At 35.0% G+C, this 72,089-nt stretch overlaps 5 protein-coding genes across 7 annotated transcripts; 3 read left to right on the top strand and 2 right to left on the bottom strand.

The window, feature by feature from the left end:
* The first annotated feature begins 3,976 nt into the window (after positions 1 to 3,976).
* Positions 3,977 to 7,159, top strand: LOC116130011 (dynein light chain LC6, flagellar outer arm). The gene is made up of 2 exons (XM_031415761.1): positions 3,977 to 4,397; positions 6,821 to 7,159. Exons 1-2 carry the CDS (start codon positions 4,170 to 4,172, stop codon positions 6,974 to 6,976), a joined length of 384 nt encoding a protein of 127 aa, XP_031271621.1. The 5' UTR covers positions 3,977 to 4,169; the 3' UTR covers positions 6,977 to 7,159.
* Positions 7,160 to 10,693: 3,534 nt separating this feature from the next.
* On the top strand, positions 10,694 to 12,056 carry LOC116130095 (F-box protein SKIP28-like). The gene is made up of 2 exons (XM_031415846.1): positions 10,694 to 11,109; positions 11,390 to 12,056. The coding sequence occupies exons 1-2, from the start codon at positions 10,717 to 10,719 to the stop codon at positions 11,993 to 11,995; spliced, it is 999 nt and encodes a 332-aa protein (XP_031271706.1). The 5' UTR covers positions 10,694 to 10,716; the 3' UTR covers positions 11,996 to 12,056.
* A 35-nt stretch (positions 12,057 to 12,091) lies between these two features.
* On the bottom strand, positions 12,092 to 16,349 carry LOC116130094 (glucan endo-1,3-beta-glucosidase 3-like). The gene is made up of 4 exons (XM_031415844.1): positions 16,004 to 16,349; positions 13,140 to 14,393; positions 12,696 to 12,723; positions 12,092 to 12,578 (listed from the first exon to the last, which is right to left on the bottom strand). Exons 1-4 carry the CDS (start codon positions 16,062 to 16,064, stop codon positions 12,419 to 12,421), a joined length of 1,503 nt encoding a protein of 500 aa, XP_031271704.1. The 5' UTR covers positions 16,065 to 16,349; the 3' UTR covers positions 12,092 to 12,418.
* A 21,974-nt stretch (positions 16,350 to 38,323) lies between these two features.
* On the top strand, positions 38,324 to 61,786 carry LOC116130015 (mediator of RNA polymerase II transcription subunit 23-like). The gene is given in 25 exon segments (XM_031415766.1): positions 38,324 to 38,470; positions 38,473 to 38,516; positions 38,600 to 38,643; positions 39,385 to 39,484; positions 39,635 to 40,615; positions 41,431 to 41,665; positions 42,124 to 42,341; positions 42,581 to 42,788; positions 52,225 to 52,378; positions 52,380 to 52,424; positions 52,426 to 52,478; positions 52,481 to 52,497; positions 52,621 to 52,704; positions 55,029 to 55,123; positions 55,426 to 55,588; positions 55,683 to 55,928; positions 56,805 to 56,975; positions 57,125 to 57,235; positions 57,332 to 57,457; positions 57,835 to 57,980; positions 58,636 to 58,876; positions 58,991 to 59,756; positions 60,363 to 60,544; positions 60,989 to 61,092; positions 61,191 to 61,786. Coding segments are annotated over 25 exon segments (4,815 nt in total). The 5' UTR covers positions 38,324 to 38,406; the 3' UTR covers positions 61,408 to 61,786.
* Positions 61,787 to 65,358: 3,572 nt separating this feature from the next.
* Positions 65,359 to 68,337, bottom strand: LOC116130112 (protein TIFY 6B-like). Of its 3 annotated transcripts, XM_031415868.1 has the most exons (8): positions 68,032 to 68,337; positions 67,422 to 67,621; positions 67,110 to 67,134; positions 66,845 to 67,022; positions 66,656 to 66,746; positions 66,226 to 66,562; positions 65,867 to 65,945; positions 65,359 to 65,753 (listed from the first exon to the last, which is right to left on the bottom strand). In XM_031415868.1, exons 1-8 carry the CDS (start codon positions 68,117 to 68,119, stop codon positions 65,693 to 65,695), a joined length of 1,059 nt encoding a protein of 352 aa, XP_031271728.1. In that variant the 5' UTR covers positions 68,120 to 68,337; the 3' UTR covers positions 65,359 to 65,692. The 3 variants fall into 3 exon arrangements, with proteins under 3 accessions (XP_031271728.1, XP_031271729.1, XP_031271726.1); XM_031415869.1 differs by lacking the exon at positions 67,110 to 67,134 and having other exon boundaries at positions 66,845 to 67,032; XM_031415866.1 differs by having other exon boundaries at positions 66,845 to 67,134; positions 68,032 to 68,336.
* Between the last annotated feature and the right edge of the window lie 3,752 nt (positions 68,338 to 72,089).

Genomic DNA, 72,089 nt, shown 5'->3' with positions numbered 1-72,089 from the left:
TTGCCTCTGGAATAATAAAAGATGTATAAACTTTGTATGTAAATTAACGTAGCATAAAATGGATGGAGGAATATATATTAAAGTTAACTTAATATATGTTTAATTAAAGTGGATGAATGATATGTCAATTTAAAAATTATACCAAATCAGTTTGTATACAAGAGTTAAATATACTTAATCTGCATATGTAACACCACTCATTCATGTAATGAATGTGACAATTATTATCACCCAAAAAAATCATTTGTAACATTGTAAGCTATATTTATAACATTGGAAAAATATCTCGCAAAATAAAAATTTCTCATTGGAAATGCCTTCGTTTATAATTCCTTAACCCTTAATCAAAATTCATTATTCAATCATTAAAACTCATCTAACACATTTTCTATAATACAATCCCTATCAAATTGAAGGATATTTATGTAGCTGAATGGTTTATGTTGGTTAATTTTTAGATAGGAATGTTGAAAATCAAAATATTTTGAAGCATTTGACGAAACTTGGGACAACATATCGAAGGGTATCAGGGTACCAATGGTGTCAGTCTCTTTTTCAACCCAAGGTTGAAGACAACAAAACGTATCCGATATTATCTAACAAGGGGTATCAAACATTGATAGGACCTATATGGGGTATCCGGGTGCGTTTGGCATATTATTTCTACCCATATTCCCAATCCTATTCCCCAAATATTGTTTGGCACATTATTCTAGAAATATTAGTCTATTTTGTTAATTACTTTTAGACCCCTTAAGTTTATTAATTTCATTAAATACTCCCAAAAAAAAGGTTTAAAAATTAATAAAAACACCTCTACCCACCAATACTTGCCAGATTCCGGCAACTACCGCCGGTGGTAGCCGGAATTTCTCACAATAGTCACACCACCACCGAAAATGGCCGGTAATTCACTGATCTGGCTGTCAAAGATGGAATTTTTCGACCGTCAATGGCCACATCCGACCATAGATCTGGCCTTTTCCGACCAGATCCGTGGTGGATTTGACCAGAAAAGGTCATATCGATCAAATACCCACTAGATCCGACCGGTATGTGTCCTTAAAAAATTTTCTAACCAGATTCCGGCGGTGATGGCTGGAATCTAGCACTGCGGGTGGTAGGGGTATTTTTTGTCATTTTATAATATTTTAATATATTGGGGTGTTTATCAAATTAGCAAACCTAGGAGGTTTTTTTATAAATTTTAAATTTTACCTCGTAATACTCTCCTATCCAACTACTCAATATTATTCCCAAAATCATATCCAAAGTAATAAACCAAACGCACCCCATAATATTCACAAAGGATTATTTTGATACTCTCCGATATAGGGGTATTTGTAATTTTCACCTGTAAAAACTATCATTTCAAATACCTAAGATGAGTAACGTGTTATCCGATCCTTCTTTTAAGGAAAAAAATAAAATTAACTTCGATACAAAATATATAAATTAATTATTTATAAACAAAGCTTACAACATTGAATTGAAATGATAATTTCTAACATATATTATAAATCTATCGTAACATAATTATGTAGGTGGACCTACGTCTACAGAGTACAATATGATTATGATTAATAAAATTTAATTATTATGCTTAGCTTACAAGTTGAAGAAAAGTTTGACCAAATAAGAGCATTTATTAGAAGTAAAAGGATGAAATTAATGTTTTAGGGGCCCCTACTTCTTTCTTTATATCCGCAATTTCTGGGAGCTCCAAAAAGTGTGCAGGTCCATGCCCCCATGGGCCCCTATCTCGTTTCTCTTTGATGAATTTCGAAGATCTAACTGGATCCGTCCAAATCCAACCCCAATATTAACCATTCTTGGCCCAAAATTTTAGACTTTCAGAATATTTACCGGGTCAATTCAAAGTTGTACGACTCTTGTATCCCTTTTGGCATGTGAATGTTGCAATAATTTTCAACCTACTCCATTATTAATACCAAAGAAATTAAAGCCTAAAAAAGTTGTCAATGGGTATACCTTTGTGCTTATTTTTATTTTTTTAGTGAGTGGAAGTGTCCGGATCAATTTATGTGTATCTCAATTAATCTTTTAAGGCCTTGAAACTATTAGCTAAATAAGAGCTCCAACGACTATTCATATTAACAATTGAGAAGAGACTCAAACTCAAAATCTCTTGAATAATATATTCAGAAGTCCTTATCGAACTACTTGATCGCGTAGAAATAGTTTTTCTTTGTGTTTATTATTATAACTCAGAAAAAACTTCCAATAAAAAAAATAGATTTGGTGTCGAATTTATTAGGACAGGTAAATATTATTACATAATAGAAATAATATTTTAGGTAATTAACAAACTCTAAATAAGAGTGAGCATTTATCAAAGTTTGAGCCAAAAAAAGTTATCTAACTAGGCATAATAGATTAGCTCAAATAGTATAATAATTTAGTCTTCAAAGCAATTAAGTGATAACATCTCAATCTATCTATTAATGTTTTGATGTCACAGTTTGAGGGAGATGATTACAGTTGCGTCCTTGAGGTTTGCCTAGTAACATTCTATTTTAGTAGAATTTTTTAATAACATTTTCATCCAAAAGTAACTGCTATTAGCTTACTCTGTTAGATGGAGGGGTAAAGTTGGAATGTATTGGAAATTAACCATGTATTAAAAGCAAGAGTTTATCTTTTTTGTATCATATGATAACAAAATTAATCATGGGTAACTATTTTGTTTAACATTTTTTTGTTTTATTTCTTAATTTTATAATTTGCATCTTTTATATTATTTTTTTAATTATTATACTATTAAAAAATTGTAATTAGAAAGTTCTTTTCTCTAATTAAAATCCTTATTATTTTAATTTTGTTTGATAAAAAATATTTTTTCTAATTTTTTTATATTTACTCTATGTAATTATTGTTTTGTTTATTTTATTTACAATCAAATAAAACAAAAGAGTTTTTCTTTTTTTAATCTTTTTTTTTTAGGATTTGGTGCGTTAAATAACGGATTAGGTCAATGACCGTTATTTTTTGGATGAAAATATTACTATATTATAACGTTTAAGATTATAATGTTATTTGCTCAGAACTCCAAATTTAACTATTACTTAAACTAAACTTGAAGGGTGTTTATGCTTTAAAGCCAATCTACTCAAGCATACCTCAACACAAAATTGTAAATTTCCCGTTTGAGCCTTGAGGTAGGTCCCAGAATTTCCGGATTTCCGCGTGATTTATGGTCGGCAAATTGCCAATCAAAGAAGCTAGTTTTGTCTCCTCTACGCCTAACCCAACACTGACCTCGTTGTTGATACGCTAAAAACCTCTTTAAAATAAACCAACAATATATATTATTTTATTGGATAAAATTTATATAACCCCTAACATTTCAAAAATTACAATTGAATCTTACACCTCACTATTGAATTATTTTGACTACTATTGTGATCAAATTACCCCTCAATGGTTAAAATGCCCAACTCAAAATGGGCAATGGTTCTCTGCCCCTACAGGAATGGAGCGCCATTGATTCTTCTAAGAAATTTTAAAGCCTCTACTCAATTTATATTCTTAAAGATACTTATAGAAAATTAAAACATATAATCAAATTTTTAAATCCCTCTTACTGTGTACCAATAAAATAAAATTTTTAAGTTTTATATGGAAGCTTTAGTTTCTTAAATTTCTAGAAATTATTTAAGGGTGTAGATTGGAAGAGATTTCTTTATATTTTTTTAAATATTTTTAAGTGCTATCACATAATATTTCAATTTAATAACTATTAATCATATTAACAATAAAGATAAATAAGATAATAAATTCATAGACGGCATAAATGCGTTGGCGTATGATATAAGTGACATGATATCCTTATGATATTCCAGATTTTATAAATTGGGAAACCCATGGGTCCAAATGAATTTTTCCAAAGTTAAAGGAGTGTATGGATATTACTCTAGTTTATTTTACGTTATATAATACGATCGAGACCTTTGTTACTTCTCTCTTGAACTTTTTTGCTCTGTTACGCATTCTCTTTTTCTCTTTTTGGCTTCTCTCAGGCCTTTTATCAAACACGCATTACACTGGCTATGATTTAGAGACTTAAGCAGTGTCAACAACACAAGGGTTTCATTTTCTAAACCTTTTTGGTGATGAGAGAGTAGAGAGAAAGAAAGTTTCTGTTCAAAATGGAGGCTGCGGAGGAGCTGGAGAGAAGAAGCAAGTTCTTGAATAGTTTAATTCAGAAGAAGAAAGCCAAAGAGCAACAGGATCAAAACGATCAGTTTAATGTTCGCGTTAGAGCCTGTGATATGCCTCTTCCTTTACAAAACAAAGCGTTCAAATGTGCACGTGACCATCTTGACACCATGCCTGGAAAGCTTGACAGTAAACGCCTTGCTCTTGCTCTTAAGAAGGTAAATGAAAAAAAAAAAAAAAAAAGAACAAGAACAAGAAAATTTTGGTTCAAGATCGAGTCTTTTATAATGTTCTTGTTGCAAGTTTTCAGCTTTGATTTGTTGGTGCGTGAATTGGTCGTTTCAGTGTTTGGGGTATCAAGTAAATTTTGTGTACTTGTTTTCTGCAGTTTGATTTTTTATTTTGTTTTTATTTTATGTTTCTGGATTGTGGTCTTTAGTTTAGAGTCTAAGGTTAGATGGGTTTAATGCTTTTTGATTAAAATTATTGTTTTTGGGTGGTCTAGTCGAATAAATGTCTTGGACTCAGCTGAAAATTAGTCCTTTTGTGAGCTGTAATTTGTTTTTTTCTTTTCTGGTTTATAATATAGAGTAATGGGTGTTCAGTAATTTATACTTTTGATCTGATTGATTATTTGTCTTAGCTTGTGCTATTACTGTAATTATGTTTATTTATTTATCTGGGTTGTGATTTTCATTTTTTGTTTTTTTTTTTTTGTATGCGATAAATGACTATTTTAGTGATTGCAGAAGGGTATTGAGTATTTTTGTATTTGCTTGATTTTGAGTGTTTAATTTGTTTCAAAGAAAGTATATAGAAGCTTGATTTTTAGTGTATTGCACTGTCTAATCTTTTTATTGTGTCATAATTAACTGAGAATTTTTCTGTTTTTTTTATTTTTTCCTGAAATGTGATCTCTGTTTTGTAGTTTTTGGAAATTCTAATTGTACCTTTGACTTTGAAAGTTGACAGAGTAAACTTGAATTCTGTACACAGGCTGTCCTATTGATTATTTATGCTCACATATTTTGTTTTGTTTGTTAACAATGATTTATTTCATTATTTTCCAATCAATTGAATAGCTTTCGTGGTTGGTATGTTATTTACACTTCTATGAACATTTTATAATTTTGCATTTCAGTTTTGTTGTTTGGTATGGGTTAATCTGTGTACATGTACGTGGTTCAATAAAAACCTTCTTGTGCATTTAGATTAAAAACTACCCCTTTTCTTTTGGTTTTTGTCGCTCCACTGCAATCCTTTTCCTTTCAGTCTAAGATTGAATTGATCAATTAGTTAATCATTTAGATTTTCACTGTAAAGGGTGTTGATGCTGAGTATTGGGCCAGTTTTTTTTGTTATATCAGATCATGGTATAAATGTTACTTTCACATTATAGTCTTGCTTGTAAGCAAATTTCCTTTCCAGATTTGTTTTGACGATAAAACTTTCATTTCAACACTATGGTTTAACTCAGTTTGCTTAGCATATTGTTTGTGATTCCTAAACTGTTGCACTGAAGAACTTTTATTATTCAGATTTGTTTCAAGAATAAACTCATGTTTTAACACTATGGTTTGAGTTGGTTCTTAGCAAATGGCACCCTGGTTTTTAATGTTGTACTCATTATTATGTTCCACTCTGTTAACATAGGAATTTGTTAAAACCATTAGGGTTTTATATAGAATCAACCAAAATGCCTTCTGTATTGCTTGAGAAAGCTTTCTGCTCCTTCCCAACAAAGAAAATATCTAGTCCTGGCTCTCTCTTGCTCGTGATTTTTTCTTTTAGTTATGATTTTGTCATTTTATGTCAAACCCAAACTTGAAAATCTCCATTATTAACAAATTGAAGTACAAGGGTACTCGGGATGCTAATTCCTAGTTGTTTTAGATGTGTTTGGGAGTGCTATTGCAGAAAGTTTTTCAAGCAAAGCATTCCCTACTGATGTTAAAACGTGTGAAAATCAGTTTCATTCATGTTGTTTACTGGTATATTTTGGAGTATTTTTGACATTGTTTTGCTCTGATAGTCATTGTGCAAGATCTTCCTATTGCTACCTCTTTTGTTTGATTTCGCCTTTGTGAAACCCAAGAGTGTTCTAGTTCAGGACTCTTGCAGTCTATATCATCCTTGTGTAAAATAGAACCTTCACTAAAATCTGGAGAAGATAGGGAGTGAGAGAGTTGGTTAACTCTACCGTTAACATTATTTATATTGATTTCCTCTAACTTGCTTTGTATGAAGCTTAGTATAAGACATTGTCAACATTGACTTCGCTATCAGACAGGGCATTTTTCCTGTTATCAATGCCGTAAAACTAACATTCAACTTGTAATAGTTAAGGATAAACTTGTAACATTTAACGGTAAACCTGTAAAATATGAATGTTATAACATGCAACGTTGTGATTTATAACATAAAAGTTACCTTTACAATGTTATAAAGTTTATATTAAAACTTGTTATATCATATTTTTATAAGTTTATTGTTAAATGTTACAAGTTTATCGTTCAATAGTACAAGTTTACAGTTGCTTCAATATATTCCGACATCGTGGGCTATAGCTTTCCTACAAACACCTTTATTTATTTTCACTCTATGCAATTTATGATGAGATTACGTTGGATTTTTATTTCAGGAATTTGACTGTTCATATGGTCCAGCTTGGCACTGCATTGTGGGAGCAAGCTTTGGTTCCTACGTTACACATTCACTTGGAGGCTTCTTGTATTTTTCAATTGACAAGGTTTATATTCTCCTTTTCAAAACAGCTGTCGAGCCTTTAGAACATTGACGGATTTTACAAACTTCAGTTTTACACGCTTTCGATGAATGTTTATTTATGTAATGTCAAATTGAATGTAAAATTAGAGACTGCAAAGTTCATAAGTATTTGTGTTTACTTTTGTAAAATTTTCAAGTTGTGTTGATTGAACTTGCTTAAACTGCATAAAAAGATTGATAATTTCTTCTGATAGATTGCTTTATATTCTTATTTTCTATATCAACTGTCTCACGATGATTTTCTGTAAAACAAGAACTTTGATCTTAAAATTGATATTTTCTCTCATAACATTTAGTTTGAGATTCAAACAATGACAAATTCAAGATAAGTTGACAAACAATTTGAGTGTCATTTATATACGTTCTTGTGGTGCATTAATAAATAAATATAAAAGAGAAAAAAAAATTTTGTTTTAAACGTTAAAACCACAATCTGACCAAAACTTTTATATATATAATATTAGTTTTTCATGATATTACCGTTTCTCTGTTTTCCGTTTTAGTAGAGGGTTTATTTCATTTTTTCGCTCGTGAAATAATTTAATTTGAAACTCATTCATCTCATTCAAAGTATAAAACCCCCTAACAAAATTATCAAAAATACTGTAAAGGGGTATATAGTACTTTCTAAATAAAGTATTAAGTTTCATGCTAAGCATCTCATAAGAGAAAAAATGATATAAACATTAAATCATTAAAAAAAAATTGTAAATTAATAAAGAGTAAAGATATTGTGACTTAAATTTTCTACACTCCTTGTAGATAGTTTATTTACATTCATCTAATTAGAAGTTAAATATAATTACATTTAATATTAGCTTAATATTTTTTATCATGAGTAAATTTCTAATCAGGATGTTCTGATATTAATTTTGTCTATATCATACTTATACTCCTTTTGATTTATTTCATGAAACTAAAATGATATTTTATAATTCAGATCCAATAATATGTATTCATGAAAACATCCTACTTAGAGAATTATTCCTTTTTTACCACTTTATCATCAGCAGCATTGTTTTAAAAACTGGACCGGAGGGCAACCCACTCTCCTACCCAGGTCACGGTTCAACCGGTCTAACTGGTTGGACCGTCGGTTGGACCGGTGATATCATCACACATTATAATGATGTCAGCATATTTTTTAAAAAAAAAAATTTTTTTTTTTAGATTTCTATTTTTTAATAAGACAATAACAACTTAATTATTGTCCAACATGATTCAAAGTTTAAATTCAACAATAATCTCAACATAATTTAAGTATTTAACAACAATCCAAAGTCCAAATCTAAACATAATGTTGTATTTACATATTAAATGATAAAATACATAATAAGTAAGAATATAATTATCATATTAGACGCCACTAAACATAAAGGTAATCAAATTATAATTTGATGATGAAATTTTTGAATAAGGTCAGAGAATATAACCAAAATGTGGCAGGGACAACATTCCAAAATCAAATATACTCGTAAGGTGGGATTTGCAATAGAAAGAATAACGATTTCATTCAATAAAATGTATGAACAATTAAAATACAACACTTCAGCAGACACACGGGACATGTTGACAAAAATTGTTGGTTCATAGTTTACACACTAAATTTTATATGCACCTTTGCCATGAAAAACTAGGAGATCTTGTTGGTTGTGCACCTCTGTAATTTCTACTGGTAGAATCCATTGCTCCGTAGGGTCTGCTTGAAGCACCCATTGAACCTCGGAAGGACGCGTTAGCTGATTCTGGCAAAGAGTCCATCGGAATCGACACCACGAAGCATGCAGCCAAGAACTACAATACACAAACCTCAGCTATTTAATCTGGAAACCATAAATCATCAAAGCAAACGATATGAACATGATCAAGGCTCGAATGAACACAAAAACCAAATCTTGATCACAAAAATCACAACTTTCTGACCAGACCAAGCACTGGTCCAAAGCAACAACGTAAACCCAGATACATAAAGCAAGATCACAAGGTAAAATAGTGAGAACCCATCAAGAAAAACACAAGAAAACTAAAAAAAGGGTATGCGATTTCAAGGATCAAAACTGCAAGAGCCTTACCTGGATTGAGGAATGGAGTTGTCGTCAACGAATGGAGCTGTTGCCGTCGATTTCCAGCGAGGAACGGAGCTGTTGTTATCGATTTCCGGCAAGGGAGGAAGATGCCATCGATTTCCGGTGAGGGAGTTCAGTTGTGACTCGGCGAATGCTGAATGGTTGCGATTTCAGACTTAGGGGGTGGAGTTGATTGCGATTTGAGTGGGATTTTAGAGAGAAACTTTCGAAGAGAAGCTGAGAAATCTGAGAGAAACTGAGAAAGAGAAGAAGCTAAGAAACAGAGAAAGGAAATCGATGGAATGGGCTGCGATTAGGGGTTTTTGAAATTAGACCAGTTTACGGACCGGCGGTTCATTGACTTTATCCGAGTTTTGACCAGGTTAAAGTGGCTTAATGCATAATGACAGGTTTAAGGTTGACTCGAACCGGACACTTGACCGGTTGGACCTGCCGGTCCAGTCCGGTTTTTAAAACAATGATAAGCAGTTCAAAAAATATTAGACAAAAGGTTTTAAAACCCAACCCTGGGGGCAACCCGACCAAGCCACCTAGTCACGGGTTTGACAGGTCGAACGGTCCGACTGACGGGTCAAACCATAATGTCATCATGCTGACATCAACAAAAAACAAAAAACAAAAAAATGCAGATTTTAATTTTTAACAGTGATAATAAAAAATTCTATGTAACAAATGTATCCAAATCTGAAATGAAATTAAAACTACAAGTCTACAATATACCAACTTGGATAGAGAAGAGAGTAACTAGAGTGGAAAGCTTAAGACAGAGAATTTGAATCATCCATAAACTCTCTCCTCACAAAGCACAGTGAAAACTCATCCTTCTTTGAGAATATTATAAACCAAATAAGGGATGTTTTTGCCATGCATCTTTTCAATTTAACTCACAATTTTCACAAGGACCAAAACTACGATGACCCAAATCTGGAACACAAAAATAAACTAGAAAAAAATAGAGAAAAGAGAACTAAAACTCCCAGTTTGGAATCACGGCCAAATGAAATCAGTCAGAGCAACCAGATAAAAAATGCAACAACACTACGACCAAAGTTAAACCAGAAAGAGTAAACCAGTATCACCATCACACAGAGAGTGCAAGCTGAAGATGATTTCCTTGTTTGGCAATGGGTTTTTTTATTTTTCTTCTCTATTGGTGTTGGGTATTGTCGAATAAAATTGGGGAAGGGAGAAAACTCAGAAAATGATTTTAAGTTTTTAACTTATAATTTTATTATTTTTAATTTTTAATTATTTTTTTATATTTCACTATAACAGACTCGGTTTATACCAGTTGGACCGATGGTTTGCCGCAAAAAAACTAGTCAAACCGCGGATGGAAGCAAGGCAGTTGTTTGTTTCGGTTTTTTATATGAACTAATCCAATCTAGCCACCGGTTCTTGATCGAACCGGTTCAACCGACCGGCCGGGTCTTAAAACCATTCAAAAACTTCACGAAACAAAATAAGATTGTCTGCACAAGGTTTTCATTTGTCTTATTTTGGGTCAATTACTAAGATTTTAATGGTCCACGTGCTAATTTGAAGAAGCGGGCCCCAAAGATGGAAACCGATTGGCAAATTTTCTTACAGAGCAAGAAATAGAAGATAAAGCTTTTAGATCTTTTCCCACTCTCATTCATTTCTCAATCTTCAAAAAAATCTCATGGAAACTTCAGAAATGGAGGAGAAAATGGAGGTTGAAGTCATTCAAAACTCCATGGAAAATATTTCAATTTTCCCTTGTCACCATGAAGAAGAAGCAGCAGTTGCAGGGCCACCCCATGAAGCTTTGTTTGTTGTGTTAACTTATCTTCCTTTATACGAGCTTCTCGCCATGAGTGAAGTCTGCAAGTCACTGAGACACACAGTGAACAACGATGTCCTTCAATGGCTGGTCGTGCAGGGTCCTCTAAACTGGCGACTTTCTGATGAGATTTTGGTAAAACTTTCTTCAAAAATGAATGGAAAGATCACAACTTTGGGTTTGATCAGCTGTGTTAAGATTACTGATTCGGCTCTCCTTCAAGTCGTTCGAAATAACCCTCTTATCAACACGGTATTTATTATTTTCAACTTTTTTACATGAATTTTAGTTTTCTTTTTCTTATTTTCTTGGTGGGTATTTTCCTTCTTCTTGTTAATTATTTACTCCTTTTTGCTACTTTATTTCTAGTTTTGTTTTTCTTATTTTCTTGGTGGGTGTTTTGTTTCTTCTTATTAAAATTTTTACTCCTTTTTCTTCGAATTTCTATTTTTTTTTTTTTTTTCTTATCTTCGCGGTGACTTTTGTTTCTTCTTGTTAATATTATTTACTCCTTTTTGCTACTTTGATTCAGCTTCACATTCCAGGATGCATTGGCCTAAGCCCTGAAGGAATCATAAAAGCTGTGGAAATTCTTTCCAAACAAAACAAGACTCTAAAAAGCTTACAACTAGCTGGAATTTACAGCATAAAAAAAGAACACCTTGAGACACTTCACTCACATCTCAAACTGAACTCATCAGACCCCCAGAATCAGAATCAGCCTCTGCTGTATCATGAATACAGAAATTCGTCGTCACATTTGCCCGCGAGTGACCGGCAAATCGACGTTGAAATGTGTCCAAGGTGCAACCAGGTGAGGGTTGTTTTTGAGTGTGCAAAGGTGCTGTGCAATATCAAGGACAAGAAGAGCAAATGGTTCCGGGAATGCAAGGGCTGCTGTGTTTGCATTCCAAGGTGTGCTCAATGCGGTGGATGTATGGATTATCTTGAGCAAGAAGAGACTGCTTGTATGGATATTTTGTGCTCAGAGTGTTGGCTTCATCTTCCAAAATGTGATTTCTGCAACAAGCCTTATTGTAAGCGGCATGCCCTTCAGCAGACTGTTTCTCCTGGCTCCTCTGGCTTTCTTTGTGATGTTTGCCAGGATGTGAGTCAGGATTTTTATGTAATTGGTTAATTTAAACGAAACCATATTGCTTTAAAAGTTGTGGCATATAGAAAATGTTCAGCTTTAACCATTGACTACGAGAATAGAAGAAAAGAGAACTTGGTAGTGACTGTGTGACCAAATGAACATCATGCTACGGGTTAAAATGCACACCTCAGGAACCCAGTTCAAAGAATACAACCAAATTAAGCCTAAAAAGATAGTTACAACAATAATCCTGAACAAATCTTTTGGTCTGTTTTGTACAAAATCTAATTAACTCATTGGAGAACTACTAGCCGCTGTATTTTCAATCGACTTTGCCACCCGGCATCTCCTCATTGGGAGGAACAAAATTGGGTGTACTGCAAGTTTCCAACAGAAACGAGATTGAATGTTCTGAAAGATCCCATTGCCAGGCAAAGAGTTGCGCGAAATGCAATGTGTGAACTTTTACAAGAAAACTGCACTCACAAGTAGTACTGCTATTATCACTGAGTTTGTGACAAAATTACCACTGTACAAGTACTGTGAAGGGCATCCGGAAGTTGTCGAATTTGATGAAGGAGCCAGTGATGTTCCATTTCCTGATATAGTGCCATTTCTTCCCTTACTATAGTATAAACAGTGTAAACCAAACTTCAGTTGTTCATTCATGACAGTCTTACAAATGAAATAATTGAAAGTATATGGAAACACGATATTAATATATCAAAGCTTTAATGTATACCTTCCAGGAAATATACAAGAACCATGACCTGAGACAAGTAAACAACATTAGTAAATAGATAGATGTTAACCAAGGAATAAATGAACAAATCAATAGAAGATATGAAGAACAACGTTTTGTTTGCATGCATCTATATCCAGTGAACAAAAGAAATGAGAATATCCATTCCAAGAACTCGTAAGTTTTGCAGCAAGGATCAATAATCAAATTTCTCGAAAAAGTTTGACAATGTGTTATGTTTTTCAATTATGTGCGATAGTGACCACATGACGCCAAGCAAACTTTAGCATGCTAAATTATCAGGTAACAATGATGATATACAAGTCTTGCAACTGTTTTGAACGTGGAGATGAGATAAAAACTCTTCAAAGAACCATCAATGGTCACTAATTAATCCAATTCGAAAAATAAAATGTTATTACATGCAATGCCACAGTTACTTACTAGGATCTGTGGTAGTTATGGCAGCTACCCCTTTAAAATCACAGGTCCCAGGCGATTTACCCATCTGTTGAAAATAGGCATTGAAAGCATATGTTGAATGTGAAATCACATTATCTGGCTCATAACATGGCTGACCCTGCAATAACACTGAGCAATCAACTTTTCCAGGACCACAAGCCCAATCAAGTGCGGCCTGTAGCATCTTCCGGTCAGCACCATCCTTTGCAACACAAAAGGTTTGGTTCGTAGTGTCATTAGCCAAAACAGTCCCAGCACCTGTCAAGTGTAAGACATATACTGGTACTCCATCGGCATCAAAAAGCCCCCAGTTCTTCTCAGAGATTGACCCAGGTCTCGTATCCTCATTGTAAAGCTCATAAATATAAGTGCTGACGGCAATCCCAGGGTGTTTAGGGGTTCCTGTGTTGTTAAGCACATGCCTGATCAAGTTACTGTTGTAAGTGTTAGCATTATCAACTGTTGCGTCTGGTTCAGATGAGTCACCCTTCGAGGGCCAGCCAGACTCCAGCACAACAATTGGGATATTGGTAAAGTTTAGATCAGACATTGCAAAATATGCAGCATCAACAATAGCATCAAAGACATTAGTATAATGTAGAAGAGTGTTAGCGTCCACTGCTTCCTTATTAGGAGGAAGGGGGCGGAAAAGTGCATAGTCCAATGGAATTACACCATTAGATTGCATGTAATCATAATATGGATACACATTGAGCATAAGGGAAGAACCGGTGGACTGCAAAAATTTTAGCAGAGGAACCATGACTGGATCCCAGGAACGATTAAAGAAAGCTTGGGATGGAGGAAAGGAGTCAAGTATGATAGAGGAAGAATGTGGGGTAGAGACTTTAATTTGGCCATCAAGATTAGAGGCAACTAGGGCGGAATGGATATACTTCAGGGCAGAGACTAAGACTGGACCGGCATTTGGGAGCACAGTAAGGACTTCGGATCCAACAGAAATGGCAGTGATGTTGGTGGCAGGGACATGAGCTATGATATTGCGAGCAACCCAGTTGGCCGCTGTGGCATTGGACTGACCAATGCCAAGGAGCTGTTCATTGGGAACAGAAACAGTCACTTGGATTCCAGTATTGGCGAGGGCAAGAAGCATGGCTCGGTCAGCATCATAGAGCCTGACATGTCTAATATTCTGAGCCTTGAGAAGGGCCACCACCTGAGTTGGGCTTGGCATGTCCGAGAGGTCTGTACCAATGTTCACACCAATGAAGGCATCTGCAAGAAGTTACCCAAGGGAGCAAGTTATGACAAGCAAATTATCGAGGTCCAATCTTAGAAGAACGTCAGAGTATCAATGACCATCAAACAGTTTATTTTATGTGCCATGAAATATCGCTTATGTTAATGCAACCCAACAAATTTGAAATGGGAAAAAAGATGAGCACAGAACAAAAATGTATGCTGCAAATGAGTAAAAACCCAAGGCATGAAATAGTTTTTTGTTTCTATCATTAATTATCACTTTCCCAATTAACCTAAGCAGTGTCAAACATGTCATGACCGGTGTTGAGAAGATTGAGACCTAAGGTCCACCACAAGAATGGGGACGGGCACAACAAGTCAAACACCATTATTCGTTTTTCATCAAGCACAATTGTGCCGGGACATAAAAACTTCAATATGGAAAATGTAGAACCATAGCGCAAGTATTCTTATAAGCTTATAGAGCATGCAATGAGCACAAAATGCATAGTGCCAAACGAGGGAAGTACTATAACCATAGAACCTACATGCAGTTTCAAATCATCTACTACATGAGGACCCATTTACTCTGAAAGCTTTTTCATTGGGCAACAAGCCACCAACTTTTATCAACTAACCACCTAACCATCTCATGTTTATTGATGACAAGTTAAAGTCATTTTCAGGTTGATGTGATCTTCTATAGAGAGAGATATGCAATTTCTTAACATACTAACAAGGTAGGTGACATATCACAGAGCATGAGAAGCACCCCCCTAAACTCGGCCCTTTTTGAAGGCCAAATCTAGTACAAAAGTAAGATCACATTAATGCTGATTTCGTTGTTCAGCAGATTTCGTTCAATTACCATCAAATCATCATCATTATCATTCCTAACTAGTTTTTTATGATAAAACTGATTGGTTGTTTTCTGATTAAACTATGTCCCTTAGATCTACTACTTTTCCAGGAATTAAGAATGTGTAACACAACTACGAAGGTGATGGTTTTAAGCATATAATACAGTGGACCAACTCAAAAAGCATGTCATCTTGCAGAACTATGAAATGACAACACCACCCTTAGAAGTATACATAAGATCAAACATTTGACATAAAGACATCATTGGTTGAAGGGCATTTTGGTCCTAAAACATATTATTTCGTCAGGTAAAGGTCTGCCACATGAGCTGGGTAGCAAAATGGCTGAGATTCCCATTAAAGAAAGCAAAGAAAAGATCCAAATTACAGAAACTTTTTCCATGATGACAATAGAGTAATTTGACCAAACAAACCAAAGACACAAAATTTTAATACAAACTCTGAAGTCTAAAGCACTCCATTCCTTCTTTTAGCAAACACATTGATGACTAAAGAAATCACTCATTAAATGCTATACCACTTGCAGGAGTACTTATTTCATTCATTCAAAATCTGATGCAACAAAAGAAAAAGCACATCAAAATCTGTAAATAAACAACCATAACAAAGGCAAATTATACCAGAAGATTCAAATCAGATTTTTCAAACAACAACAGAACAAGTTCAGAACTTTCAAGCTTATTCATAAAGATATAAAAAACCCACAGGAGAACCAAACAAAATGCGCATAATAAAACCAACTAAGAGCCGAAAGAAACTGACCTTCATCGGCGGAGACGGCGGAGACTGTGAAGAGAAGAAAAAGAAGAAGAATCAAAGCCATTTCTATTAAATCTTCTTTCTTCTTCTTTTGCAACAAATAATAATAGTAGTTTAGAATACAGAAACAACTCGAAACATATAAATTTGTTTAAAACCTCGTAAAGGAAATCTAGAGGAAACCCAAAACCCCAGAAAAGAAAGAGAGAGAAAAGTTTTAGCTTCTTTTGAGGTGGGCTGACGTTGTAGTTGTAGTTGAAGTTGAACTAATGAACTCAAAACTAACGGAGAGGAGTTTAGTTTATAGTTGAAAAGAGCTGGAGTTTTGTCTTGTAAGAGAATCCGAAAGTTCTCGGGCATAGCTTTTTACTTTGCACGATTCTGATTTGTAATATATTAATATTTATTTATATATTATTCACATTAATACAAAAAATTAAAATATTATCTCTAATATTTAATTCATCGTTCTTAGAGTATAAACTATAAACCCCTGATTATCATTTACTTCCAAACTTATTAAGGGTTATTATTAGATATTTTTCATGTGCTTAATTAATTTTAATAGCATTTATGATTATAGAAAATAATCAAATATTAAGAACATCTAATAGAAAGATTTTTAACACTTTTACAAAAATATTTTTGATAATTATAAGAGATGTTATTTTAAAGTTTAAACTATCATATACTGCGCGTAACAAACACGCGCTTTCTTATTGATCCAGATCACAGACCTCCCATGCGCGCATGACGTTATTTGAGAGCGTACAACAGCTAGATTTTGATGAAGATATTGTGCGTCAGAAATCGGACGGTTGAGATTGCACGAAGTACCACAGTAACAAGTGAGGCGTACCACAGGGAGCGCAGTGGCTGAGTCGCTTAAGCGTACAGGCTTTTTCTTTAATCTTTTTGGTGTTTGTGTTGTTCTTATACCAGGCTGAGTTAATGCAGTGTTAGGACACGATCTACGAGGAGAATAGCAGAGCGGAGCTGACGTGGCATGTCCGGATTCAACGGTCATATTGTGAACATGGCTTGGAATTGTTTATTGTTGTTTGTGTTTGTTTGTTTGGGGTTTTCTTTTTGCTTATTTGGGACAGGGCAAAGCGTAGCCTCACCCTCACGAGGGATAAGATTACACCCATTTAGTGTAATTCATGTGGTGTTTGGATGCCTTGGGAAAGATACCATTGCCAGCCCACTAAAGGAAAGTTGTTATTGAAATGTAATGCAATATGTACTATTTAGTAGGGACGAAGGATTTATATGGGATTTTTTAAACTATATATTAAAAAAAAAAAATTTGAAAGTTAATGGATACTTTTGAAGTAAGAATAGCACTAGGGCACTAGGGTAATGATAAATTGAAATTTGAAAATATAAAGTTAAATCATCTGAGGAACAGCACGTAAATTTGAAAATAAACCACCAAAAGTCTATATTTTGGGATAAATTTTGGCAGGAGATCTGATTTAATATTGTCGAGTTGGATTTGGTGCAATTAATCAATATGAGTCAACTCAATAAAATATAAGATTATTAGTGTGTGTTCAAATAAAGACGTTATAACCTTATTCTGTAATGTTATGACAAGAATAACAAGTGTGATTTATAGAGAGCATACAAAGTTGTGAGGTTTCGCAAAACATTCATGTGGGGTGTGATAGTTGAGACGTTAGGTGTGTTTTCTCCTAGTACATTGACAACGCTTAATAAGACTCTTTAGGAGGGAAATGGAGGGAGGTGCTCCATGAAAGGAGCGTGCATGAACTGATAGAAGTTATTCATAGTTGACGATTAAGAAGGGATTAGGCCATCCATACACAAATTGGTCGGGAATTAGAGTCATTCTCCTAATGAGTCCATAGCAGGATGAAACCAATGAACCTCGAGTCGATTAGTGGCGTACATGCAAGCTTAACCTTGCTCAAGTGTGATGTTGGGGTATCCCATGGGTTGTTCCGCTATGTCGAAACTCTAGGCCCGTGACACAAACAAAGAGTCTATTAACAATAAATAAATGAGTTACTAATGTAACCAAAAAAAAAAAATTGCATATTACAGTTTCACCATTATTTAAATAAAAGAGGGTGTTAAAAAAATGTGGGTTTATTTAGCTTGACTTCCATACTTCTCCATCAAATTGTTATAATCCGGTTTCCAATGGTCTAGCCCTTAAATTGGCATTGGCCCATGATCTATTCAAAATGAATGTATTTATTGGCACCCACTAACGACTAAAGAAACCCTACTTTTTAATAAATTTTATAATGATAAATTAATCCTCAAATTATATTATTAAAATTAATTTTAATTTCTAATCTTAACAAATATTTTTGACACCTCACTATTATCTCATAAACCCTAATTTTTTTATGCTATTTAAATCATTATTAGAATAAAAAGATAATTTAATGGAGGAAGAAATTTGTAATATGATACTTCAAATCACAAGCATACAAAATTGTAAGTTTTTAATTGTTTCAGGTATAAATTTGTTATTTTTTTCTTCAAAGTATTGATAGCTATTTTAATATATATATTGGATTATTTGAAAGGATTATTTTAGTTTTAATGTTTTAAGAACTTCCAATTTAATTATCTAAAATTTTATTTTAAGAATAACAATGATTAGGGTATATAGCATAAGTGACCAGAATAAAATGTTAACTCTTTTAAAATATTAAAAAAATGAAGGATATCTATGAAATTTAGGGGATGTTATAAGAAAAAAAATTTAATTTTAAAAACAATAGAAATAGAGTGTCCCAATAAATGAGGCTTTATTAGTCCATTAGTATTAGTATTAGTAGAGTGCAAATAGCAGTATAGCACCACCCATTCAAAATTTAATAGCCCAACATTAATTTATAAAACAATAATGCTATGGACACCGATTTTTTGCACCGAATTTTTATATCGAAGAACGTGACATTCCGTCAAACGTGGCCACATTGGAGACAAAACACATCTTCCATAAATGAACGATTGTCCAACAATTATGGACGTTCATCCATATTTAATGGACGACTGTTCATCACAAATGAACGACCGTCCATCAATTGGGACAAATTGTTATACCCAAATAACAATGGACGGGAGTCTATTTCCTATAGAGGGGCGTCCACCTCGAATGGATGCCCGTCCATAATTTAAATTATTAAAAAAAAAATAGATGCCCGTCCATATTATATGGACGGGCGTCCATTTTCAATGAGAACAGAACTTGTCAAATTATTTATTTAAAATGAGTGGGTAACTTGAACGCTCTTGCTATGCCCACTACACTTAAAAAAAAAAAAAATGCTTAGAAAATAAACACATTGCTGTGACTCCCAAACAATGGACGCCCATCCAAAGTCAAGCCTTTTTGTCCATAATCAACCAACGTTGAAGGTGGGGCATCAAATGTGCTCATGCTATGCCCACTACACTTAAAAAAAATGCTTAGAAAATAAAACTCCCAAAAAATGGACGCCCATCCAGATTCAAAGACTTGGCCTTCCATTAAAAATTATAGATGGTGAATTGGTGATGGACAGGTATCCATATTATAGATGGTGAATTGGTGATGGATGCCCGTCCATATAAGATGCCCGTCCATATTATATGGACGGGCATCCACTATTTTATTTCTAAAATTTTATGGACGGGCATCCACTATTTTATTTCTAAAATTTTATGGACGGGCATCCATATGAGGTGGATGCTCGTCCATAGTAGATGGACTCTCATTCAAATAATATGGACGAGAGTCCATTGTTATTTTCGTGGACGCTTGTCCATTTGTGATGAACGGTCGTTCATCAAATATGGACAGGTGTCCATAATTGTTGGATGACCGTTCATTTACAAAAGACAAGTGTTGTCTCCAATGTGGTTACGTCTAACTGGATGTCACGTACGTCAGTGCAAATTATCAGTGTCCGTAACATTATTCTTTATAAAATCCATGTCGTGCCCCAATCATGCATGAACACCAAGGAGACCCTAGCTCAAAATCACTTTTGCACTTTCATCCTTTTAATGTTTGGAGTACATTGCACTTATCTCCAATACTATAGAATACGAACAATTTAGTCCATTTATGTGAGATTTTTCAATAAAAAGTCTATTATAACCTTGTTGTCTTGTTCATATGTTATTAGAAATAAATAAAAGATAAAAAATAGTATAATGGATGCCTTAAATTTTTTTATGTTGTTCACTCGGGTTTTAGTTTTGATGAATTTTTGCATTTATAATTGTGATGAGTAATACTTAGATGATGTTTATATTTCCATAATAGTGAAATTAAACAAGTTTTATAATGTGCTAAAAAAATATTATATTTGGATATCAATCATTACTTTTATGAAAATTTGAATTTTCTTTTTAAGTGTAAATTATATTTTTTGCTTCTTTTTTTATTTTTTTACTTATATATATGTATTACTCCCTAATAATATGTGAATAAGATAACGTAAGTATAATAGACATTTCATTGAAAATTCTCACTTAATTAGACTAAATTGCATGTATCTCATAATACTTGATGTAAATAAATGCACTCCTAACCTTAGAGATGAAAGTGTAAATCATCCTCACAATATTTTATCTTTATTTTTGTCAAATTTTACAATAAAAACCTCCATAATTTCTTTAAAAAATTTCCCATTCATGTATATTAACTAATAAAGAGATCTCGACGAAATTCATAACGTTATATTTTATTAATATTAGGTTGTGTTTGGTTCGGGGTGATATAAGATTAATCTTGTAATCTTTGTTTAATTTTCAAGATTCCCTCGTTTGGTTGTCAAGTAATAAAATATTACGTAATCTTTTATTACAAATAGTGTTTATTGTTGGTAATATTGGGGGTAATCAGATTATCTTCTCAATGTGTGTTAATATAAGATTACCTAGGTAATCTTAATTTTGACCTTATTTTGCCCTTAATCTTTTATCATTTTGAACACATTTGCACTCATATGTCTACCAAATAACAATTATCCAGACCTCCTACATTTGAAAATATAGCTAAAACACCCTAGCTACAAAAAAGTTTAAAAGTTAACAAAATACCCCCAGCCACCCAACCGTCGATCGCTAGCCACCACCCCTGGCCGCCAGCGAAAGTCATCATATCGGGGTAAGACCAGCGAGATCTTGCCAGTCGTGTGTTGGTAAAGATGTTTCCGGCCATGGATTACAAATCCATGGCCGGAAAGGACTAGATTTGGCCGTTTCATAGTCGAAGATGTGGTTGTGAAACACCAAAGATCTGGCCTTGAGAAGGCCAGATCTTTGGTGTTTCACAACCCATCTTTGGTCATGAAACGACCATATTCACAACCAAATAAAGTCATTTTTGGCCATGAATCTTTGATCCATGGCCGGATTAGGCCTTACCGGTGCATAACCAGCCAGATCCGACCGGTCGTGCACCATTACGACGGCCGGTGGTGGTGGTGGTGGCTGCCGACAGTGGCTTGGGGTGGATGGGGGTGATTTTGCTACAAACTAAAGTTTTATATGGTTGGGGTGTTTTAGCAAAATTTCAAATATAGGGAGTTAAAATAAAATAATTTAAAAAATAATAGAATAAAATAATAATATATTATTATTTAAAAAGGAGGGCAATTTAGTAATCTACATAACATACCCACATATTTATCCTCCCAACCAAACATATTATTATAACATACCCACCAATTTATTTCAACCAACCAAACATATTTCTCTAAAGATTCCCTGGTCATCTATCTTTCCAGTAATACAACATTCTCTCGTAATACAACATTCCCTGAACTAAATGCGCCCTTAATATTATTAAAGACTAATCCTAATTATCAATGATGACACGGGAGCTTAGAGCCTCTAGTGCAACAAATTATAATTTTAATCATATAATAAGTTAAGAGTAATGCTAGGTACACAACGCAATCTCACAATCTTCTCTCATAACTCTTGACGTGGTAGGTTGTAAAATAGATCCCGTCTGTCCATTTGTGAACTAACTGATGACGAGCTGTCACGTCCAAAGTTCTCACAACCTTTGACATGGTAGCTCGTAAAATGGGTCCCGTCTATCCATTTGTGAGCTAACCAATGATGAGCTGTCAGGCTGAGGGTTGTGAGAAAAGGTTGTAGACCTAGCATTATTGATAAATTAATTCATTCAATCAATCAATATAATAATAGATATACATATATTTTATATCCAACCTGATATCTTATAACGTTTTCACATTCTTACATACACAGAAGTAAATATGTAATATTTTCCGACCTTTTCTTGTTTTTGAATCTTTGTATTGTCAATTGAAGTTCATTATAATATGTGCATAAGTCTCGAAGTAATATGATTCTTAAAAACTTAAAAAAAAATATATATATATATATAAACATGAGATTATTATATATTTTTTTTATCTTTATTCTAAATTTATTGAATGATAATAAAAGGCACAAAAATTTGCACTCATTTTTATAAGAATTTTCATATTTTATATTTTGAAAAACAGAAAAATTGTATTTTATTAGAGTTGGTGAACTCTATTTAACGTTTAGGTACTGTAATAACTGCTTGATACTACTATACTCATACAAAAATATGTATAATAAAATACGAGTACATTAATAAAATAGTTGAGTCCAATTCTTTTATTTAATATACATATTCTTTTACAAAAGTCAGTGTCCTTTACAAAAGTTTTAAAAAGTGTGGTGGACAGTGTAACTACTCCTCGCCTGCCGACATCCATCCGACTGCGTCCTCATCTAGAACCTGCAAAAACATAGAAAAACAATGGGGTGAGCAAGATAATGCTCAGCAAGTAAATCCTCTACTCGTCTATCCCCATAACTCTTTCTCTTAATTCTTTCCTTACTCTCTTCTCTTCTCATTTCTGTTCTCTTTCTGTTTCTGTTTCTCTTACTATTTTCTATATACTCTCTGGTGTATGTCACAGCCTCATCTTACCGGAGGCACAACTGGGGACTCAACCCACTCTTCGTGACTCTGCGCATTTTCTTTTTTTGTTCTTTCTATTTCTCTGTTTTCCATTCTACTCATGGGAATGTCATGGCCTCATCTTACCGGAAGCACGGCCGAGAACTCTCTCGCTCTACGTGACTTCTACTCATTTATGTACCGATCGGATTCGGTTATGCATGGATTCGGAACCCTTGGCCATGTGAGTGTACATGCTTTCTCTCTATCTCTCAAATGTGACGACCCCTTCTTACCGGAGGCACGGCTGGAACCTCATGTTCCACTCTTCGTGACGGTCACGGCCTCATCTGACCGGAGGCACGGCTGGGGATCACAAAGCACCCACTCTCGTGACTTTACTCATCATCATGGGTTACCCATCACACAACTTTCTCTATTCTCTTCTTTAGCTCTTAGAGGCAAAAGTCTTTACTCTTTCTCAAGCTAATACTCATAGTGTAGAAATTCTCTACTCTTTCTCAGGCTACTTCTCAATGCACAATTAATGCATATGGATGGTTCATGCTCATTAATGCACTTAGGAAATGTCAATATGCAATGTTGCAAGAATTAAGGTTCATAACTCATTCTCAAACTTCTCTTAAGCATTTCATTAAACAACTCATGTGCATACAAAAACTTTTCTCTAACTATAATTCTCTTTCTCTTTGTAACCATCCAAAATGGGAAGAAACTCCCTTCTATGGACATAATTCCTATCATAGAAGAACACTCCCCAATATATCTACTCAATTTCCTCCAACTTCATCTCAAACTCATCACACATCAACACTTCCCATAAAGGAAATATATCCAACAAACATAACATGAATACTCATCTCAACTCAATTTCTCAACAAACAAACATATATCTCTACTCAATTTCTCAACAAGCATCATTTATACATGCATAAAGAAATCTCTACTCAAGGATTTCTTAAACTTTAGCTTGAGTTGGATTTACTTACCTTGTGAGGGTGTGATTCCACTAGCACCTCTCTTTTCCTTTGGTAGATGTCTTTTCTCTACACTTTTAAACAATAGCACAGTAAGACCTTAACACCTTTATAGCTAAATTCACATCTAGAATAAAGATCCTTACCTTAGGATGCCTTAAATCACCTCTCTACTCAAAACTACACAAAAGCCCTTTAAAATCCTTGAAGAATTGGATGGAAAGTAGAGAGAAAATGGTGAATGAGTATGGCGGTGGAAGAAGAAGAATGAGAGGGTTTCTAAAACTTAACCCTTATTTACTCATATTTTACACCTTCTTTCCCATTTTACCCTTACTCTTTCTTAGGAATTCCCTTTGTCCTTTTACTTCTTTGCACATGCACCCCCATTTAAACTATTCTTCATGCAATTTCCTTGCATTTCACTCCCCACTTTTCCTACTAATTAAGGGTAGAATAGTCATTATGCCCCAAAGGAAGAATTCTCTAAAAACTTAATAAAAATTTTGTCATGCCCTTCGCCGCGGCGAAGAATCTTTCTTCGCCCCGACGAAAACTTACAGAACCTACACCGTAGGTTGCAAGGCTTCATCGTCGCGACAAAGCTTCTACTTCGCCCCAGCGAAGTCTGTAACACAAAAATTCGTCAAATCTTTACAAATTTCAGGGCAATCACTCAACCAACTCACAATATCAATTCAACCAAAGACAAAATAATAAGCATTCAAGTAATACAACACAATTAAACTACGTACCTCAAGTGGGGCGTTACAAGTACCCATTTTTAAAGGCGCAGCGGAATGATTTGCCAAGTTGTGTTAACACAATTAGGTTTACAACAAATCAATAATAATTAAGCTACAAATGTAAAGCACACTAACATATACATGGTTTGGCCAAATCCACTTTTAGCCTACATCCATGGGACCTCATCCAGATCGAAGCAAATCCACTAATCAACAAACATTACAAGATATAGTTCAAAGTTGATTTTAGCTACAACAAAGAGAACTCCCTATTCTAGTTACACTAAACACCACATTTTGAATCTCTAATGTCTTGTTGCATCATGGATCCCTTCACATCAGGTTCACTCCTCGAAAATGCTTGAGCTCCACCCAAGCTTCAGTCGTTGAAGACACGCTCCAGCATAAAAAAAGAAACCACATTCCAGTTGCCATTCAACAATGAAGATAAGCAAGAAAGTTTCTAACACAAACCCATATAAAAGAACCTAAACGAGAATAACTCTCTAAAAGTTCAGAGCACCAACGAAATAGATATTCAAGTTCAAAAAGAAAAATAAACAAGGAATAAGATGAACTTCCTTTTAGCTCAAGAAAGATGAAGGATGATAAGTGTTTAGCACAATAACATAAGGTGAACCTTTGAGGAATAAAACTCTCTGAAAATTTCAGAGCACAAGCAATTAAAAATATCAAAGGTTAGTTCACAAATGAGTAAGAATTAAAAAGATAAAGACCAATTTCGTGCTCCCCAATTCTTGCCAAGTCAACAAACAATGGCTGACATATGTTGGTCCAAAAATGAAAAAGATTCCATCTATCTTTTGGGACCACAACCCAAAAAGGAAAAAACTTATTTCCTTGGACCACAGAGGATATTGGGACACCTGTAAGTGGTCCAAATGACAGGACAAAAGATGCAAAGAAAATATCTTAGTTGTTAAGCAAAAAAAGGCAACTGGTAAAAAATGAGTCAGACATGTGATGTTAACATTGCATAAATGTGGGTGCACACACGTAGTAAAATGTGAAGTGAAATGCAACATGCATACATTTGACATAAGTGTGCAAGCAAACATCCATCGTAAACACACATGAAATGAAAATGTAAAAGGCATAAGCCTGACAGTTGAACACGTGGAGAACAAAAAGAATTCCAACTTTTTGTTGGACCACAAACATATCTTTTCTCTTTCTTGGGAGACCATAGACAAAGCCTTACAACCTTTTAGGACCATATAAGGAAATTGTGACAACATGTAAAGTTAGGTCACACAAGAATATCATGAATCAAAATAAACTTGATGGGCAAGACAACAAAGAGAAAACGCCACTTGGCAAAATGTGTCACCATAACATAAGTTGGACAAAAATATCAACAATCTCCCCCTTTGTCAAACTTATGAATAAAGCACTAAAATGATCAAAAGATCAATACATACCTGTCTCACAAAAACAACCAACATCACATAAAGAGAGACAAATATTAACCAACAATAAGAGTGTAATAAACAAATCATGAAAAGCAAATATGACATTAAAAACCTTAAACGGTTCATCATATTTAACAAATAGGGAAAAACAAACTCGCCCTAAGAGAGTCAACAAGAAACAAAAGTAACTTCATTAGTTCAACCAAAGAGAAACAACCAAAAGAAACAAATATGCAGTAAAAAAAATAACCAGAGAACTACCAACAAAGGAACAAATCACCACAAACACAACAACAGTACTCCACTCCCCCTCAACTTTACATCTCTTCTCCCCCTATTTTTTTCATAAGGTTTGAACCAAACCTCAATGGCGACTTGATCTGCGAGTGGGAAGAAAATAAGATTAGAGCAAAGACTTGAGAGAAAGAAATCAAGGACGACGCAAAAGGGTTTTATCGCATATAAGAGGTGTGATAGTATGATAAAATCAAAAACCCTAAAAACAAGATTCACTTAAATAAGGACTCTACTCAAACAAATGTGCACAGAACGCGACAATTGGGCACACAATAAGTAGATTCAGCAAAGTGTGAGCATTCAACAGATGTGAGCACGCAAGAGCAGACATGAAGAAAGCGAGCCTTTTAAACAAGTTGTAGGCACATCATCCCAATTTGACAGCAAATTCCAAAAGCATCAGACTTTATTTACAAACAGAAAGACAATTAAATAAAATTGAAATAATGAAATGCTTTACATGAATTTTTGAAGGTCAAGTCAATCAATCTGTGTAAATCATCTTAATAGATCAAAATTTTTGAACTTAAAAGGTACAAAAACTCATACAGAAGTTGTTAATATAATGCAATAAAAAACAACACTTCCTTAATCACACACAAGTGAGATAAATTTCCAAGAGCTTGTTTTAATGTGTGATAGTGTCCTCAAGGGGGTTAAATGACACAGTGGTCAATTTAAAATTTTTACAAGAGAAACTCCCCGTTTTCTCATGCCCTACTATATTTTGTATTCTTCTTTTTCAGCAAGGAAGATAATGATTCGACATATCTCTTTCCATTTTGAGCAAAGGGCAAATAACTCTCATAAACGTAACCAAAATGTAGCTTTCACAATTACAAGAGGGTAATCCTCTTAATGGTAGACTTTCCAAGATATAGGGGTCTCTACAAATCAGAAAATTAATCAAAACAACTTTCTCACTTTCTGCAAGGTAGCTCTTTCATAATGGTGACAAGAATGGACAATCAACTTATGATGCAATAAGGTCATGTTATAAAGAGAGTCTCAGTGGACACGACATATCAGAGTTAGCACACAAATAAGAGAAAATAAATGACAATTAGAATGCTAGCACAAATCAAGAAGTCTTGACAAACAAAAATAAAAGTAGCATGTTCATGCTTTATTCATCAACTGAAATGAAAAACTATTCAAGTTGAAGTAGTCTAATGGACTTCCTTAAGAAAACAAAGGTATCATAGTCAAGTGCTTTTGTAAATAAATCAGCCAATTGGGATTTTGTGTTCACATGAGCAAGTGCAATAATGTTCTCCTCAACTAATTCTCTAATGAAATGATGTCTTATGTCAATGTGCTTAGTCCTAGAATGTTGGACTGAATTCTTAGAGATGTTAATGGCACTCATGTTATCACAAAAAATAGTCACACAATCTTGATCAACACCATAATCATTCAATATTTGCTTTAACCATAAAATTTGAGTGCAATAACTTCCTACGGCAATGTACTCAGCCTTGACAGTGGATAAGGAGATTTATTTTGCTTCTTGCTATACCATGTGACAAGATTGTTTCCAAGATAGAAACATCCACCCGAAGTGCTCTTTCGATTATCCAAACTTCCTGCACAATCCGCATCACTATATCCAACTAAGCAATTGTTAGAATCAAATGAGTACCAAAGTCCAAAATCACACGTACCTGAAACATATTTCATGATTCTTTTCACTACATTCAAGTGCAACTCAGATGGATTAGTTTGAAACCTAGCACAAACACCAACACTAAAACAAATATCAGGTCGGCTTGTAGTTAAGTAAATAATATTTCTTATCATGCTTCGGTACATCTTATTGTCTACATTTTTACCATGTTCGTCTGTGCACAACTTAAGGGTAGCACTTAGGGGTGTTCAAAAGTGGTTAATCGAACCAAACCGGATTTTTGGTTTGGGAATTTTTCCCGAACCGAAACCGAACCAGTTTTAGGGAAAATCGGTTTTTCGGTTAACCGGAATGTTAAAAAGGCGGTTAATTGGTTTTGAACCGGTTTTCCCTTTTTTTTTTTTTATAAAACTTTTTTTTTTTTAATTTTGTCCTAAATTAAATTGTAAATATAGACAATACATATCCAAATAAAAATTAAACATCCATACATATCCATTGACCACTACTAACAATAAATTAAAAATTGATACAAATAAAAGTCCAAAATGAAATAAAAATAAAAGTCCATAATAAAACAACAAAATAAATAAATAAGTCCCAATGGAAAACAACAAAAGAATTGGGTAAATACAACTCCACAAGTAGAAAGCCGAAACCAACATTAAGTCAATACGAGTAGATCTCCTAATTTCTGCCCAAATAAAAATTAAATGTTAGAAGTTTATAAAAATTAAATCATATTTTTTTTTCATTGCCTACAATAAAAAACTATTAAAGAAATCAAACCTCAATTAAATGTTGCAAAACCTTCAATCATCAAGATGAATACCAGTAGTATTTCCCATTGCCAAAGACACAAATTCTACAAAAAATAGGTCATATAAATAATGGTTAAATTCAAAATTCAGTCAATAAATCCAATAAAGACAACATAATAACTAATAATTAAAACTAAAGCAAAAACTTTACCTAACTCAAGCTCTGCTATCTCTTCCAAGCTCTCCTCAATCATGAATGGTTCATGTGTAGCCCGAATCCAATTTTGTGTACAAATAAGAGCCTCCACCGTCTCAGGAGTGAGGGAGCTATGAAATGGATCTAATACACGACCCCCAGTGCTAAACGCTGACTCAGATGCAACAGTAGAAACCGGCATAGCCAACACCTCTTATGCTATCGAAGAAAGAACTAAATATCTATTTGAATTGACTTTCCACCAACTCATGATATCAACCAGCTTGTCCTTGTGACGCTGCTCACATTCATCTTCTAAATATTTATCAATCTCAGATTTGGTCACCGTAACTTCCTGTCCAGCCATTGCCTCATCGTACATACAATATATTAATTCTTCAAGATCAACATTTACATCTTCCACATTAACCTGACTTGCTTGTTGAGACTATTGACTAGATTGCCCACTTGGAGAATTATAAATGAGCTTTATTGGTTGAATAAAGAGTACAAAGTTGTATGCACTTTTGTCTTCAACAGTTCAGCATTAGCATCATCATAGGATTTACTAATAACCCAATTCACATATCCTAACTTGAATTTAGGATCCAACACCACTACAATGAATAATATTAAGTTGATGTTATCAATATTTGACCAATATTTATCATGTTTTCCCTTCATTCTCCTAGCCATAGTACTTAAGCCAACATCATTACTTCTACACCATGTTGAAATATGCATTCCAATGGCAAAGATCTCACACATGTATGCATTGCCGGTAACAAAAAGTGAGCCCGACACACGTAGAGTAGCATCATAAAAAACTTTCAAAAATGGTAACAAGTAACGGGCATACTCCCAATCACTAGGCATAGGCAAACCCCTTGACTTTTCCCTTCTAGTAAGTTCATCTTTATACTTAATGTCTTGGATTTCCAACAACTCAAATGCTTTCTGAAATTTTAAAGCCACATCCAACATTAAGTACGTAGAGTTCCACCTTGTTTCTACATCAAGAACCAAAAGATTTTTTTGTTCAATCTTTTCTTGCTCTACACTCTCCTTAAACCTTTGTAATCTCGCTGGAGAAGACCTCACATATTTGACTGCAGAGTGAATTCTAAAAATGGAGTCCTCCATGTCTTTTAACGCCTCTTTTACAGTGAGACTCAATAAATGTGCACAACACCTAATATGCAGAAAGTCACCATTCAAAACACTACCCTTCCAACTTTCTAACCGATTCTGGAGATATTTTATTCCAACATCATTAGAACTTGCATTGTTAACGGTAACGGTGAAAACCTTAGAAATACCCCAATCAAGCGAACACCTCTCAATTGCCTTGCAAATCAATAAACCTTTGTGACTAGTAATTGGACAAAAGTTTAAGATCTTTTTGTGTAATTTCCAATCATCATCAATAAAGTGAGCCGTCAAACACATATAATTAAGGTTTTGGCAAGATGTCCATGTATCTGTGGTAAGATTTACTCTCTTACTAAACTTACTAAAAAAGGCCTTCAACTTATTTCTCTCTTCAACATAAATATTAAAACAATCTTTAGCCACAGTAATATGAGAGAGAACTTAAAATAGAGGTTGTGTATCCCTCATCATATCGTGGAACCCCTCACGCTCTACATGCCTAAAGGGCAACTCATCAACAATGATCATTCTAGCTAGAGACCGTCTAAGCCTATCTGGATTGAATTTCCAAGTTGTAAGTGAAGATTGTGTGGAGGTGGCAATAGTACCACTTGATTGGTCATGTGATTGTGTTTGTTGAAAAATTAAGATCTTTTGTTTCTTATCCATCACATTCAAAGGGTATTTTTTACATCGACTTAAGTGATTCCGTAGCCAACTAGTACCACTTTTACTTGGACATGCAACCACATTCCCACAATAATCACACGTTGCTGTCCTATCATCCATATTCTCACAAGGATTTACAGTAAAGTGATCCCACATGTCAGAAGTATTAGAACTTACACGTTTGGGGACTCGTGGTGGTCGTGGTCATGGATCAGGATCCGTAAAAGGCTATGGGGCTACCAATGAGTTTGGAGTTGAATTCCTACTAGTTGGTGTCTCAGGACTCTCATCAGTATTAGAATGGTCAACAGCCATGGGATTGGATTTGGACATCTGCAACATTAATACGAAGAAATATGTTTTAGTTTGATACATGAAATAATTCTATAAAAACTACCTAGTAGTGATTTGGAAAAGGAAGCCGTAACTCATGACTTTTAATAAAAGTTATTTCTTGATTAATGTTCCTTTGAGCGATGCTATTTGTTCCGCCAATGATCTAAATCATCCCATTACTTAATACGATATCCCAATAAAATCTTTTAGAACTATATTTAATTCTTACAATATGCAGACTACTTTCATAAATATTCTTACTGTTTCCTAATCTCCAGAACTTGAAACGATTCAAAAGAAAAAAGAGAATTTGAAAGAAAAGTTCTTATTCCATACAAAAAGCAAATCAATTATCATCAATAAAATTGAGTGCGACCAAATTTGGTCATTCTGGCCAGAAACAAATGAAAAAAAATTTGTTGGTCAGCAAGGTCCTCAGACTGCGGTTTGGGTTGATTTCCACCACAAATCTGGTCTTTTTGGTTGAAAATAAATGAAAAACAAATTTACACCAACAAACCCAATCAAACATTTTTCCATCTATTTTTCTTAATGTAATATTCATCTCTCTCTTTTTCTTTTTTCTTTTTTTTTTTTTGGGCTTGAAACCATAAATTAAGACATGACATGTTGCCTAAGGGATAAACTACAAGGTGCAGGGGAGTCTACATAGTGGAAGGAGCTCTAGAATCTAGTGATTTAAGGAACCGTACATAGTTAACAATGAAAAGCTTCTTGTGCTATAAAACTTTTTTACAATCAATAAACTTTTTGAAAAAACCCAGATCTCTGATACCTAATCGTTGGAAGAAGACAAGAAAACTGAAGCTGAAAAATGAAAGCTATTGGAAGAAATCACGAACTTGCTCTGCTGCGGTGCCGCCTGCTGGAGCTGGAAGAAAATGACAAAGCTGCTGCCTGCTGGAGCTGGAAGAAAGAGAAGGACGAATTTGCTTTGTTGGAGCTGGAAGAAAGATGACGATATCAGGAATTTGAGAACTGAGAAAAAAATTTTGGGTTGGGATTTTAGATTGAGTGAATTAGAGATTTATTTTAGTTTAGGTTAAGGTTATTATTTATTTATTTAATATAATATAATATAATATTATATATATATATATTTTTTTTTTTTTTTGAAAAACCAGTTCAGAAAACCGGTTTTCGGTTAATCGTTTCTCAATTTTCCCGAACCGAAAATTTGATTTTTTTGAATTTTTCGAACCTAACCGAACTGTTTTTTCGGTTAATCGGTTTTTCGGTTCGGTTTTTATATTTTTTTTAACACCCCTAGTAGCACTCATAAGGGTTCTAGCATGCTTTGCATTCTCAATACAAAATCTTTTCAACATGTTTCTAGCATACTTTGATTGGGAAACAAACATGCCATTATCCATTTGTTTAATTTGAAAACCAAGAAACATATTCAATTCCCCTACCATACTCATCTCAAACTCATTTTTCTTCAGGCTAATGAATTCAAGTGCATGTGAATGAGATGTAGAACTAAACACAATATCATCAATGTAAATCTGTGCACACATGATTTCATTGTTAGCACGCTTGATAAAGAGGGTTTTGTCAGCATTACCTCATTCATAGTTATATTCAAGAAGGAAAGTTGTCAACCTTTCATACCAGACCCGTGGGGCTTGTTTTAAACCATAAAAAGCTTTTTTCAATCTGAATACATGATTAGGTTTGTGGGGGTCTTGAAAGCCAATCGGTTGTTCAACATACACTTCTTCGTTGAACATTCCATTCAAGAAGGCGCTTTTGACATCCATTTGGAACAATTTGATCTTGAGGTAGCATGTAATAGAAAGCAGCAAACAGATTGATTCAAGTCGAGCAATAGGTGCAAAGGTTTCATCAAAGTCGATTCTCTGAACTTGAGTATATCTTTGAGCTACAAGCCTAGCTTTGTTCCTGACAACATTACCGAATCATCAGTTTTATTTTTGAAAACCCATTTGGTACCTATTATGTTGTTCCCTCTGGTCTTGGTACAAGCGTCCAAACATCATTTCTTTTGAATTGTTCTAGTTCTTCTGGCATTGCCTCAATCCAATTTTCATCTTCCAAAGCTTGTTTGACATTTTTTGGTTCTGCAAGAGACACATAACAAAGATGGTTAATTTCATTTTGTATTCTCCTTCTTGTAACCATTACCTCATTTGGATCTCCAATCACGGTTGAAGGTGGATAAGCTTTTTGAACCCATGTTGGTGGATCTTTTCTTCTTTGATTTCTCTATTGAATGCTTTCATCAGAAAGATCAACAACCAGCTCTATTATTTCATTTTGTAATGATGAATCAACAAATGATTCTTTGCATGGAGCAGATCTTGTTGTTATAGCACCGGAGGTAGGTGACAACACATTTGATGAAGGTTTAGGTTTAGAAGATTCAGTAGTGTTCACACCATCTTGTGTAGGCACACGAGGAACATATATGTCTTGAATTTCACATTCTTGAGGATATTCTGAAAAATATTCTGCATCACTAAACACAACATTAATGGATTCCAAGAATTTTTTAGAATGCATGTTACAGATCCTAAATGCACGACTATTGGAAGAATATCCAATAAAAATTCCTTCATCACTCATAGAATCAAACTTATCTAAATTCCGTCTATCATTCAAGATGTAGCATTTGCATCCAAAAACATGAAAGTAAGAGAGATCAGGTTTCTTACCTTTCACAACTCATAGGGAGTTTGAATAGTATATTTTCTAAGGTAAACTCTGTTGGAAATATGACATGCCGTGTTAATGGCTTGTGCCCAAAGTCTTGTAAGAAGCTTTTTGGCATTAAGCATCACCCTAGCCATCTCTTGAAACACTTTATTTTTTCGTTCCATAACACCATTTTGTTAAGATGTTTTTGGTGTTGAAAATTCATGGAATATGCCCTGCAATTCGCAAAAATTAGCAAAATCAGCATTATCAAATTCTTTTCCATGGCCACTCCTTATTCTCACTATCTTTGTAGTTTTAGAACTCTTCTCAACAAACAACCTTTTGGCCAATTTTTGAAATGTATTAAATGAATCAGATTTCTCACATAAAAAATCAACCCAAACATACCTTGAAAAATCATCAACACAAACAAACAGATACCTATTTCCTCCCAAACTCTCAATTTGCGTAGAACTCATTAGATATATATGGAACAATTCCAAAATACATGAGGTATTGAAATTTGACAAAGCTTTATGAGATATTCTGGTTTGCTTAGCATGTTGACATGGACCAGATACATTACCTTTTGGAGGTTCAAGTTTTGGTAGTCCTTTAACCACATCCTTCTTTGAAAGTCTCACCAAGTCCTTGAAGTTTATGTGACCAAGTTTCTCATGCCACAAGTTAGTGGAATCTGTTTTTGAACTGAAACATGACACACGGTTAGAAAGCAAGTAACAATTGTCATTTGACCTCTTTCCCTCAAGTAGAGAAACACCTTTACCATTCAAGATTTGACACTTGTTCTTTGAGAATTGAACCACAAAATCTTTGTCACAAATTTGACTAATACTAATCAAATTAGCTTTCAAACCATCAACAAGTAAGACATCTTTCAAAACAGGGATATCAGGAAGCACAATTGACCATTTACCAAGAATTTTACGTTTCTTTCCATCTCCATAAATGACATGTCCACTATCAACCGATTCAAGTTCAATCAAGAGAGATTTATTACCTGTCATATGCCTTGAACAACCACCGTCTAGATACCAAAAATCATTTTGAAATGCAAGTAAAGAAGCATAATACACAAAACAGTTCACATCAGCCTTAGGTTTCCAAATTTTTTTGGAAGAAAAACCATTGTTAACATTATGATTTACATTAGCAACAAAACTGTGGTTTTTAAAAACTTTCTTCAAATAAGCAATGAACCTAAAGCATTTGAGTTTGATGTGTCCTTTCATGTTACAAAAATGACAAATATGAATGAATTTTGATACCTTCATAACCTTTCTCATAGCAGTTCCTTCAGCAGGAGTTTCAGTGGCTTTCACAAGCATGCTCGCACCAACTTTTGATGTGCTAGCACTAAGACTGAATCCCAAACCATACCAATCTCCGAAGGATTTTCCTTGACCAAGGACTTCATCAAGCTTAAAAGAACCTGCATTTAACTTATCAATGATAGTCTTAGCCTCAGTTAGTTCAGTAGTAAGAACAACAATATTTTTGGACAAGACTTTCTTTTGTTTCAACAAGGTAGCATTTTCAATACCAAGAGATTAACTTTTTCACAACCTTTAGCCATTGGTCATGCATTTTATCATACGCCTCTTGTTGCTTAGCATAGATATCAATAGTGTCATCCAAAACTTCACTCTTACCATCTTCTTGATTCATCATGAAGGCTAAAACATTTTCATCATCACCTGAATCATCATCATCACCTTATCATGCTCACTTTCACTCAAGGTGGCAGTCATGACTTTACCTTCTTCTTTTTCAATATGTTAGAACACTCAGATTGTATGTGCCAAAAACCCTCACATTCAAAACACTTGATACCTTTATTGTTCTTTTCTTTACCTTTTGAAAATTTCTTTGTAAAGGTACCAGGGGTTTGATGGTAATAAGGCCTTTTCACAAAACGTTTTTGGCCATAACCACTATTATGAGACTTTTTCATGTTTTTCTTTAAAAACTTTGCAAAAATCTTTGTAAGTAAAGCACAATTTTCATCATCCAATGAACTTAAATCACAATCGTCAAAAGGATCAGAATCAACATCATGTTTGAGAGCCAAACCTTTGATCGGTTTCTGTTTTTCCCATCGTTGCAGATTCAGCTCATAGGTTTGGAGAGAGCCAATGAGTTCATCAATGTCCATTGCATCCACATCTTGGCATTCTTCAATGGTAGTGACCTTTGACATGAACCTCTGGGGTAAAGAGCAAAGCATTTTCCTAACAAGTTTAGCATTAGAATAGATTCTTCCCAAAGCAAAAACATTCATTAGAAATATCACAAACTCTACCCTAAAAATCAATTATAGTTTTATCCTTTTCCATGTTCAAATTTTCAAAATCAGTGACAAGTCTTCTAAGCCTATTTCTTTTAATGGTACTAGTTCCCTCATTCTTGACCTGAAGTCTATCCCAAGTATCTTTAGCCAGCTCACAATTAGCTATGGCTTTCATTTGGTTCACATTAACAGCATTAAAAAGAGCACGAAGGGCTTTAGAGTTATAATTTGCAAAAGTTATTTCATTAGCAGTCCAACTAGCAACAAGTTTTGTTCTAAACACTTCATTTTCAACAATAACCAGGGTTGTCCAACCATTCACAACAGTGGACCAGACTATTTCATCTATAGACTTGAGAAAAGCACGCATTCTATGTCTCAATGTCTAATAGTTAGGTCATTCTAACAGGGGTGGCCTATGAGCAGATCCACCTTCAATGAAGAAACTCATGACAAAAAACAATCAGACATATGTTAACATAGCAAATGATAGTGCACACACAAACAAGTAGCAAATCTAAAACAAAAACGCAACACAGATAAGATTTTGTCCAATAACCAGATCACTCAGATGCACACAAAAACAAGTAAAACGGGTAAGGATCTACTGAAGCAACTTATCAAAGCTTGCTTTGATACCAATTATTAGAGTTGGTGAACTCTGTTTAACGTTTAGGTACCCATTTTTAAAGACGCAACGGAATGATTTACCAAGTTGTGTTAACACAATCAGGTTTACAACAAATCAATAATAATTAAGTTGTAAATGTAAAGCACACTAGCATATACATGGTTCGACCAAATCCACTTTTAACCTACATCCATGGGACCTCGTCTAGATCGAAGCAAATCCACTAATCAACAAACATTACAAGATATAGTTCAAAGTTGATTTTAGCTACAACAAAGAGAATTCCCTATTCTAGTTACACTAAACACTACCCTTTGAATCTCTAATGTCTTGTTGCACCACATATCTCTTCACACCAGGTTCACTCCTGGAAAATGCTTGAGCTCCACCCAAGCTTCAGTCGTTGAAAACACGCTCCAACATCAGCAAAGAAACCACATTCCAGTGCCATTCAACAATGAAGATAGACAAGAAAGTTTCTAACACAAACCCATATAAAAGAACCTAACCAAGAACAACTCTCTAAAAAGTTCATAGCACCAACAAAATAGATATTCAAGTTCAAAAAAAAAAAAAAAAAAAAAAAAACAAACAAGGAGAAGATGAACTTCCTTTTAACTCAACAAAGATGAAGGATGATAAGTGTTTACACAATAACATAAGGGGAACCTTTGAGGAATAAAACTCTCTGAAAATTTCAGATAAAGCAAATAAAAAAATCAAAGGTTAGTTCACAAATGAGTAAGAATGAAAATATAGACTAATTTCGTGCTCCCAAATTCTTGCCAAGTCCAAACAAAGGCTGACATATGTTGTTCCAAAAAAAAGATTCCATCTATTTTTGGTACCACAACCAAAAAAGGAAAAAGCTTATTTTCCTGGATCACAGAGGATATTGAAACCTGTAAGTGGTCCAAAAGATGCAAAGAAAATATCTTAGTTGTTAAGCAAAAAAACGCAATTTGTAAAAAATGAGTTAGACATGTGATGTTAGCATTGCAGAAAGTGTGCGCACACACGAAGTAAATGCGAAGTGAAATGCAGCATGCATATGTCTGACATGTGTGTAAGCACACTCCAACGTGAACACACATGAAATGAAAATTGTAAAGGCATAAGCCTGACGTTGAACACGTGGAGGACAAAAAGATTCTAACTTTTTTTTAGACTACAAACTATATTTTCTTCTTTCTTGGGGACCACAGACAAAACCTTATACCTTTTAGACCACATAAGGTACATGTGTCACAACAAGATATCATGAATCAAAATAAATTTGATGGACAAGACAATAAAGAGAAAATGCTACTTGACAAAATGTGTCACCATAATATAAGTTTGATAAAATATCAACATATTTGAATTTTATATCATACATGTAAATTCCCCTTTACCTATGGCATGATTTAAATTTTAAACGTTAGACTAGTTAGCTAAGTCCAACTAGAATCTAGAAGTAAGGTTACCGGGATAAGTATTCTAGCAGGTATAGCTACGCTACCCGTACCACACCTCTACCTTATTATGAATCTTTTTCTCCTGCACTAGTAAAACAGAGTATGTAAGAAGCTACGAGTTACAATCTCGACCTGCCCGTTATGAATTGACAGAAGAAAACGTTAAAATGGATCAAAACCAGAGATCACTAGCAGCATCATCGGCTACTCCTCGGGCCTACCAGTTCCACCCGCCCGAGCCGCTATTCTCGATCTCTTCAATCTCTACTTGAGTATATGCATACTACATTTCAATTTCCGTTTTCTTATAATTTCTCCTTTTTTAAAAAAAAAAATTTTAAATTTTCTCTTCTTTTTCAGAGAAGTAGCCGCCAGAAGCACGACGATTCCTTGCGTGAACCTCCGTACGTCCTCCGTTCTCTCTATTTAATACGCTGCGTTTTTTAAGTTTAAGTTTTGTTTCTGTTCGAGTTTATGTATTTGTTTCTAGGGTTTATGTTACTTACTGTAATCTTATTTGTTATTTGCTATTATTATAATTTTTGGTGTGTGCTTATTAGTTAGTGTTTGATTAATTGCATTGCTCTATCTTTATTAAGTGTGAATTGTTGACATTTAAGCTCGCTGTATCACAAAAAAATCATTATATCAATCTAGTTTATCAAGAAGGAGACGAATAAACACATTTTTTTATATATTGAAGCTTAGCATCTGTCATATAATATGTGTTAAAGTATAGTTTTGTAATTAGTTAGCAAAATTTTGAAAAATTCATTTTGTAAGAATTGAGTTAATAATGAGCAAAATTCTTGTTTCGCTTAAGTATTTCATAGAGTTCTAATTTGATGCAGTGGTGTCCTAAATTAGTAAACTAGGAAGAAGGTGATGTGAGTGCTTAGAAGTGAACAGATAACGATTGGTGTAAGGGAAACAGGATGAGTTTACGATATTGTGACATGTAGGGTATAGCAACATTACCCTTGCCCCAACTTATGGTGTTATTGAAACTAGTGGTGTATTCCTTGCCATTCATGCTTATTGGCTGGCATAGCCAAAACCGACATTAATTTTTTTCTTAAATTGATATTGTCTTGGTTTCTTCCCATGATTGTATTTTGATCAATTACAAAATAACTTGTCTTCAGAAACAAAACACAGAAGCGTGTGCTTGCTCTCAACAGAGAGCTCCCTCCTCGAAATGAACAGTTCCTTTTAGATTTTGAGCAGCTACAAAACCAGTTTCCCGTGAGTTCAAGATTTGAATTTTCTTTTTTGTGCTAAATATCTCTCTGTTTTCTTCTGCTTCTTCTTCTTTTGAATAATCAAGGCTCCCATTTCTCTGTTGTGGTAGTGACAATGAGCCTTTCATGTTGTTGCCTTGCCATTATTTTACAGGACCAGGATCAAGTGCGTGCTGTGACAGAATCTGTTCTCATTTCCCTAGTTGTGCAGTGCTGTAGTCATGTACCACGAGCAGAATTTCTTCTCTTTGCTTTACGGAGCTTGTGTACTATTGGTTACATTAACTGGGATACTTTTTTGCCATCCCTTCTTTCTTCTGTGTCATCAGCAGAAATGTCAATGGGTCAGGGCAGTCAAGCAATGCCTGCAGTTTCATCCACAAGTTTATCACAGTCTGGGATGTTGCATACTTTAAGCACAATTCCCAATTCTTCTAATTATCAATCTTCTAATCCTGCATCTCCATTGCCTTCAGTTCATGGTATTGGGTCCCCTGCCCAGTCAGCAATAGAACCATCAACTTGTGCACCTATGTCTCCAGTAAAATCTTCTGATGCATCCTACAGTGGACAGCAGTTTACAACAAGGGCAAATCCTTCTATAAGGGATAATACTATAAGCTGTTTGCGTCAGCTATGTTGCAAGATTATTCTAGCTGGTCTTGAGTTCAACTTGAAACCAGTTACTCATGCAGAGATTTTTTATCATATGCTAAATTGGCTGGTCAATTGGGATCAAAGACAGCAGGGGATTGATGAATCTGATGTAAAATCCTGGAGACCAGACAAGGCTCTCATTGAATGGTTACATAGTTGTTTGGATGTAATTTGGCTATTGGTTGAGGAGGATAGATGCCGAGTGCCTTTTTATGAATTATTGCGTAGTGGCTTGCAGTTTATAGACAATATTCCTGATGATGAAGCCTTATTTACACTTATCTTAGAGATTCATAGGAGGCGAGATATGATGGCTACACACATGCAGATGTTAGATCAGCACCTTCATTGCCCGACATTTGGGACTCATCGGATTCTCTCTCAGACCACTCCTAATATATCAGTTGAAGTGGTGGCTAATTTGCGCTATTCACCAATCACATATCCAAGTGTTCTAGGAGAACCATTACATGGAGAGGTGATGACTTTTATCTCCGTCTCTATTAAGAAATTTTGCAGTTGAAATTGATTTATTCCAGAGAAATATTATCAAAGTCATTTAAGTAGTGTATAGATTTTTAAAATGGCAACATTCATGGGATATGAGACCATATCATAATGTGTTTATGTTGTTTTAGCTTAGCTATTTAGCAATTCATGTTCGGATGGTATTTGTCCTGAGGTTTTTGTCAGTTTTGCAAATATTGGCTTTAAGAAAAGCAATCAGGATTTTCTTATAATGAATTTCCTTTCACTAACATGTTTGCGACTTTGTCAAGATTATGCTTCATTGAACTTGAACTTCATATCCATTTGAAAAGATATATAGTTGTAATATTTATTTTGTTTTGGTAATGATTTCATATGATTCTAATTTTTATAGGCATGGAGTATAAGTGATGCTTATATGTTTTGATGCTATGGACGTAAAAAGATGAGGTATTCTGTGGTTTGTGGCTTCTGATTTAATCTACTAAGAACTTGGTAGATCTGTTCTTCAATGAAGTGTGAATTTATGATTCTCGATTTGAGTAAAGATACATATTTATTTCCCGTTACAAGTTGGTATTTGCATTTAGTGATCTTAAACATTATTATGGTATAGATCTTTCTGAAATTCCTGTCGTTTCTTTGGATGCATTCACTATTTATTGTCTGAGTATTGTTTTGTTTTGTTCTTTTGGAGGCTGACACTAACGAAGATTGAGAGTGTGTGTGTATCATGTATTTGTATGTGTATATAAGTTAAGATCCACCGGGAGTGGTTAAATTATTTTCTTTTGTTGTGCACAGGAACTTGCGAACTCTATTCAGAGGGGAAGTTTGGACTGGGAGAGAGCTATGCGTTGTATAAGGCATGCTATTCGCACTACTCCATCACCTGACTGGTGGAAGCGTGTGCTTCTTGTGGCTCCTTTCTATAGAAATCCTGCACAAGGGCCTACTCCTGGTGCTGTTTTTACTTCTGAGATGATTTGTGAGGCAGTAATTGATAGGATTGCTGAACTATTGAAGTTAACCAATTCAGGCAATGATCTCTTCCACATATTTATCAGTTATTCTTTTGATTCTGTTAATATGAAATCTATACAAGGATGGTTGAATGGTTTTCTGAATTGCTTTCTATTACTTATCTATCTGCCACAAACTTACAGTACATTTGTGGAACATTACAAGACCCCTTAGTCTTTTATCATTTTGAAAATTTCAGTCCTATGATATTCCATACATATTAAGTAATTATGTAAATTTCACTGGTTTCTTTTGAGCTCATGTTAGTGAGTGCATCAATTACAAGATAGTAACTGAAAAAGGTGGTCAAGGCTGTTGTAGTAGCCCATTTTTTCCCCATGACATCTGCTTATCTTTGCATTGTTATTTAATTTCTGTGTTTGATCCATTGTGGCTGTTGTGTAGTGATCCAGTGGTAAATCTTTATGTTAAATGTTTGTATGCAAATTTCTTACTGAGCATATTTTACTGCAGAAATAAATTGCTGGCAGGAATGGCTTGTCTTCTCAGATATATTCTTTTTTCTCATGAAAAGTGGGTGCATTGATTTTGTTGATTTTGTTGACAAGCTAGTTTCACGCCTTACAGAAGGCGATAACCACATTCTTCGAACAAACCATGTTACTTGGCTGCTTGCACAGATTATTAGGGTGGAGCTTGTGATGAATGCTTTGAATCAAGATGCTAGAAAGGTAGTTTCTGAAACCTAAAATTCATTTCCTTTCTGTTACTGTGTAACTTTGGCTTTCTTTTCCCTCCCTCTCATTGGATCGAATATTGTGAAATATTTTGATTTTCTAGATGGACTGATTTTTAAGAGATGGTTTACATTCAGGTCATCTGTTTCATATGTTCATTGATAACTTGTGGTGCTTGAGCAAGTTTTATTATGTGATATAATCCAACTTTAATGTGGCAATTCTTTTGGTAGGTGGAGACAACCAGAAAGATTCTGTCATTTCATAGAGAAGATAGATGCTCTGATCCTAATAACCCCCAAAGTATCTTGCTTGATTTTATAAGTAGTTGTCAAAACCTACGTATTTGGTCATTGAACACATCAACCCGAGAATATTTGAACAATGAGCAACTGCAGAAAGGAAAGCAAATAGATGAATGGTGGAGGCAAGTGAGCAAAGGTATGTTTTTAGATCAGATGTATTCACCAATATGGTTATTGCTAGTGATTAAGTTAAGAATCTGTCTTTTTATATTTGCCAATCATTTGTGCATTGGTTTTCTTCTATGTAAGATAATGCTGTTACATTATGCTGCTGCTTGGATTCTTCTTGTCATGCATTTTGTAGATATTTGTGTCTGATTAAATTCATTGGAGCTCTAAAAGAATGAATTTGTCTTTGATAATCATTTTAATTTGATTCTAATTGGTAATATGAAGAAGTTAAAGTAAGGTGTCCGGAAATACCCTAGGAAAAATGACACCCTAATAATCAACAATTATAATTATTTTAATTATTAAGAAAGTGTGAAATTTAATTTTATAGCCCGCTATAATAAAGCTCATGTTGATGAAGTCCTTTGCTACACTCTGCTCTCTCTAAAGGCATGATTAATATTTCAAATTGTTAAATTTTCTGAGAGATTTTATATATGTATGGGACACCAAAGTGTCCAAGTTGCCATTGTAGGTCCTTTAGGAGTATCACTTTTGCACTATAGATTCTACTTGATAATTTCTCCCATACCTTACTGTATAGCAAGATTAATACCTTTTAGATGTATACTGTTAGCCACCATGATTATAGTTTTGCTTGGTGTTGCAATCCCAGCTGAAGGCTTTCCTTGGAAATCTGTTATAATAAATCTTTCTGTTGCTTGAATTTCCAACATTTGCAGTTGATGCATCAAAAATTAATTTCTCTTTATGCTTAAAGGAATATTTTGTGTAATCCAAGAAAAGTTATGCAGTGTCTAAAATCCCCCCATTTCTTTAGTTGAAGAAATATAAGTGAAATAAAATATTAGTAAATTATATTATTCCATTATTTTATCAGAAAATAGTATTATTTATCATCTCTTTATAATTAAAAAAAAAAAAAACTCCCTTGAACAAATCTTATCTTCTTTTTCTTCCCAACTAGCACAAAATCACACAAAACCCCTGACTTTCTTTATCATCATTGATTCTACATTAACTAAAGAGATCCATCAACAAAAGCCATTCTTGCCACCTTACTATAACATCATCAACTCCTGCTGCTACACCTATGCCTTATTTTTCTTTCGTTGTTTTTTTATTCTCCAACCACTCTTCGATAGCTGCCAGCCACGTCACCATTACTGCTCCCACCTCTGTCAAGCTTTCTCTTTGATAATATCAATCTTAGTTGCATATCTCTTGAAGAGCTACGATTAATACTGGTGGATCACTGGTGAACTTGTGGTGTTGACAACGACACCATGGCGTTGACGCCTACAATTGATAGCGTTCAATGGGTGTTTTTGACTTAAGTTTCACATAGGTGCTGATAAGATAGTTGATTGTAATCAAAGGAAAATATAAAATTAAAAAAACCGTGATGTACCTATATTAATTGGGAAGGGTTTTAGGGCTAACTTTGTGTAGTTAAGTCTTTTGTGCATCCTATTGCACAAGTAAAACTCAATGTTAAAGCAAGTGTATTCTACTTGTACTAATGTGAATACTGTCATTGATTAGTTGTATTGCAACGGGGTGTAAAAAACACTTCTTTGTATAGTTTGCTTATTTTGGGATTAGGAAGGAAGATTATATTTAACATATTTAGTCAATTTCTTATACGGAATTTTTCCCCATTTCTGATTTTATGATCACTTTGTGGATTTCTTGTCCACCAATGTACCATCTCAATCTCTTTTTTAATATAGTTTAAAAATGGTTTATCAGAATATAAAAGAATGATTATTAAACAAGTTTAGTTGTTTTGTCAATTTTGTGTAATAGTATTTTTATAGGCTATTCTTAATTACAATTTTTTTTTTGATAGGAAACGAAGAAATGTATATTAATGTGAAAAAAACTTAAAAAGTGGATCAGAAATACACTATAACAAAAATAACCCATCCATAAAGGGGCTGAAGCTTTACAAAGAGTATCATGAGCCTATGCTAAAGTTCGTGTTGTTGTTGAAACTTATTCTTGTTTGTGATTATATTATTGTTTTTGTTTCTCTGATTCTTATTCATAGTATTCTTGCTCCTCTTGTTATTTTATTTTATTTATCCTTATTTTTTCAGATTTAGTTCAGTTCTTGGCTTCTTTGTAAATATTTGGTCTATATACAACCACAAATACTACAATAATGTTGTATTTTTTATGTGCATGTGTACCAAACGCAGCCACAAATATAATTATGTCGACATATAAACTTCTTATAATTTAAGTAATACAATAGGAGGATTCTAACACAAGATCACTTGGTCAACTTGGTTCTCGTATCATGTAATTTGATATGGTTAGGGGTATGGAGCTTATATCAAATTGTGGAAAAAGGACATATAAGTATGGAACAGAGAAAGGTTTTTGAAGATAGTTTTCGGCTGCGTTTGGCCCCCTATTCCTATCCTATCCTATCCTAGCATCCTACCCAAAATACATATTTGTTTCCCTATTCTCAAAATCTAATCCTGTTCTATTCAACTATTTTAAACCCCCTAGGTTTTTTAATTTAACTAAACACCCCCAACGAAAATTTTTATAAATTGAGAAAAACACCTTCACCCACCCACATTTGCCAGATTCTAGCCTCCACCGCTAGAAGGTGGTTTGAATTTGCCGTAATGGTGTACTACTAGCTGGATCTGGCCGGTAGTGCGCCGATCTAGCATTTTCCAGCATTTAGCCGTTGACGGCTAGATCTTTGGTCACATCTGGTCGTCAACGATGGCCAAGAAAAGGCTTTTTACTCATGTCGAGTGAACACTGGAACACGCCATAGCTCGGTCTCACATCCTGCTTCATCAGTCTGCTCTCCTTGCCATGGCGGGTTCCAGTGTTCACTCAAAATGAGTAAATATCATTTCTTGGTTGTTGTTGACGACCGGATGTGGCCAAAGATTTGACCTTCAATGGCTAGATCTTTGGCCGTAGATCTGGCCTTCTCCGACCAGATCCATGGTGGATTTGGTTGGAAAATGCTAGATTGGTGCACTATCGGCCAAATCTGGCAAATGTGAGTGGGTGAGGGTGTTTTTGTCAATTTATAAACTTTTTATTGTAGGGGGTGTTTAGCTAAATTAACAAACTTAGGTGGTGTTTTTGTTAATTTTCAAATCCTACCTCGTAATAACAACCCAACTCAACTTTTTTAAAAATACTACTCAAAAAAATAAAACAAACGCAACCTTCATTTTTTTGTGGGATTTAGTGAAGCAAGATTAGATAATTTAGAGTGGTTTGTTTCCTTTTCCTTCTCTCTTACCTTGCTTTCTCTGTGTTTTGATTTGTGAGAGGATTTGGGTTTGATTCAAATTAACTCAGCTCCAATAGATGGACATATTCATTTCTATAGTCTTTATTGGGCATTTGTTTTTCCTCTTATTTTGACTGTTTGATTTAATTTTATTACTGATAAGGTTATAGTGAGAGGCTGCAGAAAGGAAATTTGTATATGCTGGGGAGTGTTAGATTGCCTTTTAATGTCGGTTGTGGGTGGTTTGGTTATGTAACAACCCTGTTTATAAGTAAAGTATGGTTGTTTCAGTACGTGTATCTGATGAAACCCAGCACCTTCACAGACCTCTTCTCAACTTACATGCAACACACACAAGTCAAATGCAACAATAAAAGATAACCAAGCACACATTCAGCAATATTCTAGCACCAAATCCAACCCACAGCCCAAACTAATGGAAAATGATATATTGATAATGATAAAGAGTTAAGAAAACAATAGGTTGTTTGAATGAAACAGTAAACAAAAACACCAACTGGTCTTCGAGGGCCAGCACCTTCCACATTCAATTCATGAAACAACAAAAATGATATCCTCCCTCTCTGGTACCACTACTCCTTTATTCTGACACTAAATCCTAACTAACAGGACACCTGTCTTTGGTGATTTACCCCTTTTGCCCTTGCCTTCCCTTGCTTGTCCTGCGTGAGTACCAGCTGTGTATTTCGGGTCCATCATTACCCTCCCCAAGGAGTGCCACCTTGTCCTCAAGGTGTAAAGAAGGAAATTGGTGGCAAATGGTTGTATAGGACTCCCAAGTATTATCACAAGTCGGTAGGCCTTTCCACTTGATTAGGACCTCATAGTCTCCATTTATCAGCCTTTGCTTCCGTAAGACTTGCTCAGGCTCCACTTGGAGTACCATATCTTCATCAAGAAAGGAAGGAAGTGGAAGTGAGGTGATTGGTTGAGAGGTAACCTTTTTTAGTTGGGAGACGTGGAACACGTTGTGGATGCGAGCTGTAGTGGGAAGTTGCAAACGGTAAGTGATCGGACCAACCTTTTCGATCACTTTATAGGGTCCATAAAATCGGAGGCTGAGTTTTTCATTGGGTCTTCGAGCCAGCGATTTGAGACGATAAGGTTGGAGCCATAAGTAAACTAAGTCACCTGATTGAAATTGAACGTCCCTTCTCTTACCATCCGCATAGGCCTTCATGGCACCTTGAGCTTGAGATAAATTGAGCTTTAATTCATCCAAAATGTGATTCCTTTCGATCATTTGTTGATCAACTGCCGCTACCACTGAGGCATGTTCGGAATGCCTGAGAAGGATTGGGGGGGTCCCTGCCGTATAAGACTCGAAAAGGAGACATGCCTGAGGACCGATTGAAGGTTGTGTTAAACCAGTATTCTGTCCAATTGAGCCACTTAGGCCACTGTTTTGGTTGCTGTCCTGCAAAGCAACGTAGGTAGGTCTCGAGACAACGGTTAACCACTTCTGATTGGCCGTCCGATTGAGGGTGATATGCTGTGCTCATGTGTAGTTTCGTACCTGATTGTTTAAACATCTCGCCCCAAAAAAGGCTCATGAAGAGTCGATCCCGATCTAACACAATCGTTCGTGGAAACCCATGCAGTTTAACAATGTTCTGAATGAAAAGATCAGCCACATGTGGTGCCGTGTAAGGGTGTTGGAAGGGTATGAAGTGGCTAAACTTGGTTAACCGGTCAACCACCACTAGTATTGTATCGACCTGTTGAGTTTTTGGTAGGCCGATGATGAAATCCATAGAAAGGTCCTCCCAAACTTGGGTGGGTATTGGTAACGGTTGCAAGAGTCCGGTTGGTTGAAGGTTGTCATACTTATTCTGTTGGCATGTAGCACAGTTGCGAACAAAGGTCTGGATATCAGTCTTCATACCTTCCCAATAGACAACTTGAGATAACCGTTTGTAGGTCTTGAAAATTCCCGAATGTCCACCCATGGGAGACGATTGAAATTCCTGAAGGAGGAGTTGAACTTGTGGATTGGTGTGAGGTAGCACTAATCGGTCATCATAGAAAAGCTGGTGTCCCACCAAGTGAAAGTGTGGATGGCTGTTGGGATCCGTAATTAGGTCATGGCAGATTTTGTTCAGCTTAGGATCTTGCTGAATAGCTTTTTCCCATTTGTTACGGCTACCAAAGTAACAAGTAGAGAGAGAATTGCATTCCACCCCATCAGTATGTCTGGAGAAGGCATCTGCAGCCCTATTTTCCAATCCCGGTTTATATTGTATCTCATAGTCCAGTCCCAACAGCTTGATTATCCATTTCTGTTGCTCTTCGTCGTGTAGTCTTTGGTCATTTAAGTAACGGAGGCTACGCTGGTCCGTTCGGATGATGAAATGCCTACCCAAAAGATAATGTTTCCACTTTTGGACTGCGAAAACAATTGCCATCAGCTCCCGCTCATAAACGGACTTGGCTTGGGATCTTAGTGATAGGCCTTGGCTGATGAAGGCTAGTGGTCGCCCTTCTTGCATCAGAACTGCTCCCAAACCTAACCCCGAAGCATCTGTTTTAACAACAAAAGTTTTAGTAAAATCAGGCATAGCAAGAACTGGTACCGTAGTCATTACCCTTTTTAATTCGTTGAATGCAGTTTGTGAGGATTCGGTCCAATTGAAGGAATTTTTGCAAAGTAGCGCGGTGAGAGGTTTTGCTAGTGTGCTGTATCCTTGAACAAATTTTCGGTAATATCCCGTCAATCCGAGAAATCCCCTTAAGGCTTTAATGTCTTTAGGTGTCAGCGATGCCAAAATACTTTCAATTTTCGCTGGGTCAACAGCCACTCCCTCTGAGGAAATTATGTGGCCCAAATATCCCAACCGTGATTGGGCGAATGTACACTTCTTTTGGTTCACTACCAACTGATGCTGCCTTAAGATTTGAAAAGTGTGACTTAAGTGACCTTCATGGGCTGTGATATTAGGACTATAAACCAAGATGTCGTCGAAGAAAACCAGGAGGAATCGCCATAGGTACGGCTTGAAAATATCATTCATGAGAGCTTGAAAGGTAGAAGGGGCATTAGAGAGTCCGAAAGGCATTACCAAAAATTCGTAGTGGCCCTCATGGGTGCGAAAAGCGGTCTTGTGGGTATCTTCTTCTTTGACCCGAATCTGATGGTAACCCGATTTAAGATCCAACTTAGTAAACACCGAAGCTCCTCCCAACTCGTCGAATAACTCATCAACCGTGGGTATTGGAAATTTATCGAGCACTGTAATCTTGTTCAAGGCCCTGTAATCCACACAAAATCGCCAGCCACCATCCTTTTTCTTCACTAGTAACACAGGACTCGAGAACGGGCTTTTGCTTGGTTTGATAATCCCGGAAACCAACATGTCTCGGACAATAGTCTCAATCTCATTCTTTAAATAGTAAGGATACCTGTAGGGCCTGATATTAGGAGGTTGACTCCCCGGGGTTCAAACAATTCTTGATGCGGCTGTAATAAACTCTTGACCAATTTCGAATGGCCTGGTTCCTGTATTAACTGTGTCTGCATATGTCCAAACTCAATGTAGTACCCTGATCCTTCGGTTTGTAGTGTTTTCAGCATCCCTTTAAGGGACACCATAGTTCTGCACAAAGCTGGGTCTCCCCTAAGTGTGACCGTGGTGCCTGAACAATGAAACTTCATTACCAACTTCTTCCAATCTGTGGTTGTTTCTCCCAATGTTTCTAGCCAAGCTATACCCAAAATGACGTCGGCACTACTTATCTCAAACGGAAAAAAATTTTGTATTATGTCAACACCCTGCAAACTCAGACACACCCCCTTACATTCTCCCTGGCACCTGACGTTATAGCCATCACCAACCCTCACTCCGAATGTTTTTGTTGCTGTTACTGGAATCTAAAGTTCCTCCACCAAGTCCCTGTTTATGAAGTTATGCGATGCCCCACTGTTAATTAAAATTATAACCTCCCTACGTTTAATTTCTCCACTCAACTTCATCGTTTTAGGCCCATTAATTCCAATCACAGAGCTAATTGATAACTCAGCTTCCTTGGGAACTTCTTCTTCCAACATTTCCTCTTCATTAATTGTTTCCTCCTCTTTATTTTCCTCTTCATCAACTAGGAGTACTTGGAACTGCTTTTCCCCACATCTATGCCCTGGAGAATATCTTGCATCACACCTATAGCACAAGCCCCGCTCTCTCTTCCTTTGTATCTCAGATTCAGTTAACTTTTTGAACGGAAAATCTCGCAGGAAAGTGTGGGTTCTACTGCTGCCTGACGACGCTGACCCAGAGTTGCCTTAGTTCTCAGATGGAAGTCTTCGGTTGAAGGCTGAGGTTTGGGAAGTCACGTGGTTTTGGGGAGTTTGGTTTGCAGATCTGGAGGATGAAAGAATTGAATTTGAATTCTGGAATTTTGCGTTTTCGTCAAATTTAATTGAGTTAGAATTGGGTTTGGGTAAGTGGGAATTGGGCTTGGATAAGTAATTGATGTGGCCTTGTTTTACTGTTCGGGCCAAGCCTACTTGGGCTTCTTCTAAGGCCCAGTTTCTCTCCTCAACTCGTTGGGCCATCAACGCAACCTGGGTTAAGGAATCGGGTCGGGTCATGAGATCTGGCTGTTGTAATTTGATTTCAGCCCGGATCTCTGGTTTAAGTCCGTTGAGGTAGGCTGCCGTCAGTACCTCCTCTCTTGCCGTGAGTCAACGCCGCAACTTCTTCAAATTTCCGGCGAAACTCCAACACTGTTCCCTCCTGACGCAACGACATCAGCATCTCCAGTGGACTGACCTCCTGCGCTCCATTGAAACGTTGCAGCAACGCCACCTTGAAGGTTGGCTAGGACATCGCCGTCATTCGTGAATCTGTCCACTGGTACCAGTGGAGTGCTTCCCCTTCCATGCAAAGGGTGGTCGATGAAACTCTGTGCTCGTCGGATATCTGATTGATCGCAAAATATCTTTCCACTCGGAAGATCCACCCGTATGGATCCTTGCCGGAGAAGAGAGGAAGCTCCAGTTTTCGGCCTCCCCATTCTCGGCGACGCCACCCCTCTCTGTCCTGGTTTGACCCTTCGCCATCGTGGTCCTCCCCTGAGCCTCCTTGTTCCCCGAAATGTCTTTGTTCAGTACATCCTCCTCTATCTGGATTGGTTTCGTCAGACACGTTTCTCCGTCGTTCTTCCTCTTCCTCATCTTTCCTTCTCATCCAATTTTGCATATCCATCAGAATCTCTCTCATCGAGTTCACTGTTTCCGTCACCTTGGCTACATCCCTCTGAACCACTGTTACCTCCTTTTCAACACCTTCGATTCTGCCCTCCATTCGAGTGCCAACCATACCCTAGCACCGTGTGCTCTGATACCAGTTTGATGGAACCCAGCACCTTCACAGACCTCTTCTGAACTTACACGCAACACACACAACTCAAATGCAACAATAAAAGATAACCAAGCACACATTCAGCAATATTCCAACACCAAATCCAACCCACAGCTCAAACTAATGGAAAACGATATATTGATAATGATAAAGAGTTAAGAAAACAATAGGTTGTTTGAATGAAACAGTAAACAAAAACACCAACTGGTCTTCGAGGGCCAGCACCTCCCACATTCAATTCATGAAACAACAAAAATGATATCCTCCCTCTCTGGTACCACTACTCCTTTATTCTGACACTAAATCCTGACTAGCAGGACACCTGTCTTTGGTGATTTACCCCTTTTGCCCTTGCCTTCCCTTGCCTGTCCTGCGTGAGTACCAGCTGTGTATTTCGGTCCATCAGTTTCTTATTTTCTCTTGGTTTCAAGTCTTTTGCAAATAGGCGTCATGTTTCAAAATGCCTATGATTACTTGCCACTAGTTGACCTTCTTCTCCTAGTTTGTATCAATATGATTTATAAATTTGTTCACATCTAATCTAGATTTTAACCTGGTAATTCTTCACGTATTTGTTTTTCTTTGTATATATTAATGCAAGTCTTACGTCCTCCAAATTTCTTATTTTAATAGCATTTCCTTGGAGAATAGTACCACCTATTTACTTTGGATTTAAATTTTTGTTGTCTTTGAGGAATTTCATCATGATGCGCTGCCTAGTAAGCTCTGTTAAAAAGAGTGGCACATTTTTGTTCAATTTTCAACATATTTTGATTTCATTTCAGGGGATCGTATGATGGATTATATGAATATGGATGATAGATCAATTGGGATGTTTTGGGTTGTGTCATACACCATGGCACAGCCAGCTTGTGAAACAGTTATGAATTGGTTATCCTCTGCTGGAGTTACAGAATGGACAGGATCAAATCTTCATCCATGAAAGGTTAATGATGACGCGGGAAGTAAGCCCTTTACCATGTCCCTATATCTGGTTTTTCACTAAACCTGTGTTTGAAGCTGGCCTTCCAAATGGAAGAGCTTTATTTGCTGGACAGGTAGTCTGATGTTTCTTGCTTATGTTGATCCATTAGATCTGTTCTTTTTTCAAGGTTTTTTTTTTTTTTTTTTTTTTTTTTTTTTTTTTTTTTTTTTTGTTAATTTTGATATCTTGAATGCAGGTTGTGCCTAGCATTGCAATGGTTGAAACTTATACTAGACTGCTGTTACTTTTACCTCACTCTCTGTTTCGTTCACACTTCAGTGTAATTCCCGTTACCATGATATTCCTGTTTCTGCAGATGTTCACTCTTCTAAGCAATGATTGTGCCTTTATTTTTAAATGATATTATGACTTCCATCTAAGTAAAGTGAAAAAGTATATATTTATGTTTTGATTACCTCTGATTGAATATGCATTTTAGAGCAGATATATAGTATAAGAGCAATAACCATACAACCAAAGAAGGAAATATGATGTAAATATTTCAGCTAAAAGGTGAGCAGCCCTGGGTGAACATGGTGAAGGTTTTAACCGTGGTCAGTCAATAATGTAAGATAATGCACTTTCAAAACAAGAAACCCATACACACATGGAATTTCAATCTGTTGTTTTTCCCCTCTCAAATGTCAAATGCTGGAGAAAATTTACACTTCTGCAGATAAAAGAGCCAGATAAATCAAGCAATCCTACTAAATCTGAATCAAATCCTATATTTCAGGTCAGGTTTGCCTAATCTTTCAAACCTCAAATATCTAGATCTTACCTCGTAGGATCTTATACAAAATTACGGCAATTCTTTGAGCAGTGTCTCTGCAGATCTGTGGTATATATTGGTTGTTAGACTCAATTTTCTTGCATGTTCATTCTCCCCTGGTAGCCTAAATGTATAAAGGTTACTTAAAGTGTCTTTGCAATGATCTTTTTTGTCCCTTGAGATCTGTACTAACAGATAAACTTCAAACATTATTCTTCTTCACTTGCAGTATATTCTACATTTTTGGGACAAATTTTAATAGTCAAAGAAGAACAGATGTAATTTTGTGTGTGTTTAAGATCTTTATCACATTTCTAATTGCCTTAGTGTTTTATGTTCTTGGTAGACTTTGTGGATTTACTATCTAAGTAAATGGGATTTCGTAAGGGAGAAAGTTGTTGTTCACATTTAGAATTTTCAAACAAGATTAATTTTTTCTCTTTCAAGAATAAGCTCAAAGTGGATAATCTAGTATCCACTATGGAGGTTTTTGCCTTAATTTTGGTCTCACGGTTAACATGTTTGTGTGTCTTGGCTAGTATAATTGGTTGTAGAATTGGAGGTTTGATGCTGAAGTATTTGGTTTTACCCCTTGGCGTTATTACTTTTAGCTTTTGGGATCTTGTGGAAAAGGTAGAGAAAGACTTGAAGGGTGGAAGGGAGCTTTTTCATCTCACCAGGGATGCTTACACTAATTTAATTGATTATGTCTTTACCAATTTGTTTCCTGTTTCTCTTCGAAATTCCTTGCAAGGTTTCAAGTAGAAATGGAAAATTGATGAGAATTTGTATGGGAAGGTTTCTGAGTAGTAAGAGCATCCATATGGTGAATAGACCTCTCAGGAATGGAGGTTTTTGATTGGGAATGTCGTTAACAGGAATAGGATTTATTAGGAATGGCTATGGAAGATGGAAGGTCTCTGTATCCACCCATTTCATTAAAATAAACTGTAACAAGATGGATTTTGTTTATATTTTTGTGTTTGTTGTGGTTGTGTTTGATTGATGTGCCTTGCATAGGAAGGGGTGTGTTAGAGAGCTTAAACTAATTTTTAACCTTTACCCATTCCCTTGAGTTTTTAGTTCAAGTGGTAACTTTAAAATGAAATTTGACAAGGAAACCGAAAGATCTTTGAAGATAGCATTGATTGTACATTCAGTCCTTTGTAGGATAGAATGGGATTGCTAGCTTGGCTTTGGACCTTTGTCTCTAGATTTTTTCAAGATTATTGTAGTATTTTCACCCATTTAAATTGGAAAAGGGGTTTGAGCTAATTTTCTGTTCTCTAGGTTGATCTTTCAGTTATTTGAGTTTTTCATTTTGAGAGTTATTCAACATGTGAATGTATACATTTCTTTTGTCTCATTCTAAGTCTTCCTAATTCTTTGTGAACAAACTGGTTCAGCTTCTTGCATATCTCATTCTGTAGACACAACCTTTCTTTGTTTCTTATAAGAGAGAGAGAGAGAGAGAGAGAGAGAGAGGATCCCTTGGAATGTGATTTACTGTTGTAACACATTAACCCTTATGTTTGAATTGATCAGCTGCCTTTCTTGCATCAACAACTGTGTGGATGAAGTCATTAATTATTTCCATGATATGGCTTTCTTTCAGTTTCTACTTAGTGCAATATGTTGTTAAGCTTATTTATCAAATTTCTATACCAGTATTTAATGCTGATTCTTTTCTTCGCTATTTTATTAGTTTCAGTTCTAAGAGACTATTGGATTTACTATTGGGGCCCCCTTATCATCTTTTGTCATTTACTTATATTTTGGAATATGTATTGTTGCTCATTAATACTTCGATAACATCTTTCAACTCTCTGCAGCATTTGGCACAGCGGAATCCTTCCTTATTGAGCAAGCCAGGGGTAACTCTTTTGGTGCTTGAAATTGTCAACTACCGGTTGCTGCCACTCTACAGGTAATCTGTTTGGTCTATTTGATGAATGAAGTCTTCTGTCAAATTGGTTGCTAATCGATGCATCTACATATCTATTTCTCCAACTCTGCATAGTAAATTTTTATGCTTGAAAGCTCCCTAGTATGTTATTTTTGTGTTTGTCTATATATATATATATATATACATGTTGAGTCCTCTTGCTATTGAGACTCCCAGGGCTTTAGATACTCCAAATGCTGATTGCATTTATTTCATCTTTCTTTTTTGCAGTTTGATGGTATTGTAAATGAATGCCATAATTTGACACCTTTCTGTCTCTGCAGGTATCAAGGAAAAAGCAAACCATTGATGTATGATGTTACGAAAATAATTTCTGCCTTAAAAGGAAAACGTGGAGATCATCGTGTATTTAGATTGGCTGAAAATTTATGCATAAACCTTATTTTGTCATTGAGAGATTTTTTCTCTGTGAAAAGGGAAGGAAAGGTATATAGTATGTTCATCAAAATGGAATTTCTTTCCTTTTCCAGCTGTTTCATTTAAGGTAGAGTGGAAGTTTATTTTACTTCATTTTTTGCAGGGTCCGACTGAATTTACAGAGACTTTGAATAGAATAACTATAATCACTCTTGCCATCACTATAAAAACACGCGGAATCGCAGATGCTGATCACTTACTTTATCTCCAAACCATGTTAGATCAAATAATGGCAACTAGTCAACATACATGGTCGGAAAAAACTTTGCGGTATTTCCCGTCTCTTCTACGTGACGCCTTGAATGGGCGGATAGATAAAAGGGGTCAGGCAATGCAAGCTTGGAAACAGGTTCATTGTAGCTTGATTTATTATTGTAATCTTTTTGTTCTACTTGCTGGTATTCTTTTTGTGGGTGGTGAAACTTTAAGTTTGCTTTGCTTATGTTCCAATCACACTCTTTAGACTTTTACATTTCCACTACTCCAAGATCTTCAGTTGAATTCAAATCTGCCATTTGCTTTTAAATGGAAATACTGAAATTTGACATATTTTACGGAAGAATGCTAGAACATATTGGAGGAAAGAGAGAGACTATGTTTTGGACATGTTAGAAAAATTATGATTGGTACTGTATAAAATTTATTATGAGCTTTATAGTAGTTTGCTTTTATCTTTTATTATTATATTCTTTAATGAGAAACGGGTATGGTCAAGAATGTATTTCACTCGAAAGCGGCAAACGGCCTTTGATTTCCATATATTGTGGAATGAGCTGTTCAGGGATTGGGATGTCTTCAGTGATTCCAACACCATGTGACTCTTTGTTTATAAAACAAGTTTGTGTTCTTGGATTCTATGGAACTGTTTTGTTTATGCAGTTGTGGGTTATTTAGCTGGAAAGGAATGGAACAATTGTTGAAATTCGGGAGGAAGAACCTGATTTTATAAGATAAACCGTGTTTTGGGTCTCTAGGGACTTAAGTTTCTAACAAATTTAAGGATGTTTGTTTCTTTTTCTTTTAGGAAAACCAGGAAGCTATTGTTGTATGAATTTTAGTTCAAAATCTTGGCTTGTATTGAGTTTTATTTGGTGGACTGCTGGTCCACCTCTCTGTATTATTTAATCTTTAAAAAAACTTTTAAGGAGTCCATATATGGTTGGTTTTCCCCCTCTTCAAATGCATAAGAATTCAATTAATATTAGAATGTCTACTCCTTTTGCAGGCAGAAGCAACTGTGATTAACCAATGCACCCAACTCCTTTCACCATCTGCTGATCCTACTTATGTTATGACATATATCAGTCATAGTTTTCCTCAACACCGTCAATATCTATGTGCCGGTGCATGGATACTGATGCAGGGGCACCCTGAAAGCATTAACTGTGGAAACCTGGTATGACTCTGCTGATTTTTCCACATGACCTGAAAAGATTGCATGAGAGATTACATTATTGATAGTCATCATTTCTCTGCAATTGTTTTCTCTTTCCAACGTACTATTAGATTGTTAACGATTTCTTTTTCCCCTGAAATGGTAATCAGTTACGTGTGCTGAAAGAATTTTCCCCAGAAGAAGTGACAGCAAATATCTACACAATGGTGGATGTTCTACTTCATCACATTCATGCGGAACTTCAGCGACATTTATTGCAGGTTTTCTTCTTAGGTTTTTCTTTTTATTTCTGTGAAAGGCAATCCCTACAAATTGATGGGTTTGTTTAAATGTTTCATGAAAATTTACCTTTTCAGGACCTGTTGTTGAAAACTTGTGCAAACCTTTCGTTTTTTGTGTGGACCCACGAGTTGCTCCCTCTCGATATTTTACTTCTAGCACTCATCGACCGTGATGATGATCCTCATGCCTTGCGTATTGTGGTAATTTCTTTTTCATGACCTTTACATATTAGTACACATTCAGTTATTGTGAAATTTTATTGATACACTCTTTTTCATTTGTATTTTCCTTACATTTTAGAAGTTAACATTAATTTGGTTATATAATAATTTGCTTGGGATTTGTTCCATATTTCTAGTTTCTGGTAATTGTGCCTGTGTCTTGTTATTTGCTTTCATAAATAATTTTAGAGAACTTACAGCGTCTGTGTGATAAACTATTAATTGTTGCTAGCTTGTAGGTATTCCTTTTGGTTTTGCTGCTGAAATGTGTTGATGGAACTGGTCTTTATTTCTCTTTCAGAAAGTAACAAGTTTATTGATTGCTGACTTAAAAATCTAAATAATCTGTGTTGCAGATAAGTTTACTTGAGAGGCAAGAACTGCAACAAAGAGTGAGTTTATTTCTAAATCGTGGGTTGCCTGAGCATTGGCTTTACTCTGGAATGTTTAAACGTGTTGAATTGCAAAAGGCCCTTGGGAATCATCTCTCATGGAAGGACAGGTGATTACTACTCATTTCCATAACTTACAGAATTGGCATCTATTTAATATGGTCTGTAAGCTAAAATTAATGTTATACAATCTAATTACAAGTCAAAGGTTTGGTGGTCAAAGAGTCGCATGTTCATTTAGAGAATATTAGAATATTTCTTCCTAGGTAGTCAATGACTCCTTGGTTGATGAGGATTCTGCTCAAAAGCCTCAACAACTTTTACAATTATATTCATATCATGTATATATATCCTTTTCTGACACTTAGTGAGATAGGGGCAACCAGAGACATCAGCTACTTCAAATCTTGCTAGAGTCCTTATTGAGATTGGTTTTTGAAAAGTTAACAGTTACTTATTTTATAATATTTTACTAAAATAGTGTTTTGTAAAAGTTTTTAAAAAGGTATCACATAGTCCTACTCATTTTAGTTGTAGTTTTCAAAAGTAGATAGGGGTTATTTCTTCTTTGTGATAATTTTGCATAACTTCTATGCAGTAGCTGTTCTTTTTTCTTTTCAATTTTCCTCTGCATACAATTAATTATTTACTCTCTGATGACACTACCAATTGGAGCTTTTTTATTTTTTTTCATTTCCTAAGTCAATGTCATCTGACTGCACAGGATTTTACTGTTAGTGACATATCTCCTTATAAGCTTTCCAGGTATCCAACATTCTTCGATGATCTTGCTGCACGTTTGCTTCCTGTCATCCCTTTAATCGTGTATAGACTCATTGAAAATGATGCCGTGGATCCAGCTGAAAGAGTTCTGGTCACATATTCCAAATTTCTGGCTTACCATCCTCTAAGATTCACATTTGTTCGTGATATACTTGCATACTTTTATGGACATTTACCTGCAAAGCTTATTCTCAGAATATTGCACGTGCTTGATCTAACAAAGGTAATCATAGTTCTCTTTTTCCTCTTCTTGCCATTCTTATATTTATTTTTGTTTTTTGTATTTTCCGTTTTGATATTTGCTGCAACTTACTTATTTGACTCCAATTTGTTTCAGATTCCTTTTTCCGAGTCATTTGCACAAATTATTAGTTCACCAAATCCTGCCATGTGTCCACCCTTGGACTATTTTGCAACTCTCTTATTGGGTCTTGTGAATAATGTTATACCTACATTAAATAGCAACTCTAAACCTGGGTCAATGGGAGATGCTTCAGTGCGTGCTACTCATAACAAGACTCCGGCAGCATCTCACTCAGGACCAACAAATGCTTCCGAGGGTCAGAAAGCATTTTATCAAATTCAGGATCCTGGAACGTATACTCAGCTGGTTCTGGAAACAGCAGTCATTGAGATACTTTCACTTCCCGTGCCTGCAGCCCAGATTGTGTCAGCCTTAGTTCAAATTGTTGTTAATATACAACCTACACTGATTCAAAACAGCAATGGTCCACAAGGAGCTTCAAGCAGTGTGGGACAAGGTTCAGTTTTACCAACATCTCCTTCTGGGGGTAGTACAGATTCCTTGAGTGCAAGCAGATCAACTCCTTCAGTTTCAGGAATCAACACCTCCAGCTTTGTTGCCAGAAGTGGTTACACATGCCAACAACTGTCTTGCTTATTGATCCAAGCTTGCGGTCTCCTATTGGCTCAGCTTCCTCAAGAATTTCACTTACAACTTTATATGGAGGCATCGCGTGTTATAAAAGATAGTTGGTGGCTCACTGATGGGAAAGGGTCGCTGGTTGAACTAGACTGTGCTGTTGGCTATGCTTTGCTGGATCCAACATGGGCTGCTCAAGACAATACTTCAACAGCCATTGGTATGATATTTGTTTGGCTCTGTTCTTCTGATTGATTTTGCATGTTTCTACGTCAGAGACTTATTTAATATTCCTTCTACTTTAGCTATCTGTTGTACTATTCTAGTTTTGGAAGTCTCAAGCATATTTCCAAATAACAAAATGGGCATAAGTTCACTCTTTGAAGAAAATATTCTACGTAGTCAATGTCTATACAATGGTTAAACAGGGTTGCTAACCTTTAACGACTTTGATGACTTTTGGAACTTTGAACCAAGGGAAAGCATACCTAATCCATTGATGGCTTAGTGATTTTACTACCGACATACCGTCAAATTTTTTAACACATGATGAAGATCCTCAATGATGCCACTCAAAAGATGGGTGTCATCATGGTGGTATATTTATGTTAAAAAACTGTTTACCTTTACTTTTTGTTTTTATCAACTATTTGATAACATGATAAGCTAATGTTTGCACCATGTAAACTCAACTTGTTTATCTAGCATGCAATTGCTGACAGTGTTACCATAAGATATGGGTATGGTAACGGTGACTAACATTATCCAATGCCTTATACATTCCTGACTTGAACTCTAACAGTGCAGTACAAATGCTATTTTCCAGGTAACATAGTTGCATTGCTTCATGCTTTCTTCAGTAATCTCCCACAAGAATGGCTAGAAGGGACACATGCCATCATTAAACATCTCAGGCCAATAACAACAGTAGCGATGTTAAGAATAGCATTTCGTATCATGGGTCCATTGCTCCCAAGACTGGCCAATGCCCACACACTCTTCAACAAGGTATAGAAAGTCACTCATCTCTATCTTTTTAGTACTTTCTTGGATACCACAAAGGAATTTATACCATATTCCATATGAATATCATGGGTATAGAAAGTCACTCATCGCTATCTTTTTTTCTTCCTTTTTTATCTTCTTTTATTGATGTTTAGGCTGGATGGAAGGAACTTCCCAAACTTTTTTCCTTTTTAATACATGAAACTGTATCATTTTATTTCTATCAGAAAGAAGGGACAACTGTTGAGATCAAAATTTTAGTTAGACTTTTCTCTACAGTGTTGTCACTATACATAATCAGCTTCTAACTTTAGTGAAAACCTGCCCAGCCTCTACGAGACACTTGAAAATCAAGATATTTTTCTCAATAATTACAAATTGGGTTGTATATTAATGTTAAACATTTTCTTAATTGGTTATGCTTAACTTTTGAGAACTGTTTTTCAGACTCTCGCATTGCTTCTAAACACAATGGCGGATGTTTTTGGGAAGAACTCACAGCCATCAACTCCTGTTGAAGCATCGGAAATAGCAGATCTCATTGACTTCCTGTATGTTCTGGTTTCTTGACCTTTACCTGGTGTTTGATTTTCTGCTTTGTTGTTCCCGCTAAAGTACTTAAAATGACTAAAATTCTTGTCTTTTTCAGCCATCATGTCGTCCATTATGAAGGACAGGGAGGACCTGTGCAGTCCAACAGCAAGCCTAGACCGGAGGTTTTGACACTTTGTGGGAAAGCAGCTGAAAATTTACGTCCTGATGTACAGCACCTTCTTTCCCATTTGAAACCTGATATGAATTCTTCAATATATGCGGCAACTCATCCGAAGCTGGTTCAGAATCCCTCGACAGTCGGGTTATCATGATTTCTCATAGGTTGATCTTTTGACTGCAAATTTTTCAGTTAGCACTCATTAAGTAATGAAAGCGTAACCAGTTGGGGTAACTCTTTGCTCTGAATCCTACTGCATTATGATGCCATCAATCCAAAGCTACTGTAGCATAACAACCGATGAAAGTTATAATTTGGACTAAACTGCAGCCATCTTGGTTATACGGTTAAGGCATTCTCTTGTGGATAGGCTACCGCTAGCACTATTAACAAAAGAAGACGCATTTGATACCTTAGGACTTTAGAGAAAAAAAATTCGACCCTTAATAACCTTATAATATTGACCATGCATGTCGTGTATATTATATGAACATTTTGTTGTATTATAAAAGAATGCTGGAAATTTCTGTACAGTTAGAATGGTTGCATCAAATAAAAATACTTGAGAATGAAGGACGATGCCAGACACTGAACAGAAACGTCTCATAATGTTGTAAATCATTTTTGGGACTTATCAATAGCAAAATACTCATCGTCGATCTGGTAAATTATGTTGAAAAGTGATAAATCATCATTATCGTTGAGTAATTATGAATTTTTTTAAAGAAAAAGATGAAGATATCATATTTGTCAGTGCATGAATTCGGTATATATTTTTCGATAGTATTGCTCAATTATGTTATAAGAGTAATGATATTTCTGTCCCAGTCAAAACAGTTTGCCTCTTGTCTCAATTGAAGAGGTAGGACGATGGCAAAATTACCATTTTAGATACTATTATCCTGTACATTGATTCCACAGGAGTACGTGTGTCGGTGAATGTTCGGATTCTTCGGAAGGCCTATCTTTAAGTATCAAGTGATTGTGGTGGATTTCATGTTGTTTTCAAGACCAACCGGCAGCTCCTGGGCTGGGCCCAAAAAAGTAGACACATTTCCATTTCCATTTTCTACTTCGTTTGTGACCGTCCAACAAAGAAGAATGCGACCTGATGGCAATGAAAGTGACCAAGTTAGCTAAAATTAAACTCTAATGGCGAGGATGAAAATGGCACAGAAAGATGAATGGGTTTCTCAAATGTCTTTTTTTTTTTTTTTTTTAAGGTGATTGAGGTATCTAGACTCCATTAGAGTTTGTTTATCCTTAGGCCACGTAACACCTTACAAGTTTATGGACCAAAATAATTCACAATGTGTGGTATCTCTCATGCAAATACAAAAACCTTCTATATAGTTAACCTCAATGTTAAAAGATTTGTCATTCGAGAGTGTTTTTTTTTTTTTTTTTTTTTTTTGGAATTTTTATACATTATGTTATAAATGATTAGATATTGCAACCATGGCATGACTTGATGGGTAGAATTTCGGGTAGGCTCTAGGCTTAGACCTTACACCACCTACATTTAATAATTTTCAATTTTTCATCACAACTGATTTCTCTTTGTAGAGTCGATCAAATCAATTATTAGTCACAAGATGGTGGTTTCACTAAAATAGGCCAATTTTCCATGTGTATTGAAGTGACCAAACAGTGTGAGGGCCCAAAAAGATTAGGATTTATGAAAGAAATTGACCCAATAGAAATCAGAAAGTGACGAATTGTGACAGGACATCCAAATTAATGACCCACAAAAATGAAAAAATTTATATCTGAGACAAAATACAAGTGGGTGTGGCCCCTTTGCCTCTCTATAAAGAATTACTTTCATTAAAAACGTGGCTAATTTGTCAACCAACTGCCAACTGGATTTTTCATTTTTTTTTTAAAGTAATTATAAATATTTTTATGTTGATTTTTCACAAGAGAATTCTGAATCAATGACGCCAATCAGGGGACATAGTTACTGGTTGAATACCAGGGGCCGAGGAGCCTTTTTCCTGGTACATATAACAGTAATACTATATATAAAATCAAATTTCCAATGACAACTAATTCGATTTATATTTTAGGGATATATAATACTTTATAATAAAATAATATGATTTTTTTTTTTAGTATTTTAACATCTTAAATACGTTTAAAAAGAAGTTATAACAGTAATTCAAAATCAATAATATTTTGCTTATAACTAAGTTATATAAATAGATAAAAGTTATACAAAATTTATGTAAAATAACTTCTCTGTCATTTATTTTTTCTCTATTTGTATGACTTAGTTTTAAATATAACATTGTTCATCAAATTATATAAATCCTTTCAAAAAAGAGTTATAAATATTTAAAAAATAAAAATAAAACTTTAATCTATAAATAAACTCAACCAGACAGAGATTAAGATACCATAAGTCTAAGGGAATATAAACTTATGGAAAGAAAGTAAGAGATTAAGGGTTAATAGACGGGCAAAGGAGAGCCACCCATTGTTAGTGAAGGGAGAGGGACGTGAATGTTGAATAACAAGATAAATATCAAATCAGGTATTTTATTTGTCTGCCATTTCTTCTTCAAATTATTTACGGTAAAGATTTGTGGTTCTGAAGACCCCTCTCCATCTCCAAGTTGGATAGACATCAACTTAGGATACGCAAATTCTTTTGACTTTTAGGCGACACCATCAACATTATAAATGCTTTTTATTTTATTTAACTTTTCCAACTATAAATTTACAGTGTAAAACTTAGCTTTGAACCATTGTTTTAAAAATCGAATCGCTTGTTTACCCGATCAAGGGGTCGGTTTGTGGGTTGACCAGTCCAACCGATTGGATCGATCGGTCTGACCGGTATATAGTAGTCACATCTTTAAACAATTTTATTAATTATTATAAGTTTGAAAACTAACAAATACATCCCTAAAATTTACTTATAAATTTCGATAAGTTTAAAATAAAACAAATACACCCTATAAATTTTATTATTAATTATTTTTTTCTCTCTCCCATCACTTCTATTTTTCTCCTTTTTTTCTCTCTTCCCATCACTTCTATTTTTCTCCTTTTTTTCTCTCTTCCCATGAGGCCATCAGTCCCCATCACTTTCTTCTTTCTCCTTTTTTCTCTCTCTCTCCCCATCACACCCCTTTCTCTCCTCTTCTCTTTCTTCTTCCTTCTCTTTCTCTTCGTCTCCTCTTTTCTTTCTTCTAATCTTCTTCCTTACTCTTTCTCTTGTCTCCTCTTCTCTTCCTTCTTCCTTCCCCTCCCTTTACTTCTTCTTCTTTACATTATAGATTTTAGAGTAAGTGAAGAAGAATAGAAGATGAAAATGAAAGATGCAATTTGGTTTTTTTATTCAAATGAAATAGGGAATGAGACAGTGCTACAAATTGGTTTAGGAATTAAGAATATGAATTTTTTAGGATCAGATATCAAAAAATAACGAACTGTTTTAAGCCCGGACTGGTCAGACCGACGATTTTGTACTGTTCCTCCAATCCATTGTCGGTCCAAAATAGGTTTAATTACATTCCCAGTTTTTATGTTAATCCGAACCGGAGTAAAGACCGACTTTCGATTAAACCAGTCGGTCTAGTTTGGGTTTTAAAACAGAGCTTTGAACCCTTTGCCGTTTCCATTAATGTGTCTAATCTCTTTAAAGATAGAGGTAAATTCTGTTTTAAGTTTTACTAACATTAAGGGTTTAAGGACTTCTTAATTATATTTCAGAGGTTTGTTGTATATTAAAGATTGCTTATGGGGTTTACACAATTACCCCTTAAAAAATAAGTAAATATATAAAATTTATTAATTTTTGTCTATCTTCTCTTTCATCTCTGTCCATGTAGAGCATATCATTGCTTGATTATTTATATTGAATATATTTTGTCTTTGTTACAACCCCCATCAGTAATCTAAGAAGTTGTAAAAATCATGTTTCTCTTTATATTCTTCAACTCCAAATTGGGTATAAGTTAAAACTATAATCATCAGAAGAAACTGAAATGCAAATCAAAACTAGGCTGTTTCAAGTGAAACTTACATAGAGATGGCAAGGATTAACAAAACCAGATGGGCAAACAAGAACATGAACTAAAAGTTGATCAGAGATACATACAAATATATTTTAACTATATATAATTTCCACAATGTAACAATGATTAAATGGTTACAAAGTGTAATCAAAAGTCATAATGTGGAAGCAAAAGTTTTTCCACATCAAAAGAAAAATGACAATAGGGGAAAACCCCATACTAGAAACTTACTTAAGACTAAAATAATACCAAGTCAGGATTACACTTTTCTTTTAAGAAAAACAAAAGTCGCTTAAGCATATTTTAACATACTACATAAACTTGCAAATTACCCTTCTAAATTGGTGCCATTACATCACGGTTAGCTTCCTTGCTTGTTGAGAGAGAAGCTATTAAGAAGTTAATGCCTCTACTCTATTGGGTGGAGCCTTCTGGGATTTTTTTATGGGTGGTGTATGGTGCCACATTCATTGACCTGCATGCGAATAAATCTCGATTGTAAGTAGCAGATTTCCAGGACTATATGTGTTTTATCAGCAAAGTTGCTTAAGAATCAGTCTGTGAAAATTTTATGGTATAAAAACTGACCTTTGTTTGCGCTTCTCCAAGAATAGAGCCAAGGATGCTTTCCGAGCCTGTGGAATGGCAGCATAAAAGTTTGAATGTCCTTCATACATCAAACACAGCAACCATAAATCAAATTAGTAAAATATCCGAGAAGGTCAGCAATAAACACAGTGACAAAGTCATTACTTGGCTGGCAAAAGGTGGTTTAATTTCTTAAAAAGATTATAGAATAACTCAAAAGTTCAATAACTATAGTTTTCGTGACTTCAATTAACAGACCAGTGTTTACATCAGTAACTCAAAAGTTCAATATTCGAAATCACAAAGGTTCTTCTACAGACTACGTATTAGAACAACTCTTCAATAAAACAAGGCCATACCAGAAGGTATCACACTTGTTGAAGCAACAGATCCCATCCCATTCACCCCATTTGAGAGCTCCAATTTGCAAATAGGAGTGGTTGCAACCCCTGTAGTTTTAGTAGCCATCGGCTCTTCTGTATTGTTAGACCCACTTCCCGACTGAGCACCAGTATGTGAAGAAACAGATAGAGGGCTCGAGAGACCAGATCCCGGTGGGGTGTTTATGGTATGGTTCACAATAACAGCATCAACTGCTGCTGGTTTTGAGCTGGGTGCCTGAGCTTGAACTTTTGGCTGTGGTACAGTTGGGGCCACTGAAGTTCCATTACCGGCCAATAACATAATAGCCTGAGCCTGAAAAAGATGCCAAAATTAACTTATGCTCACAATTGATGCAATACAATTAACAGGAGCCTGGATTTTTCACGAGAGTGAATGAAAGAAAACCTTATCAGGGGTGATATCATCATAGACACACACTGAACCGGCATAAAAGATTGTCATTTGAGCAGGAGCCCCATCGGTTTTAACACCATTCCTAGTAAACACATATTTTAGTCAAGTTTCAAACCTGCAGTTTCTTTCTTGTCAGAATGTTAATTAAAGTAAACGAATTAAGGCACTTCTAAGAATTACCATGGCTCAGTGAACCCAACAGAACCGGCGGTGGGAAGAATTGAATGTGAGGTTGCAATAGGAATCCCTCCAAGTACTTGTGGCTTTGTGTTAGCACCAACCAAACTCTGACCATTGGTACCGAAATGATTCTTGAAGAAAGGATTGTTCACAGAAACTGAAATTCCCTGGTTTGAGACTGGAAAAGTCTTCACATCGTGAGGACGATGCAGAGAAGGCACATCATTTTGCACAGAATAAGATGTCAGGGAAATATGAGTCGCACCTTGCCTATCGTGATTGAACGATTTCTATATAATAAAAACCAATGAAGGAAATACAATGCCAGTATCAGTTTTTGCCAACAAAACCCAGGACTTCGCTTTTAAACCACTCAATTTAGATATTTTCAAACAATCACGGAAATAATCATCCACCTTTTTTGTTAAGGAAAAAGAACCCCTTTATGGTCAATGTTCAAATCATATTGGACTCATTTGGAATGTTTCTCATGCAGAACAAACTAAAGTAATCGATTATAATTGAATCAAATAACACATTTATTTTCACATAACCATTAAATGAAAGAAAAACAAACCTGAATTTCTGCTGTTGAACGTTTTTGACTTGGATCATATGCATCTGCAGCTGAGATAGGCATGAAACCAGTTGGCATCAAAGGATCAGAAACAACCTTTTTAGCCTTATCATCTTGAACAACCTTAAAGGACATGAAGTGAGGAAGTGCAGATGCCTTGTTAGAGAAGGACCACTGTATACCTGAACCTTTAGCAAATCCTACAAATCCCAACAAGATTCACCAAAAAAAGTTTTCAGCAACACACACAGAAAGCTTTTAGCTTAAACAAATCAAAGCAGCCAAAAAAAATTGTAATCCTAACATGAAAGTTAGGAAAATTTCAACTACATGGTATAAATTAACATAAGTTTCACTCAACTTATACAGAGAAAGCACTATTCAAATTAAACTAGCACTTCTTATAATGAAAATTACGACTTAATATCTTAATGTAACAAGCCATGCAAGCAATTCAAAGTTACAAAACAAAACAACAAAAAATAAAAATTTACAAAGTAACCCATGTTTTCTTAACCAAAAAGTAACACAAACTGAAATTGCAAAAAGGAAAGATTCTATAAACAAATAAACAGGTTAAAAAAGGCAAATGAGAAGAACATGCACACACCTATTTCTCTTATCCCATCATTGTTAACCTCTTCCTTCACCATAGCTAATGGTTCTTTCGAGTTCAAACCCATGAAATCTCTCTCCATTTTCACTCTCAAAAGCTTCAACTTTCAAACTAAAAGCATAAAACTTCCTTCCAAGATCAATACCAAACTAAAAAATAAAACAAACCCACTTCTTCACATAAGGAAACAAACAACAACAACAACAAGAAAAGCTTTGAACTTCAGCAAAAGCCACAGAGAGAGAGAGAGAGAGAGAAGTGGTTTTTCAGTTTTATTAAAGCGTGGTTTATTTATAAGATCTTGACCGCTAATTTTTTAAATTAAAAATCACGAAAAATAAAATTAACTTATTATTGTATTCTTATTAAGCGGTTTTTCGGTTACCGGTTCATCCGGTCAGGTTACCGGTTGGTCCGGTATCGTAACATGTGCTTCAGTCTTAAATTCACTCATTATCAAATTGGTGCCCACCTGTCGGTGGTACCGCACATGTAATGAGTAATGACCAATCAGATTTTGAAACGCATATCTGACACGTGACTAGTTCTACCTGTGGCTTTAATACCGAGCAAATCGTTATACAACTTGGTCGCCGATTAATCGGGGATATTTCTAGTAGACTAGAAGTCGTACTCACAGTACTCGCCGCTTTTTTGTGCGAGTTGTGAGTTAGCGGCAGTTACGGTTGCAGAGAGGCTGTGATAGTTTTCCAAGGGGCTTCGCCCGAGATCGAACGGCTCATATTTAAACAAAGGAAATTATTATCAACCCCTTCTTGTAGATTAACATGCGTAAGAGTGACGTTAAGTTATTATTGATTAATTTGTATGCGTGGGGTGAATCGAGTAAATGTTTTCTATTCTAAATACAGTCTTCACGGATTTGTTACTAGATTTCGTGCAAGAGTGGAACTTATTTCTGCCACAAAACTTCATTCATTTAATATGAATTTATGTTTGAAGAAAGACTCTTATATATATTATTTAAGTTAAAAGATTATATTATTTAAGTTAAGAGATTTTGAGTTCGAATATATTATTAATTGCTAATAAAGATAATTATTAAAGTTTTTGTTCGATAATAAATTTAAGATCTCAAAAAATTAATTAAAATACGCGTAAACTGATCTAAACACCTACAATTTTTCTTTAAATGAAAATTTTGAAAACGTAAGAATTGAAAAGAAAAATAATCCAACAAGTAGCAGAAAGTAAAAGATAAGGTTGGATAATAAAACAAAGCAAAAGACCAAACACATACATGCAACAAAAGTTTGAATTATTTTTTTAAACATTATAGTATGAAATTTTAGGAAAATGAAAAAAATAAATTTTTAAAAAATGGAGAGCGTGTTACTGAGCTGTAAAGTTTGGTAAATGACAGACAACACGTGTTTTAATTTAAAGGAATCTATTGCTTTAACTATTCTTCTGAGTTTCTGACACATATAAGTGTAAAAAGCACGCACTGGTTAATTATCCNCACAGAGAGAGAGAGAGAAGTGGTTTTTCAGTTTTATTAAAGCGTGGTTTATTTATAAGATCTTGACCGCTAATTTTTTAAATTAAAAATCACGAAAAATAAAATTAATTTATTATTGCATTCTTATTAACCGGTTTTTCGGTTACCGGTTCATCCGGTCAGGTTACCGGTTGGTCCGGTCTCGTAACATGTGCTTCAGTCTTAAATTCACTCATTATCAAATTGGTGCCCACCTGTCGGTGGTACCGCACATGTAATGAGTGATGACCAATCAGATTTTGAAACGCATATCTGACACGTGACTAGTTCTACCTGTGGCTTTAATACCGAGCAAATCGTTATACAAATTGGTCGCCGATTAATCGGGGATATTTCTAGTAGACTAGAAGTCGTACTCACAGTACTCGCCGCTTTTTTGTGCGAGTTGTGAGTTAGCGGCAGTTACGGTTGCAGAGAGGCTGTGATAGTTTTCCAAGGGGCTTCGCCCGAGATCGAACGGCTCATATTTAAACAAAGGAAATTATTATCAACCCCTTCTTGTAGATTAACATGCGTAAGAGTGACGTTAAGTTATTATTGATTAATTTGTATGCGTGGGGTGAATCGAGTAAATGTTTTCTATTCTAAATACAGTCTTCACGGATTTGTTACTAGATTTCGTGCAAGAGTGGAACTTATTTCTGCCACAAAACTTCATTCATTTAATATGAATTTATGTTTGAAGAAAGACTCTTATATATATTATTTAAGTTAAAAGATTATATTATTTAAGTTAAGAGATTTTGAGTTCGAATATATTATTAATTGCTAATAAAGATAATTATTAAAGTTTTTGTTCGATAATAAATTTAAGATCTCAAAAAATTAATTAAAATACGCGTAAACTGATCTAAACACCTACAATTTTTCTTTAAATGAAAATTTTGAAAACGTAAGAATTGAAAAGAAAAATAATCCAACAAGTAGCAGAAAGTAAAAGATAAGGTTGGATAATAAAACAAAGCAAAAGACCAAACACATACATGCAACAAAAGTTGAATTATTTTTTTAAACATTATAGTATGAAATTTTAGGAAAATGAAAAAAATAAATTTTTAAAAAATGGAGAGCGTGTTACTGAGCTGTAAAGTTTGGTAAATGACAGACAACACGTGTTTTAATTTAAAGGAATCTATTGCTTTAACTATTCTTCTGAGTTTCTGACACATAGAAGTGTAAACAGCACGCACTGGGTAATTATCCGTAGTTTTTATCTCACGTGTTTTTTTCTTCGACTGCGCAATGATATCTTATTTAACTAATTTTTATAAAGAAAAGATTTATTCATCAAATAAATAAATTTTAAAATGATATGATAATTTCAAAGCCACCCCGGACAAGGTTGAAAAGGGTGGTTTAGAGATTGATCAAATTTTTAAAATTGTACAAAGATTTTATCAGTTATTAAATATTAAGGAAAATAATAAATAAAATGATTTTATTAGTTATTAAAAAGAAAGGCAAATAATAAATAATCCAAATAAATATAATAAAGAAAAATTATTGATTAAAATGAAAAATAAAATTTGTAGAAGTTGGAGAGAGTTCCAAGGAGAGAGATGTTAATTAATAATTTAATTATCATTTAAATCAAAAACAAAATTACACGTCAACAATCTCTAACTATTAATATTATAATCTATTAACCAAACAACTAAGCACAAGCTTGATTAATTAATTAGTAAATTAAGATTTGGTAAGAAAAAGATAAATATTTTAAGCATAAACATGGATTACTTAATGACAATTGACAATGATATATAATTTTGTATTTTTTAAATAATTCCCAAGACAATGACATAGTTAACATGTGAAATTAATTAAACTACTTGCCCTTACTTAGGGTTAAACTATTAAATTTATGAATAGAATAAAAGATGCTTTTGGACTAAGTAATCGTGTATGAATTAATCAAGATTATTTAATAATTATTTTAATCATAATTAGTACGTACAATCAAGATGATTAATTTATTAAATTATATGATTAAATTAAAATGGTGACCCTTAAGAAAGTGGATTTGAAGTATTACCATGCAACAATTATCCTAATAGACAAAGACAAAGCCAAAAGCAAGAATTTATAAATTATTTTATAGATGCTTTTCGGAGCATACAGTAATTAAATTAATTTTAATATCAAATCATGATTAATTTAAAATAATGGGTTTTGGAGAAACTTAATTAATGGTGAGATCATCATTTATTTTAATTATTTTGTTCTCATATAGCGTGAAAAGGAAACAATGAAACTTTAATATATATATTTTAATCACATGTATGCTGTAATGCAATCCCAAAAGCATATAAGTTTCACAATTAATTGTAATAATTAGAGATAATAAATTAACTTATAAATTCTTAATTTGTGTTGCCCAAAAACATTTTGTAAAATTTTTGTGAAAAATGATGTACTTTTTATGGTAATATTTGGATTAATGTTTCAAAATTAGATTATGCTAACGTGTGGTTTAAGAAAAAGAATAAAAAAATGCTTTTATTTGTTTATTGGGAAACAATTTTTGAAGGTA

The sequence above is a fragment of the Pistacia vera genome, unplaced genomic scaffold, assembly GCF_008641045.1.
Source record: "Pistacia vera cultivar Batoury unplaced genomic scaffold, PisVer_v2 Contig217, whole genome shotgun sequence".
NCBI lineage: Eukaryota > Viridiplantae > Streptophyta > Magnoliopsida > Sapindales > Anacardiaceae > Pistacia > Pistacia vera.
Note: the sequence above shows the minus strand (reverse complement) of the source record. Positions and strands in the feature narration are given on the sequence as shown.

Bases quoted from the DNA above. Each gene is read 5' to 3' on its own strand.
- LOC116130011 (XM_031415761.1), top strand. From the start codon at position 4,170: ATGGAGGCTGCGGAGGAGCTGGAGAGAAGAAGCAAGTTCTTGAATAGT. The intron at 4,398-6,820 runs GTAAATGAAAAA...TTTTTATTTCAG, and splicing joins TTGCTCTTGCTCTTAAGAAG to GAATTTGACTGTTCATATGG.
- LOC116130095 (XM_031415846.1), top strand. From the start codon at position 10,717: ATGGAAACTTCAGAAATGGAGGAGAAAATGGAGGTTGAAGTCATTCAA. The intron at 11,110-11,389 runs GTATTTATTATT...ACTTTGATTCAG, and splicing joins ATAACCCTCTTATCAACACG to CTTCACATTCCAGGATGCAT.
- LOC116130094 (XM_031415844.1), bottom strand. From the start codon at position 16,064: ATGGCTTTGATTCTTCTTCTTTTTCTTCTCTTCACAGTCTCCGCCGTC. The intron at 14,394-16,003 runs GTCAGTTTCTTT...AACTTCTTGCAG, and splicing joins CGCCGTCTCCGCCGATGAAG to ATGCCTTCATTGGTGTGAAC. The intron at 12,724-13,139 runs GTAAGTAACTGT...TACTTGTCTCAG, and splicing joins CATAACTACCACAGATCCTA to GTCATGGTTCTTGTATATTT.
- LOC116130112 (XM_031415866.1), bottom strand. From the start codon at position 68,119: ATGGAGAGAGATTTCATGGGTTTGAACTCGAAAGAACCATTAGCTATG. The intron at 66,747-66,844 runs GTAATTCTTAGA...TGTGTTTACTAG, and splicing joins GTTGGGTTCACTGAGCCATG to GAATGGTGTTAAAACCGATG. The intron at 65,946-66,225 runs GTATGGCCTTGT...TGATGTATGAAG, and splicing joins AACAAGTGTGATACCTTCTG to GACATTCAAACTTTTATGCT.